Source organism: Capsicum annuum, chromosome 1, assembly GCF_002878395.1.
Source record: "Capsicum annuum cultivar UCD-10X-F1 chromosome 1, UCD10Xv1.1, whole genome shotgun sequence".
Taxonomy (NCBI): Eukaryota; Viridiplantae; Streptophyta; class Magnoliopsida; order Solanales; family Solanaceae; genus Capsicum; species Capsicum annuum.
This window is the reverse complement of record NC_061111.1, coordinates 183,653,739-183,725,827: the sequence shown is the minus strand read 5'-3', so window position 1 is coordinate 183,725,827 and position 72,089 is coordinate 183,653,739. Positions and strand designations below refer to the sequence as shown.

At 36.0% G+C, this 72,089-nt stretch overlaps 2 protein-coding genes across 12 annotated transcripts; both read right to left on the bottom strand.

The window, feature by feature from the left end:
* Positions 1 to 23,844: 23,844 nt before the first annotated feature.
* On the bottom strand, positions 23,845 to 55,524 carry LOC107842367. Of its 11 annotated transcripts, none has more exons than XM_016686176.2 (10): positions 55,124 to 55,427; positions 54,034 to 54,146; positions 53,600 to 53,772; positions 52,933 to 53,026; positions 52,590 to 52,700; positions 52,416 to 52,505; positions 52,223 to 52,308; positions 52,059 to 52,123; positions 51,827 to 51,976; positions 23,845 to 24,318 (listed from the first exon to the last, which is right to left on the bottom strand). In XM_016686176.2, exons 1-9 carry the CDS (start codon positions 55,305 to 55,307, stop codon positions 51,867 to 51,869), a joined length of 1,026 nt encoding a protein of 341 aa, XP_016541662.1. In that variant the 5' UTR covers positions 55,308 to 55,427; the 3' UTR covers positions 23,845 to 24,318; positions 51,827 to 51,866. The 11 variants fall into 11 exon arrangements, with proteins under 11 accessions (XP_016541662.1, XP_047263984.1, XP_047263992.1 ...); XM_047408028.1 differs by having other exon boundaries at positions 55,130 to 55,427; XM_047408036.1 differs by lacking the exon at positions 23,845 to 24,318 and adding an exon at positions 26,392 to 26,694 and having other exon boundaries at positions 55,130 to 55,427.
* Positions 42,031 to 43,329, bottom strand: LOC107859839. Its single transcript, XM_016704969.1, has one exon. It carries the CDS (start codon positions 43,327 to 43,329, stop codon positions 42,031 to 42,033), a length of 1,299 nt encoding a protein of 432 aa, XP_016560455.1.
* Positions 55,525 to 72,089: the final 16,565 nt, after the last annotated feature.

Genomic DNA, 72,089 nt, shown 5'->3' with positions numbered 1-72,089 from the left:
GGGATTGTAAAGAAATCTGAGACATCTAATTTCATGGGCTCAACATTATCTTCAGAGATAAAGTTTGCCTCTACATCATTGTCTGTTTTTTTAAGGGACGCCTGATAGAGTTTCACCAGATGTTTTGGCGTATGACAGGGTACGCGACTAGTGCCCTTTTTCTCCACATCCATAATATTTATTTTCAGAGTTCGTCCTTGACACTGCTTCAGTAGCTTCACCCTTCTTTTTACATTGCTGGTGTTGAGGGTCATTGTTTAGTGCAAGACGATCAGCCTAATTAAAATACTTCCTCGACCACAAATACAACTATAACTGGGGTCAGGGCTTCTTTCACGCCTGATTTAGTGACAATGTGCAACATTTACTTCAGGGAATGGAGGAGTACCTGGAGGTTGACTTTCATGGTTTTTCATTAAAAGATCATTATGTTGTTCCGCAACAAGAAGATGAGAAATCAATTCATAATACTTTTTAAATTCCATTTCTCGGTACTGCTGCTGCAGGAGCATACTCTAGGCGGAAAAAGTAGAAAGTGTTTTCTCTAACATGTCGTGATCAGTGTTACTTTCTCCGCATAAATTCAATTGCAATTTAATTCTAAACATCGCAGAATTATAATAAGTTATATTTTTAAAATCTTGCAACCTTAGATGAGTCCATTCATAATGTGCCTGTGGAAGGACGATCATCTTCAGGTGGTCGTATCTTTCTTTTAAATTTTTCCACAATATAAGTAGATCCTTAATAGTGAGGTATTTCATTTTCAAACCTTCATCAAGATGATGACGAAGAAATATCATGGCATTGACCTAATCTTGATTTGATGTCTGATTGTCGTTTTTGATGGTGTCTGCCAGACCCATTGCATCCAAATGTATTTCAGCATCCAGTGGTCAGGACATATAGATTTTGCCCGATATATCAAGGGTAACAAATTCACATTTGAATATATTTGATTTTATTTAAGAAAAATAAATACTTATTTTTGTTATTGTTGAAATTTTTTGAAAGACACTCATACTGATAACGTGATATAAAATTATATAAAAATAACCAACAATAATATATCAAAGTGGAGAATGTAAAATTGTAATAGTCTTATCATATTTCTTTAGGTAAAATAAGGCTATTTATAATAGCTAAAGTATAAGATATATCCAACTTTCAAAGGTGGAGTATTACTTGACAAGGAGCCAAAGTAAGAGAAAGCCACATGGCTTTGCACATGGCATCCATTCCACAACAGAATTCTAAGTTTTTCCTTTTTTTCTGATTTCTTGTAAATTGACACATATTTTAGGATTTAGGAAGAAGAATGTTTAGCAATTGGTCTAAGAAGTATGCGAATAAAGCAAGATAGGCTTGTTGCAATTTAACCAAAACATATCTAGCAAGTTTATCCCAAATAAAGAAAAAAGAAGAAGAAAAGTTCTGCCATATCCACAGCAAAGATAACGAAATCTTCACAAGGAATCTAAACCAAACATATATTCGTAACACTTCATTGACTCTTTTGAATGTGACATTCTTCTCGAAAATAATCCATTAAATAATACTTAGCTAGTGTTTAACTATAGATTTCTAAATATTTTTGACAAGTTATTTTTGAGTGAAGAGTTGGGTGAAATTTCACCATATATTTGATCATCGTATCTGAAAAACACATTTTACCTTTAAAAATTCACAAAAATTAAAATTTGACCTAAATATTAGTATTTTCTAATATATGAAAGTTTGAATTATTTATCAAAAATATTTGACCAAATACTATTTATCAAGTTTTTTTTTTCCAAAAACTACATTAGAAATCTATGCCAAACGGGTCCTTACCATGCGGTGTGCATTAAAGCCATAAATGTATGGTATGTGCTTTTAAAATAAGCTTTATCTTTAATGTGACTAATCAATTATGTTTTTTCTTTTAGCTTCAATATATACTTTGTATCGTAAAATACAAGTTCAAATAGTTTGTTATTTTTCTCTTTGGTAGTATAATAAAAGTCAGAATATAGAAGCGTACGGCAGGATAAACCTATTAGCCATTAGGATGTCCCTTGGAGATTAACAAATTATCTTTAATTCAACCTTTATTTTCTTTTCCTTCCGACAATTACTCAAAAAGCAAAATATTGCTATCATAGAATTCAATATTTAATGTTCAATTAAGATTTTAATTTATTAGTTTGATTATGAACTTAACATTTACCATCGTTTATGATAATTTTATTTATGAAAAATAGAGGGGAGATTTGACCTAATACTTTTTTTCTATTTTTATATCACGATCTTTCATTACAGTTTCCTAATTTTGGGAGATGTATAAGAACTCCAACCCATCCTTTTCTTTCTGTTCTCATATTTGATTGATTTAGGGACCCCCCACAGTATTTCAAGAGTTAAGTATTGGAGTGACAGCTGACTACACTAAATCAGTGTGTGGCTAAAAGGGACCCCCCCTAATGGTTGAAACTTGAAACCCATATTTGAGTAGCCAAAAAGAGGAGAAAAAGAACACCTTGCCCTTAGAGCAGGGGCGGCTCCACCATATTCATAGTAAATCGAAAATTGAACGGAGATCTTAAAATTTATAAAAAAAATAATCTTCTTTTAATGAACTTTCTTTTTAAAATTATATAATCAATTTTTTCTAATTATTCTTTTTTAAATAATAATATAATCAATATATTTAATTTTTTTTGAGACATAATATATTAAATATATAAACTTCTTACAACAATTTTTTCATTTTATATAAAAAATTATTTTTTAATAAATAATATTTTATTTTTTTAAATATTTAGATTATTATAAAAAATGAAGCCCTTTAAATTTGGGGGCCTAAGGCGGCTGCCTATTGTTTTTACGAGGTAGAGCCGCCTGCCTTAGAGACCATATATTAGTAGTAGTTTGTTCCTTTTGTTTGGTGGGATTTGCCCTATGAGAATTTTAAACCTGAATTTGAATATGAAATAGATTTACATTTGGCGAATATGGTAGTGCATGTTAGATCTTCTATTTTATTTTATTTGTTGTTGTTAGATATTAATTTTAAGGTTAAACTAATTTAAATTCATGTCAAAAGTCTCACTTTAAAAATAAAATAATCTATATCAAAGACGAGTCTGTTCTCAGGACTCACACTTAAAGTCTTATTAAAAATAATAGAGCATGTTTCCAAGACTTAAACTCAAGCCTCGTTAAAAATTGAAAGGATACTTACCATCGCATTATAGCCTTTGATGGTTGTGCAAGTTAGGTTTCTCTTGTATTGAGATTGACATTTGTTTAAAGAACAAGTGAAGCGATTTTTCCAGATTTTTTTTTTTTTAAATTTCTTTTCAGTTTTCTTAGAAAAACTTAAAAAATGAGTCCAAATGTGTTTTCACCGTTTAAATTATATATATATTTAAAGAAACTACGTCACAGCTCACAACTAAAGAATATAAATTAGAGTAATAAACAAATAAAAAGGAAGAATCTCTATGACCTAATTTAAAGGAGAGTGGATCTTTCAACCTAAACTACATGATTCATTCTCTAAAAACCACTAGTTATTGCCAAATTTCAAGAATGTCCTATGATCTCAGCAAATGGACCCCTAATGATAATCATGATTAACAAATTAAAGTTAATATAAGTCGACAAGTGTCTGAAAATTGCTCAATAATTAACCAATTCTTTTTAATTAATAAATAAAAAAGTAGGCATGAATGAAGACAATAATTGTTTTACTTGGTGTTTGGGTATGTGAAGAGAGCCGTCGTTTTTGCTTTCTTCACTAAATAATCATTTTCAACAAATACAAATTTGACAACGAGTTGCCTAACTCAAGTGAATGTATCTCTTCTTTTCCTTTTACTTGGCTTTTTTCCATTGATGTCCCACTTATTCAGTGGTCATTTATGACTATCTTTTCCTTATGGGTACGGGGAAATCTTAATTTAGCACTACTTGTCTTTATCCTCTACTTCCCCGGTCCATTTTATCCGTCCCAAATTAATTAATTTAATATCTCATTTTATTTGTTTTATTTTATTTATCAATATACGATAAATTTTTCTTTCCATATTTTATTCTTTATATTAGTTATCTTTTTTTTAAAAAAATTAAAATATAAACATCATTTAATAAGGATATTTTGATAAGCTAATCATGTTATTTATTATTTTTTTTAGTTGTTGTGTCATCCCAATTTGGGATAAGTAAAATGAAACGGAGGAAGTATTCTTAAATGATGGTCGGTTCTACGAGTTAACATGTTAAATGTGCACGGCATAGAAGAGAGACATATATAAAATTTTATTTTATGTTAGTGGATGCATATTCTTACCTCATGTATGATGATTAGTTTCATTAGTAGAAGGTTGAATTGAATCTGTTCAGAATCTGAAGTTATTTTATGTTGTTATTTATTTATGTACATAAAAGTCCTGTTCTTCGGTAATTATTTATTTATGTACATACAAGTCATGTTCTTCGGTAATTAGTTGCTTTCTCCCTTCCTTCATAAATGTTGCTTTTGTATTATATATATATATATATATATATATATATATATATATATATATATATATTTTAAAATAAAAGTATATTTAAGTTTTTAAGGACATTTTGATCATGATCTTAATATATGTCATTGAGTTTAAATATAATAAATAATTTCAATTTGAAAGGAAATAAAGTTTAATTAAGGATAAATTGATAAAGTTATCTTTAATTTTTTAGAAGTAGTATATTAAAGAATGTGTCTAAATCAAAAGAAACACTTATTTAGAAATGAAGTAAGAAATAAATATGTCCTAATAATTAAAATAAAAATTTTACGTGAAAGTCTTCGATCAATAACTTTTAGGATTCAAAAATCATGATCCACTTTAATAGATTTTCCTCTCAAATCTTCACTAATATTTTATTTTAAAGAAACGATCTCAGGAGATCAATCTGCACTTTCTCAATTTTTTATTCTAAAAAGATCGACGTATTTATGAAGATCTGTTTTGCTAAAAAAAATAAAAGAATAAAAATCAATCTCATGAGATCAATTTTTTTTTTTAACCTTGTGAGGTTGCCTTTTTTAGGTCGATTTTTGATATTTTTTCAGTAGTGAGGAATACTTGAAATTGACTTTGCATCTGATCAACAAGTCTTCTTCAATCTACCAAGGACTTAGTCCTTGCAATGTGCTTCTGTAACGTAGCTCTCAGTAGACATGTTAAGAACATGTTTTTTCAAAAGTTATTTTTCATATATACTAAACATATTTAATACTTGAATCTTGCAGATTCTTGCATCATATCTGATGTTTATTAGTCATCAAATATTTCATATGTATCATAACTAATGGCTCAACACATATAGCATAGCTCATCTATGTATAACATAGATTTGAATAATTTTGTGTTGTGACGGCTCGTACAGGTTTAAAACTAATCATATTTTTCTAGAGTTATTGATTAGGAAAAATCTTTTTGGCCATAAAATTTGGTCATAATTTGATCATAAATAGTAATAAATCCTATTCACACTATAAACAAGTTAGTTTTAAGATATTTTTACCCTTTTCATTCCAAATTTGAATTTCTAATATTACTTTATTCATTATACCATTTTTCAATACATTGAAAACTATCCCAATTTATTTATAATTATTTAATTTTCTTAATTGACAATTATATAATTAAATAATTGTCAACTGTAGTAATATATAATTAAGAAAATAAAAATCAATTAGTAAAAATTTATTTATTAATTGTTATATATATATATATATATATTTTATGTTTGTAGATTTTTAATTTTAGTTCAACTTTTAATTATGTAGTATAGTTTATACTTTGTACATATTTTAAGAAATTTAATTAAATTATTTTATTTATTTTTTATTTAGTTCGATTTTATGATTTTTTTTAATGAATATGAAAATTATTGTATGAAAATAGAGTTTTAAGGGTGAATTTCCTAAATAGTCAGCTAAGTTTTAAAATTTTCTTCAAATATCACTTATCTTTTATTTAGGATCACAATATCACTCAACTATCACTTTTTTCCTCAAAAAATAGTAAACACCTCAAAAGTTATTTCAAGTTTCTACTTATATTATACAATTAGATTCATGTGTGTTATACGGGTTACACTTATTTTGAACAAGCTATATATAATTGTTTGCAATTGCGAATTGTTTTGGGTTGAAATTTTATTTTCAGAATTAGAATGAGATGAAGATTTTCGTCCACAAGAATGTCAACTTCAAAGAAAGGGAGATATTTTTTTTCAAGGAGGACAAAAAAAAATACAAGGTTCGTTGTTTTCCTCCTTTTTACTGTAAAACTGCAACATTTCAAAAATTTGAATTAGATTTGAATCGTTAATTTCACGCGATTTGATCTGAGCCTTGTTAGATCACAGAAGATTTTTCTTGTTAAGGACCAATCATAAAAGGTTTATTATTTTCCTCTTTTTCTCAACTATAAAACCGTAACACTACAAAAATTTGATTATTATAATTTCTTCATCTATTGTATTCTCAAATAATTGTTATTTAATTATCATTCTAATATTTAGAAATTTGAAATTAATTAAAGTCCTTATTTGATTTAGGTAAGAAATCATAATATTTAACACTTCTAAATTAATTAAAATTTTACCTTATATAAAATTATTAATATGAAAAAAGAAATTTAAATTTAAAATTTAACTTGTACACCTAAATTATACTAGAGATTAGGATTAAAATCCTCCAGTTATTGATTTTGTGTGTTAATACGCAATTCAATAGTCCTATTTCTGTAGTGCTATAACTAATTCAAAATGGACTGGAGCACTCGAATATTCAAAATGGACAATTGCAGTTCTATTATTTTTAATGAATGATTATTTATTTATTATCATTTTTAATGTGGGAATTAATTTTTAAGTTTGGGAAATAACAAAGATTTTAATTTTCTTTAATTAAAAAGGAAAGAAAAATTAGTTTGTTTTAAAAGAGAAAGGTCATTGCAGTCTTCTTACAATTATGGCCAAATTTTTATGGTCATTTAGCACTATCCATGAACTAGTTAACTTTTGGACATTTTTACTCTTTTACTTTACAAATTAAATAACTTTGTCTCTTTTAAAAAAAAAGAAGTAATCTAGTCTTTTTATTATTGTGGCCAAATTTGGGCCAAATTTTTGTGGCGATTTAGCACTATCCTACATTATATAATACACAGTGTTGCCTTATTGAATTTTTTTTTATTCCTTTTTTAAAATCAATTGAGATAAGATGTTGATTAAGAAAAAATAGTATAGCACATATTTTACTCTTTCTATCCCCCCGATATCTTGAAGGAGGTGCATTTTAATCTTGTTGATATATTTCTCAAAGGTTGATGTTAATATTACTTTATCGAATAGATTTTTTAAATTATCATTTAAATGAATTTGTCAAACATTTATTTTTATCTTTTGTTGAAAATCATGTGTGAAAAATATTTAATAAAATGTGATTTATTCAACCTCTTTTTTTTTGGTGGAATAGAGATGCATTAAGAATAAACTTGAGTTTTACAATAGCAAAGCCTAGTCAGGCACCAAAACATAACTATTGGGATTAACATTCCCAGAACTAGTTACAGATCGAGTGGAGGATTTTTCAGTAAAGTCTTCCCAAAAAACTACTCCTACAATAGCAGGTGGAGTTACAAAAACATGCAGTGTCTCAAAAAGATCCTGCTCTGAGCCTTGCTTTACCATCAGATTAGTTACTCTATTCTTCTCCTTGTATGATGAACTTGAGGTCCCCCCAAGCTCCTCAGTAGTGACTTGTATTAATAGATAACTGGATCATATAGTAAGTTACCATGATGAAGCATGCTAATGATTTCCTGTGAGTCAATGCAAATTTCCAGAGGTTTCAGATTCTGCTTAAGGGCTAGCTTCAGGCTTCTTTCAAGGTCAAGAGCTCCATTAGACTATTGGTGTCATGGGTAAAGTTTTTGCTAAATCCAATGACCCAGTCCCCTCTACAGTTCCTGATGACTCCCCCAATCCCCGTCTACCCGGATTACCAAGGCATGACCCATCAGTGTTAAGCTTAAAATAGTTGGTGATTGGGGTTACCCATTTAGTGGTGATAATGTTTTTGGGTGGGGCATTAGTGAAGTTGCCTAGGTAATGGTATTCCATAGCCTCAGTGTGGGGGATGCTAAAGCAAGGCTGAGAGTTAGTGTTCTGAAAGTTATTAGCATTTCTGATTTTCTAGATGTACTAGAGGAAAAAGTGTAGGAGAGTACCCTAAGGAGTGTTGTTGTCAAAACAGTCCCCCCCCCCCCCCCCCCCCAGGGTTTTCCATGTAGTGGACCAATTGTTGGTATCAAACATAGAAAGTTGGAGGTGGGTACTCCCCCTATATTTGTAGATGAGCTTTTGCCAAAAAACTTTAGCTAAGGTACACCTAAAAAATATGTGTTGTTGGTCTTCAGAGATAGTGTTGCAGCGATGACAAATGGTGGGAACATTCAAGCCCCTTTTGGAGAGAGTGACTCTAGTGGGCAAGCTATTGTGGCGCATGAGCCACAAGAAGGTCTTGATTTTGTTGGGGATTTTGAGGTGCTAGATCCAACTTGAAGAGATGTGGTTGGCCTGTTAATTTTCCTTGAGACTAGTAATATAGTGATAAGCACTTTTGCAAGAAAAAGTACCATCACCCCTCAGTCTCCAGAGAGGAGTGTCTTGACTGAGGTGGTTACTATGAAAAAAGGTATTTTGGATATTGTAGAAGATATTGGGAGGGATATCAAAGGGTGAAGGAGTAAAGTCCCATCTCCCATTCTTCCAAATGTCTTTGACCATAATAGGGTCAAGTAGGAAAGTTTGGGCCATAGAGGATTGATGATAGAGGGGGCATTCCAGGGATACACCTATCATCCCAAGCTTTAACCTTGTTTCCATCCTTGATGGCCCAAAATATAACATCCTTGCAAAGGTTCTAGCATTTGTGGATGTTGTTCCAGGTCCTAGAGCCCTTGTTGCTACCCTTTCTTCCATTGCCATATTTGGAAATAAGAGTGTTATCCCATAGGGATGTGGGATTGATATACATTCTCCAGCCTAGACTACAAATAAAAGAGTCATTTTTAATGGCTACAGTTTGTATGCCTAGCCCACCCTCCATTCTAGGAAGAGTGATGGTGTCCCACCCAACAAAGTGCATTTTTTTTTATATTAGTGGTACTCCAAATAAAGCTCCTTTGAGCTCTATCAATCAGATTATGGATATTGTTAGGAAGATGGATATATTACATGACATGGTTGGTCATACTGGCTAAAGAGGATTTGGCTAGAGTTACCTGACCAGCCATGTTAAGAAACTTGGTTTTCCACCCTGTAAGCTTGCTCTTCATATTATCAATAATAATTTGGAAGTTCTTTCTCTCAGGTTTCTTGTGAAAAATAGAAAACCCCAGGTATTTACCAAAAGAGTTGGATAATAGTATTCCCAGGATAGAGAAAATGTTGTCTTGATCATTCAAACTACAGTTTTTTAAGAAGATGACCTTAGATTTTGCATAGTTAATTTTTTGCCCAGAGTGGGAGCTGAAGCTATGGAGGATCCAATTGATGGCTTGGCAGTTCTTAGAATCAGCTTTTGCAAATAGAGTGAGGTCATCAGCAAAGAAAATATGGGAGATGGGGGGTCCACCTTTGGAGATGGATATAGGAGTCTAGTGAAGGTTGTTAACTTTAGAGTTGATCTTCTTGGAGAAAAGTTCCATACACAAAATGAAGAAGTAGGGTGACATGGGTCCCCCTGCCTAATACCCCTAGAAGGATGAAAAGATTTAATCTTCTCTCCATTAACAAGAGTAGATATAGAGGAGGTAGAGATGCAGAAGAGGATGAGTTTAATGAGGTGGCAGAAAAATTGAAGAAGTGGAGTGCCTGCCTAATAAAGGACCATTCAAGCCTATTAAAAGCTTTTTCTAGATCTATCTTAAGGATCATATTAGCCTTCTTACCCTTTATTTTGGAGAAGTTACTAATATATTCCTGGACAATAATGACATTATTAGAGGCTCTCTTTCTAGCCATAAAACTGGCTTGGTTAGAGCCAATGATCTTGGTTAGCATGGGTTTCAGTCTGGTGGCTATAATCTTAGTGATGACTCTATATTGAGTATTGCAGAGGCCTATGGGTCTAAAGTTTTTTAGGAAAGTGATATTTTTGCATTTGGAGATGAGGTAAAGGTAGGTAGTGTTGACCTAGGGGTCGATAGAGTAGGAGGTGAAGGTCTCTAGGCGGAACTTGACAAGAGGGGGTCCAAGGATATCCAGTAGTTATGGTACACAAAATGATGTATACCATCTGGCTTTGGAGCTTTACTAGGTTTAAAAGAGAAGACAACCCTTTTGATTTCCTCAAGATAAGGAACAATCGGTAAGAGATCATGGTTGGAGTGGCTAATGGATCCCACAGTGGAGGGGTTGGATTGGGTAATGAGACAACCTAATGTGTGCTCAGTGGAGTAGAGATTAGCATAGTAACTGAAATGATATTGGCAATGTCCTTTTGATGGTAATGCCAAGTTTCATTTTCATCTATGAGGGAGTTGATTCTATTCCTCCTCCTTCTATGGAGAGTAAAGGTATGGAAGAATTTGGTGTTAAAATTCCCCTTTAAGAGCCAAGAGATTCTGAACTTGAGTTTCCAGAACTCATTTTCCAAGGTAAGGATATGGTTGAACTCTTTAGGGAGAGTGTGTTCAAGGCTATGAAGGAAAGAGCTTGTGGGGTAGTTTTGGGATTTCTGGATACTAGCCAACCTTGCAAGCAAGTTCTTCTTCTTATTGAAGATGTTCCCAAAGATATTCTTGTTCTAGTCTCTGGCCTTCCCCTTATTTGAGAGGTAGCTCTGGTGATATAGGGGCAGTTGTGAAAGGAATCTTTGATCAAATTGGGGAAGTCATAGTGCCTTAGCCACATGAATTCAACCCTGAAGGGTTTAATTTAGTTCTGAGGGGTGTATCTTAAATTAAGGAAGAGAGGGAAGTGATCAAAATGAGTTCTAGGGAGATGGGTAACAGTGGCCTTATAGAATAGATGGATCCAATGGTCATTTGCAAGGCATCTATCAAGCCTTTCCAGGATAAGCCCCTGTCTATTCCTATATCTCATGTTGGACCAGGTGTATTTTTTACCCCAAAATCCTAGGTCAATGAGATTGCATTAATTTATGCAGTTCCAAAAGAAATTAGATCTATTAATATTTATTCTAGAGCCACCAAATTTTTCAGCAGCTCTAAGGATCTCATTGAAATCTCCTCCTACCAACCAACTCTTACCCTCAGGGGAAATGAGGTTATTAGAGAAGGATGAGAGTTGGTCCCAGAGTTCAATTCTAGCATGGAAGTCAGTACTAGCATAGATGATACTAATAGACCAATATAAGGGGGGGAGGGGGAAAACTAACCTTAACCTTAGCATAAATATCCTGAGAAGAGATGGATACAGAAGTTATGAAGATGGATTCATCCCTCCACATAATATTAAGACCCCCAGACTTGGCAGTTGCTTCAGACTGAATGTGACAGTTGAAGCCAAGGTTTTCACACAGGTCTTGGTGGTCAGTCATTTTGGTCTCAAGGAGAGATAGAATGGAAGGCTGATGGATGGTAACCATGGATTTGCAGTGCTTTCTGAACTCAACATTCTTAGCCCCCTAACATTCTACACAATACAGTTCTTCATCTTACATTGGGGAGGTTGTAGGATTTCCAATACTATCTCTTTTCCCTTTCCCATGGGGTTGGAGGTGACTATCAGAGAGGTGACCTTCTTTTTCTTGCTGGGAGAGGTTAGCTTGACAAGGAGATTCTCTTCTTTCATAGGGTTTAGAGTACTTACCTTTAAACCTAGGTCTGCTAATCCTAAGGGGATCTGAATGATCACTATCTCCTGAACTGGCTCTGAGAATTCTAGATTTAAGGGTTTTTCGAGATTGAGTATTTTTGTTCTTGGGACCCTGAGCTGGGAGAAGAACTCTTCCATATCCCTGTCAGTCCTTGCCCTCAGTACCTCTAGAGAATTTAATCTCTTTACCCTCTCCAGGGTTAGATATGAAGAGACATTAGTCATGGATGGGGCTTGTGCTTGGTTGGGAGATTCTTGGCTTCCCCTAGTGGGAGGTGCAAAAGCTAGTCCCTGAAACATCAGGGCTGGGTTTGGGGGTGGGAATAAGGAAAGGATGAGGCTGAGATGATTCATGATGATGGCTAGTGATTTTATTGACAACTTCTCCTGGTAAGAGGAGTTGATCACCTGGAATAGAGTGGCTATCCATATATTGGACCCAAACGTCTGTAGTCTGTGATTCAGGCTCTTCATTGCTAAGAGAGCTAGGTATTGTGGATCCTAAATCAAGATGGTGAATTATCTTCCTTCCCATTCCAAGTGTAAGGGAACATTTTGGTTATATAGGCATATTTCCAACCAAGAGGTTGGTTGGTGGGTCGGAGACAATGGAGTTGTTGTGATGGTGGCTGGAATGCTGTTTGGGGAGTTCATGATTTTTTTCTTGCGTATAGTCGATCATGATTTCCTTAGAGCATATAGAGTTGGAAATGTCCAGTGGTAGGAGCTGAGAGGTTTCTCCATCAGGAACACCACTAGCATTAAATGCCATGTCCACTCTTTGGACAGTTGCCATCCCATCACTGCAGGAAGTGGAAATATTTTCTACCATCGATACTTTAGGCTCATCATTGCCTAAGTCTAGGTGGATTAAGGGGGTCCCACATTGGGGGGCTTCGTTCCTTTTAATTTTCATAGAAGGGAGAGTGGTAATATTTTTAGAAGGGAATTTGTGAAGAGGGAAACGGGTCTTTTGGGTTCTATTTAGGCTGAGATTGAGGCCCATGCACAGAATGAGAAATGAGCCTCTTTTTGGCCGTAGACTTTTTTGTGACCTGGTCCTCAGTGAGTGCTTCGCGGGCCTGATTATTTCTGGGTCCATCAGTAGCCCTGATAGGGGCTTTAGCACTGTGGTGTTTTGGGGCTTCTACTTGGGCCGACCCAAAAGTATTTTACCCTGAGGGACCGGTAGAAGAGGATTTTCTTGGAGAGGATTCCGACGGGTCAGGATTTACAAACTTACCTGCCACTGCATCAAAAGTTTTAACATTGATGATGGGTGAGCCTTTGGTGGATGACTTGTGATTTCTAGTCGCCATCCTGTTCTGCTTGACAAACAAGACTGTTTGTTAGTCGTTTATTTGTTTCTTTACCTCTGTTGGTATTGTCGATGTACTTGTCGTGGGTAAGTAATCAGGTTGGTTTGTCCTGATCATGTAGGAGAATTTAGTGATTGTGTGACCTAGCCGTAGGCAATTTTTACAAAGGAGCTACCCCTCATAAAAAAAAGGTTGTGAATAATGGCCAATCAATATCGAAGCTATTACTGGGGTGTCCAAAGGTATTTGGACATAGATTATGGCATATATACCCCGTAGTATGGCTTTTGTGCAGGCGTCCACTTTCAAAAGATTCTCTATTTTCTTGCCGATCCGATGAAGAATTGAGGCATCGTAAAACTCGGTGGGCAGATGTAGAAGTCTGACCCAAATTGTGGTTGTGTCCACCTTCGATTCACTTGGCACAAAGTTGGGTTCCCATTTCCTCATTGAAATAAAATTCCCCGTAATGAACCAAGACCTACCTACAGGGCTATTAATTGACTTTTCAACTTGAAGAATTTGACGGTAAAGAAGCCTATACCGAGATCTATGAGGCATAGAAGTTCAGTTGGTTTTTATAGATCTTCTAATTTTTTTTGAGGTATTGGTGATTGAGTTTTGATTTAACTGGTTTGATGATAAACTGAGTGACTCCATGGCGCATATAACGCTGCCTATCTTCTTCGGAGAGTAGTATTTGGTTTCCGACGATCTCCGGAGCTTTGTCCTTAATAATGGCCATGGTTTCCAAACAGTTAGTCCAGGTAATTATCTTTCCGACGATGATATCTTTATAAGAAGGGAGGGACTCCGCCATCAAAATTTCCCTTGAAGGGTTATTGATTGGGGGATTTGGAAGAAGAGGGAGAGTGAAGGTTACATCCATGGCTGGGTCAGTACCAAGGGTAAATAAGGGGAAAGTTAGAGAGAGGGAGGTCTTCCTCTCTCTTTAATTCTGTGATTTATTCAACCTCTTTTGATATATACTTCCTTTGTTGAGTATCTTCATATAATATTATTGGATATTTTTCTTCAAAAAAATCACATAATCATAATATATGTTAAATTTTTTATTTTAATCATATACATTCTTACCTAACGCTATGATAACCGTTATTTTTGTCTGATTAGTAGATGTAGCAACTATAGTTCATTTGATATAGTTATAATTCCACAAGTAAATAATAGCAAGATCGAATTTTATGTATGTCAGACAAATAACATGCATCCACAAAACAAATTACTTAAGAATTTGTTTTATTAGAATAAAATAATTTCATATCAACTGTCCTCGAAGGTATCTTAAATGTGCTTAATATCGTTTTTAGTATTTTGTTTAAAAAAAATTAAATTTAACTGATAACGTTATTGTAAAAGCTATATTTTTTCAGATATGATTAGCACGACATGTTATATTTCAATAACAATAAAACATGGAGTTTCACTCCAAGAACTCTTCATTATTTTTTTAACGTCGATTGATCTCTACTTATACTCTTGATGTCATTATTATTGAACGCTCAATAAATATGTTATATTTATGTAAACTTGCTTTAGAATTTTTTCAGTGTATATAGGCTATAGCTAATAGATAAATATTTCATTCTTCGGATCTTTAATCTACACGCCAACATAAAATTTTATCAATCCTCTTTCATTTTATCTTTTTACGAAATATTAATTATTATGACACATATCCATACCTTTTTGCAAAATCGAAAAGGCAAATATAATGATTATATATTTTTCTTTCAGTAAATCTCATAAAAGGTGATTGTACCATATCCATCCTGATTGTTTCATATAAGAATTTTTATAATTTTACTACACAAGTTTCTTCATTTCTTGAAAACATTTTTTTGCTTTAGACATTTTGAATCTTTCAAAAATCTTTATAAACAAATGATTATCCAGTTGAGTTATATAAATAAGTTGTGACAATATTCATTAGATGCATATTAATTTTTTTTTCATACACTATCAAATTTATTAAATATTTAAATGATTGCATGCATCACTGAAGAATATATTTTTATATAATAAATTTTAACCCTTTACAAAATTCTTTTATCACAAGTCATGTTTTTATATATAACAAATTCATTTTCTCATTTTGTTCCGCAAAAAATCTAATTGTTTCTTACTTGCGTTACACCTTTAGATGTTTATAGTATAAGTCTAAAAATTTAATGATTTTTAAATGAATTTAATTCTATTATTATTATTATTATTTATATTATTTGTGAGTTGTGAAAATAGTTTGCATGGTTCCAAATGCGTTCAAGAGTGATTTATACAAGTTTGTGGTTTTGGATATCCTTTAAAGGGATTAGATTGATTTTGGTCAAAATTTTGTGATACGAGCATCAAATGATGTTTTGAACAGTTTCATTAAATCCAGAATGTCAACTTTGTGTTGGTAGCATAGTTAGTTCGAGCCTTAAACTTTTATTTCGTATTTTGACGTCTTAAACATAAACTATTTTAGTTATAGATTAAAAGGGATCTCGAGGATTTATTTTTTTTAAATGACTTTTTCTCATAAATTCGATGATTTCATTGGATCCAAAACATGTTTTATGATCAATTTGCACTATTGATTCATGTTTATAGGATTTCGGATGAGTTTTGAAGGTCAAAAATAAATTTTAGAAGTAGCTGTCGAAAAAGGTTGCACACCTTTAGTTACGAAAAATAGTCTTTTAGTTACAGTATATGGGCTTTAGCTATAAAAGTCACACCTGAACATATTATGAATTTCAGACTTCGTCCAATTTTGTATTTTTGATATTTTGGGAGCTAGGAAACTTTATGTTAGGTAATTTTCAGTGTGTTTTTCTCATATAATCATTGGGTATGTGATTCTACCTTCATTTTATTTATTTTTCAATATTATCCATCTCATTTTTAATGATTCGATCTTTAGAGTTGTGTTTTAAAATTCAAAGTTATGAAATCAATTTTTTTTTATTTGAAGGTCGATTTGAAATGAGTTTTTATTTATTTTTGAGATTTAAGGTCCTAGTATCTTGGAAAAATAAATTTTGACAAAAGTTTTCCAAAATTTCTCATTTAAAACCGCATTTAATAATGAATTTTGGGGTATTTATCCCGTAAAGTACAAAGTCTATTTTTCTTCAATTTTACGTCTGATTTCAACTCATTTTTAGTTGAATTTTCAGATTTAAAATCCTAAAAGTATGAGGAACATAATTTTTAAATAAAATTCTATTTTTACTCTTTTTTCTTTAGGGTCAATTTTTGTACTGTTTTTGGATCTGAAAAATATAGTTGATATGAATATAGTTGGACTCCTTTTGACTTGTAGATGTCATATTTGATTAGATTAAACACGTTTAGTGTTGATTTGAGGGATTCCATCTTTCCGTTGAGGCTTTGAACGCTGTTCAAACTTGCAGATCTTCTTTTAAGGTAAGCTGAGATGTAGCTTGATTTTTCTTGAAGTATTTATGTGTTGTATGATTGTTAGCTTGTGTTTTGTGAATTGCGTAGAATTGCGGATCTTTCTTAGATGAAATGACGAGCATCTCTGCGGATACTAAAATCTTTTAGTGAATTGTAGTTATATAAATACTTACTTTAGTTTTGCTACTTGTGGTTATGCTTAGGATAGATTGTAGTTGATACCTATTTTAGAGCTTGAATCACGTTTAGTGAATTTTATTATGATTATCGGGGCATAGTGATCTTTTAAGGGATGATTATATTATTATTGTTACTGTCGAAATGATTGACGTTTAGAGAATACTTAGCGTATAAATAGACCTATAATAGACAATGCAATTATTGAGGTTTAATATCTCTCATTAGAGCATGTTGTTATCTAGTATTGTTCTCTTTTTGTAATTTAGGTTAATGATGTCATTTTTTGAAAAAGTTGGACTTATTGTATGGAACAAGCTAGGTTTGGGTAGTTTAGCTATATATTGTTATTTAAATTATTGTTGTTTTTTCGCATTGTCGTGTGGGGCTTATGTGAATATTATTATTGACTTAATAATTTATTTATTATCGTGTGTCCGAGTGATGACTTATATGCATATATTATTGACTAGACAGAAAATATTATTGTGATGCTTGGATGAGGCTTGAATTGACATTGTTCACTTTGATTGAGCATTAAGTTGCCATTTATATTATTGTGTCACCAAGTGGGGATTTACTAATTTTAATAGGCTTATTTGTGCATTAAATTACTTTTTTATATTGATTATACCTGAGTGAAGAGCTTGAAATGATATTATTGATGTTTCATATCACTATTCATTCTAGTGGTGTCAAACGAGGACTGATATCATAATTGTTGACACATTGAGTTGATTATGAGCTCACTTTTACATGTATTGAATGAATATCATCTTCATACTGATTGGATATATGCATTATATCTTCATTTCATACATAAATATTCATAAGACATTGATATCACTGAAAAATACTGATTTTGAAAGAAAATGAGTCACTCTTACAAAAATGCCTAGACTAAGAAATGTGCCTATCAGGTTGAATGAGATAATAAATACTTTATAAACGTGGATCCATGAACATTAGCTGGAGAGGTGGATTGAGATAATGAGAAAGTATATGTTGCGAACCCTTATAGATCCTATTTTGGGAGCGCTGAAGCTCGGTAGGTGTATACAAAAAGTTATGCGATAACTTTCAATCATTCATCATCATCCCATTATCATCACTACATTCAATTGCATTACTTGTATTGCATGAAATTTCCTTGGTATGTTTGAATATTGTGTTTAAATATTTACTTTTGTATTGAATTACTGCGATTAAACCTTGTTTGTGAAATTGTGTATTTCACATTTATTTCACTACATTAGATCATATTATACTACGTCTTGGTTGATTTGGGAGTTGAGATATTCATGAGACGGGAGTATGCCTATGACTTGATCAGTGAGACATGTATTGTCGCATCTATTGATAGCATGATATAAGCATAATTGTACGCACTTACTACTTTTATCCCACATTACAAGTTAAATATGATAATTGAGCTTAATATACTGTGTATGTGAGTTTTCCTTATAATGACTTCCTTCTTTGTTGATCATAATAATGACTAGTGTTGAATCAGTTGAGTTATTTAGTCTACCCTCTATATTGATACTCCTATGACTATTGTGTTAGGTCACTCTGATAGGATAAAGTGGAGTATTTATCGGTTAAGATCTACTTGAAAAAATCTTGAGTATTTGGGATAGTGATTCTCACCATTGCTTCGTATTAAGTTCGGTTATCGATGATGCTTGTTGAGTACACGTGTTTCGTACTTACTCTTGCTTTTTTTTCTTCTTATTTTTTTACACTGTGTGCAGATATTTGGTTCAAATAATAGATCATAGATTGTGTCCTTTTGGCGTTGGACTTGCAGAAATAGAGGTAGTGGCTGACAGACTTCAAAGCTTTCCAAATCTCTCTTTATTTGTCTTATGCTTACCCACAAGGCTGCTGATATCATTCTATATTTAGAGGCTATCGTGAAAATACCTTATTAAGATATCTTCATCATCATCTTTTTGAAGTACCTATCTCTTCTGACGAGGTCTTATTAGTTATTATGTCATTAGTGATCTTTATGAGTAACTTCCTCTATTTGATCAACTTGATCATTTGCTTTTTTTTTTTCAAGAATTTTATCTTTAAAATCGATAGATTTAGTGTCCGTCATGCGCGAATTAGAGTCATTTGAATTGTCCTCACGAAATATCAACTCAAATTAAAACGTCCGCAATTGAAATATATGATTTAGTAAACTTCAAATATTAGAAAATGCATTTGATATTTGATTTACTACTTTTTCACACAAAATTGTAAGAAGATCTAAATAAAATAGTGATAATTTATTCTAACTTCATCGCTTTTTTCTCATTGTTTTTCCAATATTGAAAAAACTTATTCATCAAAGTGGCAATTGACAAATTCGACTATAAAAAATCACTCACCAGTATAAATTTTTTGAGGGTACTATAAAAATATATTGCAATACATATTTCAAATCAAACAACAAATCTTTAAGTAAAAGTTTCAAATATAAGAGTTTCAAACTCAATGATGGGTACTACAAAATATAAACATCTTAAATCAACTCCAAATGAAACCAACTTACACTATGAGCTTTTCAATATTAGAAACAATTCTTTATAACACCCACCTTGGAACAATAACAAATCAACAGTTTTCAAGCTTAATAATATTAAGTAGTCGTTTGGCCATGAGTAATTTTTTACCTGTTTTCGAAAAATTATTTCACTTTAGTGAAAAAAGTGAAACGGTAGTGTTTGTCCATGAGAATTCAAAATACCATTTCGGAATTGTATTTGAAAAGGTGAAAACAAGACTTGTTTTTACTTTTTTCACTCATACTTCTCTCACAAAATTTTAAAAATAACTTTAATTTATATTCATGAGCAAACACGAGTCCAACTCCAACTTCAACTCAGCTCCAACTCCAACTCCAACTCCAAAAAATTATGATTTTCATGGCCAAACGGATCCTAAGTCTTCAATTTCCTTCACCAAAATCATCCCAAAAACGACTAATGCAATTAATAAAAGAGAAAATAGATAGGGTGGTGGGGGGTTTCATGTGATTTATGATTAAAAGAGGAGGGACTTTGAAAAAAGTAAGTTGGTGAATAAATTAAACTGCATATAAATGGGTTAGTGAACCTTAGATCCCTCTCTGTACCTCCGTCAGACCAAACCTTAGCCACCATGGTTACTTTTTAACCTCCACGGACTGACCGAGCATCCCTTCACAATAACGCAAAAACTGACCAAAATGTTAATGGAGATTGTCAAATGGAAGGAATTGAACACCAAAGCCCCTCCTACAAAGATGTCACTACCAACCAGTTAAGACCTGAAAGTTCACCTCCCACTTCAAGTGCGGAGGAAGTAGTCAACCGATCCGATCTTCGAGAATCTGGCCCTTTGGACCTTAGCAACAACCTCATCCCCTTGTCCCTCGAAGACCAAAATTGATTATACTCTCCATGGTGTCACTCAGTAATTGTGAAAATCTTCGGAAGGAACCTCTCCCACCAATATCTCAGAACAAAACTCTCAGATCTATAGAAGAAGCTCTCCTTTCACCCTTATAGATCTAGGACAGGACTTCTACAAAGTTAAATTCAATAGTCTTGAAAGTCTCTCGATAACAATGCATGGCGGACCGTGGTTTATGGAGGGTAAATTCCTCTCAGTTTAAAATTGGGAACCGAATTGTGTTCCCGATGAAGGTAAAATTACTTCTAAGGCTATTTGGCTAAGACTCCCCTAATTACCAACAAAGTTTTATGACCACGCCATTCTAGAGAGGATTGGTCGCACGATCAGAAAACTAGTTAAAATCGATGCCTGCACATCAACAACACTTCGAGGGAGGTATGCGAGAATATGTGTGGAGGTTCTGATAGGCTCCCCGTTGCTATCATCAATCATTATCAAAAACCATAAGCAAGCAATCAGCTATGAAGGTGACGAAATTCTCTATAAGTCCTGTGGGCTAGTGGGACTCACCACCAGCTTTTGCAAACATAGAACACCATAATACAATCCCCATTATTCGAAGAAGAGACGTGGCACACAGTACCTTTCAACCGAACGAACAAGAGATGAAACCACAACATCGACACTCAGTCGGGTAAAGGTAAAGTGGTAACAGACATAAAGGTGAAATAATTTGATGCAGATTCAGGTAAGTTCATCAAAACTGTGATCACTATGGTTGGCGGCAGTGGTAAGCTAGGGCACACCCCTGGGATTGGGCCAATTAACCCGATTCAAGGGATTAGGCCTAATACCTGAAGCCCAGAGCAAACCATCGACTCTAGCTCGATCCAATAAAATATCGGCCTCCTACTCAGGCCCATGAGCATAGGGCAAATTTCTAGGCCCAATACAAGTATGAGACAATCCCCCAATTTCATTTCTTGCTTGGGGTAAAACAACCGGCCTATTTTCAATGCCCAACCAATGGTATTGCTAATGAACAGCAGGCCATAATCAAAGAAAGAAACCCCTCTAATCAGACACGTAAAGAATATTTTCTTGCCTTGTCTAAAAAAATGTCAAAGAGGTTTTAAGTGCACCTCGAATATATAAACTCCAACCCTCTGGAACTCAAACTTCTGAAGTCTTCCCAAAGGGAATAATGGATCCTCCCATAGTGAGTTCCATAGTAGATTTAACAACTACTGTCCCATCGACATTAAATAAGAGCACTATGGCAAAGGTTAAAAGCTTTGGCATGCCTAATAAGAAGGGATCTCCTAAACCCAAGAACTCCCATAATCTCTCTTCTCCAACTCTACACTCTAATAACATCTTCTCTTCCTCTCTCTATGAGAGCCGTTTTCGTTGGACCACCAACCAACCTTATGGTTGGAAATGAGTCTAACGGGTTTAACAGTACCGCTCACTCTAGAAATGGAGGGAAATAAGATCATAATACTCATCTAAAATCCAGCCTACCTAGCTCAAGTAGTAAGGAAAACACTGAACCATGGCCTCATGAACTATGGCCAATATGTTTAGCTAGCAGCAATCTCCCAAATAATGACTAACCCAAACCAAGAGAACTTGACTCTGGACAACATTACAAAAATGTTAACCTTAATGAGCATGACCCTTCTGTTCTTCCCAATGCTAAGTCAGGAGTTGTTACTCCATGGACCAGCTTTTGTAATAAGCTCTGGGCCCCCCAAACTTAGGTAGGCCCTCAAGTTCTCCAGCCCTATCCCTTGCTCTGGAAATACAGAAGGAGAGAGAGAAAATAATGGAGATGCTAAGAGCAAATAACAAGGAAATGGAGGATCTCCTAGAAAGCGTGAGAGTACCAAGAACAGAGGCCACAACCTTAGAAAAACCTCTCACTCTTGAGTTCACAGAGCTGATCCACGAGATGGTGTCAGTTCTCTACTTCGAGACCTTAAAAAATTAGAGCTATATTTGCATCTCTTTCTTCATCCTTTTTCTTTTGCTCTTGACTCACAAAAGATGCGGAGGGAGGCCCCATGGCCACCTCGGTATCTCTTGTGCACCACCCTCTACTTTGCTTGGCCGCTTGATCTAATAATGTTGATGCAATACCATATGATAATCTAACAAGGGAACCCCCGGCCGCATTGTCAGCTACCGTCTTTTTAATTGATCCAATGCCCTGTAGAAAATTTGAAGGAGCATTTTATCCGGAACCTCATAATTTGGACATTGCATTAACTTGTTGAACCGTTGCCAAGCCTCATATAATGGTTCACTATTAAGTCGGCAAAAGTTGATGATTTCATCCCTTAGTTGCGACATTCGAGAAAGGGAAAAGTATCTTTCCAAGAATGCCTCCATGAGCCAAACCCATGAAGTGATAGACCCCGTAGGCAAAGACCACAACCATAAGACTGCTTCTCCCGTTAAAGAGAATGGGAAAAGACGCAACCGGATCGACTCTTGAGATATATGGGGCATGTCAAATGGAGAACACACCTCAATAAAATTCGTCAAGTGTAGATTAGCATCCTCATGTGCTTGGCCTCCAAATAACCCTTTCATTTGAAAAAAGTGAATCATCACGCTAGTAACGTGAAATACTCCACTTCCTTTCGTCGGTGGAATACGAATAACACTAGCTCGACCCGCATCACCGAGGTGATCCTCATCCTCATAATACCCATCAATCGACTCGGTATGACTACCATGTTGACTCATAGTATCGTGTATACTATTACGCACACTTGAGAAAGAAAAAAAAAATCAAAAAATGTAAACTAAAACGCTGCGGCTAACCCAAAGTAACTAAAAACACAACAAGAGTGAAAACTAAGTTTCACTCCCCGGCAACGGCGTCATTTTTGATAATGCTCAAATTACACTCTTGAATGGGTGTAAGCAATCGTTGTCAATATAATAACCCAACTTAGGTTGGGGTCGAATCCACAAGAAGTGAAAGCATGGAATTCAAAACTCAAGAGTATTGAGAGTCTACTAAAAGATGACCCGTAGTGTGAATAAAGCAAGCATAAATGTAAAATAGAGGATTTAGTTTGAATGTGTTTATAAATGACAACTACTTCAATTTAGTGCACTAGCTTGGCGTTGAAGAATGCTAAGAGTTAATTCAATTGAGAATAATCCTTGGGGTTATGAAATTATAGGTGTGGGATCATGCATGGGTATTTGGATATTTAAACAACTTTTAGCTACAAGTCATGGGTAGGCTAGATGTCAATGTATTGGTGTCAATCTTTCAATTACAACACCAAATTTCACAAATGGGTTCTTTTGAACACCTCACGAGTGTGACAATTTCCCACATCAATTGCCTCAATTGACATCTTTAGGTCTAAGAGATACCATTAAATGAAATGAATCAAGTTATTGGTTGCATTTATTCCTTACCCATGTCCTCTCTTTCAAGAATGAGATGGGTTCTAAGGTGGTTGGAGTTTGCAACCCCCAACTCTCAATTAATTCATGAAATAAATGCAACACTCATCATAACTAACTAATTAAAAGAATAATTAGCCAAAACCCATGTACTACCACTACCTAAGCAAGCATAACCCCAAGATTGGAAATTAGCTACTCATAGATAAAAGGGATAAGAATATACCAAAGTTATCATTAACTTCATCCATGAGAAATAGAGACAATGTAGTCCCACACTTGGGGTTTCACTAATTTTTCAATGGAAAGTCGCTAACATATATTTTTCATTCAAGCTTAGTACCAACTTCTCAAAAGATGGAAAAATAGATGCTAAAAGAGAAGAGAGAAGATAAAAAGCTAAAAGAGAGGCTATTTTTACAAGATGAAAATTAGGTCTTGAAAAAGGAACTAAAACCCTCCTTTTAAACTCCACTCTATATATGATGGAAATTACAAAACTGCCACCTTATTCTTGATCTGCTTGAGCGGATCCAAAGCGGATGAAGAGCAGACAGAGAGCAGATGGCTAGCAGCTCCAAAGCAGATGTGAAGCGGATCCAAAGCGGATGACTCATTTCCTTCACATTTGGCCTCTTAATACTTGAATGACTTGCCCAATCTTCTCTTTTTCTTTAACCTACATAAATGGGCATTACGTAAGAGAGTACCATCAAATCAATGGAAAAGCATGATAATTTAGGCTTAAAAGGTGCTAGCAAGTCGTCAAATCGATGACTTATCAATCCCCCAAAACAAAAACTATTGCTTGTCCTCAAGCAGCCAAGAATAATTCAATGAGATAGGGTATTTAACTCAAATCCACCTAGAAGAAAGCTATACTAAAGGAACAGGCTAACAAAAGTCTACAAACACATTCCACATATGCCATGGCAATAAGTAAACCAAAACTTTTCTATAAGCACATATTTATGAAGCAAGGATGCAAGTTTGTATCAAATGAATTTTCCAAATCACAAAACATCTTAAGATAAGACACAAAATCAGCAAAGATTGTCTCAATCTTCACAATGCAACTAACTTCACTCATTTACCCAAACCGATAGTAAAACATCACCCTCTACCCAAAAGTACCGTTGCCGCTCACATGCAAGAGTTATCTCCATACACCAAATATATTTCAATTCTTAAGGGAGCTCAAATAAAGAAAGAATTCACACTCACTCACTCTCACAGAGAAATTCAAGTACATTGAATAGAACCATAGGCTTGCCCTTTGTGTCTTTCGTCACTAATGTAGACCTACTTAGTTTGGAATCACCAAGGTCTTGCGGGTCAAGATGAAGGTTTAAGGTATGGGAAGGAATACATATGGATCAGTTGACTAAAGGACCTCCTTCAATGCAATCTCTCAATCCTTTCTACCCCCAAAATTTTCAAACCACCCACCTTATTCTTTTTCAAATCATTTTCCATATTTTCTTAACTAATTGCTTAACATTTACTAAACCATTCAAAACCACCATTTTCTTTCTTTTTTCACTTCTTTGGCTTTTTCAAGAGATTTTCTACCTATAAGCCTTTCTTAGCCCTTCACTCATTCAATTTTTTTTTTCAAGTTCTATGGGCTAAGATATTCAATTTTATCATCAAGCATATCTCTTGTCTTTTAAGCACATGTATCGACAACCTTACATACACCTTTCTTATCTTTTCTTTGATCATCTTCTCCCAAATACACAACCCCCCAAACTTAGGCTTTTGCCTATAATCGATTATCTAGAATCATGAAATGCATCAAAGGAGGTTAGGTGTCAAAAAAGGGGTTTTCAAAAGGGTTTAGGTGTTTTAGCATGATTATCATTACAATAAGAAAGAACAAAGGGAAAAAGGTTCAAGTGGGTTGACTATGGAACAATGTTAAGGTTGGAATTTAGTTATGTGACGAGTCAAAAAGGACCCCGGATCATTCCTCCAAACCAAACTTGCCTAGAATTTCGCTTTGAATACACTCGGGGCAAGTTCTAGACTACACAAATGAACAAGAATTATTCAAAAATCTTACCACTCATGGCATCGTACTCATAGAGCAAGAATTTAGTCTCCCAATCAATTTGAGCAATTTAAGCTTCATAAGTTACTCCGATTCAACGACTCATCCTTGTAAAGAAAGAGCCAAAAATTGAGTTTAATGATCTCACTCAAAAGAAAACTCAGGACATCCTTGATCTTGCAACTATATTTTTGATTTTTGTCAAGAAAATATTTCATTCCTTGCCAATGACATTTTGGAAGTATTTTTGAATTTTTGCTTCTTCCTAGTTAATCAAAATGACTAGATACTTCACCTAACGATGTCACCTCGTCATCCCTCATGGGTGAATTATCACTTGGTTCGATAAAGAAACTAAACTAAAATAAAAATAAAAGATCAAAAGAAAGAGAATATAAAAATTTACTCCTTAGGAAAGAATCGAGTTTCGAAGAAAACCCTTGAAATTTATTAGACACGTATATACAAAAGGCGACAAGAGCAATGCGCACAATCGTATACCACATTTAAATAAAGCGCATAACACAAATTCAAAATAAAACGATAATATTTGACATCATTATTGTAACACCCTGATTTGCTGAACCTGAACACTACACGGTGCTCATGATCCCGAAGGACCATAAGCTAACCTATGACTGATATCTGAACCTGTATACTGTATAAAATATTGAATAATGCAGAAACATGCACTGAAAGGATATAAGGTTCAATACTGAACATAACATGGATGAGATAACATCTGTGGGGTAATACAATACCCAAAACAAAACTGTAAACACTGAAGTTTGAAACATAATAGTCTGTATCTAGTATGAAAGCCTCTACTGTCTGAATAATCTGAATAAGGAATTGATGGAACATGTCCCCAACTAACTACAACTAATAGCTAATCAATGAAATAGTGGAGAAATAATCATGTCCTCGAAGGATGAGGGCTCACTTATATTCTGACTGCTGAGACTGGAATCTACTGCTAATCTGGAACTCGTGTCTCTGAACCTATGGTGTAACGTAAAAAGAAAGCACCATAGCGCAAATGCGTCAGTACAATGAAATGTACTGAGTATACATGTGAGGTAGGCTAATGCAAGGGTTAACATGCATGAATAATGCTAGCTGACTGTCTAACATGAATGCAAGAATGCATACACAAATAAGTAACTGTAACTGACACTGTGATATCGTGATTACTGAATCTGAATACTGATGACATGACATACTAATAACTGATATAATTGATAGTATAAATAGTTGTATCTGAATGTAACTAAAAACATGGGTGATTGTATCTGACAGTTCTGAATTTGATGAAAGTATCTGAGTTCCTTACTGTATCTGAGTTGACTGCATCTGACAGTCTTAAATCTGAAGAACTATCTGAGTTCTTTTACTGAGACTGGTACTGGAACTGTGGGAGGTAGTATTTAACCGACATGCACCTGATATGCCATTATGGTCCAATCTGTAACCCCAATTGGCAGGGTATCAATTCCGCGCCACGGTAAGGACAAGCTGTGGGCGACCCTTATCTGATAGTGTCCCCAAAAGAGAACGGTGGGGCCCTTATCTGATAGTGCTTATCCACCTCATCAACCTTCATCGGGCAGTGTTGATGTCTCAACCTATGCTGGCTACATAGCTCTGGAATGCAAGGATGACTTCTAAGGGCCACACCCTCATCTAATAGTGTGTGTCCCCATCCTTGGGTTCACTCGGTGCTAATTCCTACTCTCATCTGAATGGACACTGAACATGATTTACTGAACATAAGTTGAGTTACTAAGTTTCGTTGACTGACGAAATACTACTCATATCTGACAACTGACTGAGTCATGAGATCATGGTGATTTTTCCTGAGTCATAAGACTATTTGAAGTCTAAGGATTCATAGCTTGACTGAGAGTATCGTGAAAATATGACATGGCTCTAGGTACACAACTAATGTTTCGGGTACAAGTACCAGGACTCAATGGAAGGAAACTGACAAAGCATGACTTACTTGAATACATAATAATCATCATAATACATTTACTGAAACATTTCATCAAACATGTGATAGGCATAAGCTTGTACGTACATGGGGATTTCATGATATCATGCTAATTAGACACTTTCCCTTCATCTAGACATACAACCAAACACATAGTAGGAATAGAATGTGTAAACAACATCATACAACAATTAACATTCGTGATTCAATTCCAATTTAATCATTCAAGGGTTTAGTCCTAGGATTTCATGAATCTATACCGACACAAATCAACCCATATGGAATTTAACACTCATTCATGGAATATAATTCAATTACTCATTATGAACATGAACAAAAGCAGCCCAATCATGAAATTCATAAGAAAATCCATAACGTGAATTTAGAAAAGAGATTCTTGGGCTTCATGGATGAAAGGAGTCCATGAATGAACACTATGCATACCTTATTTCGTGATTCGTGAAGATTGATGGTGAAACCTTCTTGAATTTGAATCTCCAATAGAGTCCCTAGCTTGTTCTTGAGAGAAACTTGAGAGAAAATAGTATATTTTGGGTGAAGAATAGCTAATTCACGTGTTGTTGGGTTTAAATAGGGGTAGAAAATTGACCCTTTTAACCCTGAATGCGTCATTTAATTTCAGTAAAATTTTCCCGAACTGGACCTTTAGCACGATGCGGCGTTATCGCGCTGTGTCACTGGATTTTGATGATTGGGAAATCGCGGGATGGCGTGACGCGGGGGCATCACGTTGCCACTTCCTTTGTGACTTGGAACTTTGGCGTGACGCGGGGTCATCACGTTGCCACTTCCTTTGTGACCTGGAACTTTGGCACGACACGGGGAAAATCACGTTGAGACACTGGAAAAGGGACAATTTTGAATTTGAGTGCTGGCGTGACGCGTCATAATCATGGACACCTACTGAAAATTGCCAAATTCCATTTCCTCTTGTGGCGCGGCGCGCCACTGACTAATATGGCGTTGTTTTACGACGGGAACTTGAAATAGTCATAACTTCTTACCCGATTATCGAATTTAAGCGAATCATATATCGATGGAAAGCTTATTGAATTTTCCACATGACAAAAGGTGAAAATCTTAAAAATTCCTCATGGAATAATTATCATTCACTTTAGAAGTTAATACTACGCATTCTTGGGACGAAATTTACGAGAAATCTTTGGGGTATTACAATATCTCCCCCTTGAGAACATTCATCCTCGAATGAGTCTGACTGAGAGGGGAAACAATAAGCTGAACATGAACTGAACATGAATAACTGGAACATGATCTCATGACTGACAAGCTGAACATAACATACTGAACATGCATATCTGATGCATGTGTAACTGATTCATGAATGCATGACTGAATGTTTCGAGGAACTAAGTTTCTCACAATGAGAATGCATATCTGATGCATAATTATATAACTGAGCTGATACATGAATGCATGACTGAATATGCAATGGTACTTGATACCAAGTTTATACTGGGAACATGAACATGAAACTGAATACCAAGTTCGTGATGAACACTGATCATGAAACTGAGTAAGCTTAAGGAGAACTATTACTTTGAGCTTGATCTGAGTTGGCGGAGAAGAGGTGAGGATACTTGGTACGCATACCTGCTTCTGCTTCCCAAGTAGCTCCTTCGACGGACTGATTTCGCCAAAGAATTTTAACTAGACGGACTTCTTTGTTCCTCAATCTACGAGTCTGATAGTCTAAGATTTTGGCTGGAATCTCTTCATAAGAGAGACTGTTCTGAACATCAATGCTCTGAATAGGGACTACGACTGGTGGGTCACCTATACACTTCTTGAGCAAAGAGACATGAAAGACTAGATGAACTGAGGCTAGATCTGAAGGCAATTTGAGCTCATAAGCTACCTTGCCGAAATGGCTGAGAATCTTGAAGGGACCGATGTATCGGGGAATGAGCTTTCCCTTCTTGCTGAATCTCTCCACTCCCTTCATGGGAGAGATCTTTAGATAGACATGATCATCAACCTCAAACTCGAGATCTTTTTTACGAACATCTGCATAAGACTTCTGTCGGCTCTGAACAACCCGAAGTCTTTCTATGATTAACTGGACTTTTTCTTAGGCGTCGAATACTAAGTCAGGACCTATGACTGAGGCCTCACTAACTTCGAACCAACCAATTGGAGATCTACATCTCCTACCATAGAGAGCTTCAAATGGAGCCATCTGGATACTGGAATGATAGCTGTTGTTGTATACAAACTCAATCAAAGGCAAGTGGTCATCCCAACTTCCCTTGAAATCATTGCACACGCCCTTAGCATATCTTCTAAAGTCTGAATGGTCCTTTCTGCTTGACCATCTGTCTGAAGATGGAAGGTTGTACTGAGATGAACTTGGGTACCGAGACCCTTTTGGAACGCTTTCCATAAATGAGAGGTGAAATGGGTACTTCTGTCTGAGATAATGGACAATAGAACACCGTGCAATCTGACCAACTCCTTGATATAGAGTTTGGCGTAATCCTCGCCTGAAGAAGAGGTATGAACTGGAAGGAAATGAGTTGATTTGGTCATTCTGTCTACAATGATCCAGACTGAATCATGCTGATGATGAGTTCGAGGCAAACCCATCACGAAGTCCATGTTCACAACTTCCTACTTCTAAGTGGGAATACTTAACTCCGCATGGACCCACTAGGCTTTTGATGCTCTATCTTAACTTGCTGACATGTAGAGCACTTAGCCACAAACTCAGCAATGTCTCTCTTCATCTCACTCTACCAATAGATTTTCCACAAGTTGTGGTACATTTTTGTCGCCCCTGGATGAATAAAGTAGCGCGCACCATGTGCTTCTACAAGAATTCGCTGCCTTAAGTCGTCTATACCTGTAACATAGAGACGACCTTGGCAACGCAAAACACCATCTCTCCCTTGGGAGAAAACCTCTACTTTATGATCCTGAACTGACTCTTTCAACTTGACCAGGCTGGGATCTCTATCTTGCTTTTCTTTCACCCCGAAAACTAGAGATGATACTGAACTACTCTAAATACATACACCACCCTCTGAAGAATCGACTAAGTGAACGCCTAGTCTGGCAAGCTGATGGACTTCTTAAGCTAACTTATTCTTACGATCCTCCACATAAGAAACACTACCCATGGATAGCCTACTGAGAGCGTTGGCCACTACGTTGGCCTCGCCCGGATGATAGAGGACACTCATGTCGTAGTCTTTCAAAAGCTCTAACCACCTTCTCTGACGAAGATTGAGATTTTTATTATAAAAGACATACTGAAGACTCTTGTGATCTGTAAAGACATCTACATAAACTCTATAGAGATAATGCCTCAAAATCTTCAAGGCAAAGACTACGACTGCTAACTCAAGATCATGAGTAGGATAATTCTTCTCATGGGGTTTAAGCTGTCTGGACGCGTAGGCTATGACCTTACCATGCTGCATGAGGACACAACCCAAACCTACTCTAGATGCATCATAATACACCACGAACCCATCTGAACCATCTGGAAGAGCTAAGACTGGGGTTGAGGTAAGTCGAGTCTTCAACTCTTGAAAACTCTTCTCGCAAGGGTCTGACCATAGAAACTTGACTTTCTTTTGAGTCAATCTGGACATAGGGGGTGCAATGGATGAAAATCCTTCAACAAACCGTCTGTAATAGCCAGCCAAACCCAAGAAACTCCTGATATCTAATGGAGAGACAGGTCTTGGCCAGTTTCTTACTGCTTCGGTCTTTTGAGGATCAACCCTAATACCATTACCGGAAACGATGTGACTAAGGAATGCTACTGACCTTAGCCAAAACTCGCACGTACTGAATTTTGCGAATAGCTCATGATCTTTGAGAGTCTGAAGTACTGTTCTGAGATGGTCTGCATGATCGCGCTCAGTGCGGGAATAGACCACAATATCATCTATGAAGACTATGACGAACATGTCCAAGTACTGCTTGAACACGCGGTTCATCAAGTCCATGAAAGCTGCTGGGCATTGGTAAGAACAAATGACATGATTAAGAATTCAAAGTGACCATACCGAGTACGAAAAGTTCTTTTTAGAACGTCACTTTCTCTAACTCTGAGCTGATGATAGCCGGATCTGAGGTCTATCTTAGAGAAATAGCTGGCACCCTGAAGTTTGTCAAACAAGTCATCAATTCTGGGAAGAGGATAATTGTTCTTGACCGTGACCTTATTGAGTTGACGGTAATCAATGCACATTCTGAGAGAACCGTCTTTCTTGCGCACGAATAAGACTGGTGCACCCTATGGGGAAATGCTGGGTCTGACGAATCCCTTATCTAAGAGATCCTTCAACTGTTCTTTCAATTCTCTTAGTTCTACTGGTGCCATTCTTATGGAGGAATAGAGATAGGTCGAGTATCTGGAAGAAGATCAATGCCGAAGTCTATTTCCCTTTCGAAAAGAATTCCTGAAAGATCTTCGGGAAAGACATCTGAATATTCATTCACTACTGGGACTGATTCAAGGTTGGGACTTTCGGAACTAGTGTCCTTAACTCGAACAAAATGATAGACATATCCGTTAGATATCATTTTCCTTGTCCGAAGGTAGGAAACAAGCTGACCCTTGAAAGCGGATACTATCCTTCCACTCAAGGACGAGTTTATTTGGAAACTAAAACTGGACTATTTTGTTTCTACAGTTGACTGTGGCATAGCAGGAATGAAGCCAATCCATGCCGAGAATGACATCAAAATTAGTCATCTCTAATCTGACTAAGTCTACTGAAGTGACTTCTGAAATATCATAACCGGGCAGTTCCTGTATACCCGCCGGGCTATGATGGTTTTGCCCACTAGGGTAGAGACTGAGAAGGGCTCTGCTAGAATTTCGGGACTGATTTCGAAATCAACTATTATATAGGGAGTAACAAAAGACAAAGAAGCTCCTGGATCTAGCAAAGCGTAAACATGCACATGAAAGATCTGTAACATACCAGTAACTACATCAGGAGAATTTTCTTGATTTTGTCGGGTCTGAAGAGGATATAGTCTATTTGGGCGTTGCACTCTACTGATTCGGGCAACCGGACTGAGCTGAGGAGCCGAGATGACTCTGATAACCTGACTGAGGGCAGTCTCTGACTCTGTGGCCTGGCTTACCACAAACGAAACAGACATCGCTACCAGCTCTGCAAGTAGCCTTGTGGTTCTTACCACAAGTCTGACAAAGGATATTAGTTCGAGCATTGTTGACACTGCCCTGAGACTTAGAGCCTGACACTCTATCCCTGAACTTAGGAGCTGGAGCATGGTTGAAGAAGGAGATGGAACTGATGACTTAGGATGAAACTGAGAACGGTTTCCTCCTTCTGATTTAAGCTGACTAAAATTGAAGCTACCTGTCCTAGCTTTTTTATTCTGCTTTTCCCTCTGCTTAATCTTCTGCTCCTCTATCTGCTGAGCATGAATCATAAGTCTGGCTAAAGTCATGTCACTATTTAGCATGGCGGATCTGCACTCACTAACCATGCTATCATTTATCCCTGAAACGAACTTACTTATCTTGGCTCTGCCATCTGTAACCACATGAGGGGCATATCTGGATAATTGAGTAAACTTTAGAGAATATTCTTTCACCGTCATATTGCCCTGCCTAAGGTTGATGAATTCTAGCACCTTAGCCTCTCTAAGCTCTTCGAGAAAGAATCTGTCTAAGAATGCAGTGACAAACTCCTCCCACTCTATAGGACCTGCATCATCTGACCTTTCTGACTTCCACTGTTTGAACCAAGTATGAGCCATATCCTGCAACTGGTATACGGCTAACTCAGCACCCTCAATAGTAATCACCCCAATGATGTCTGTCACTTTCTAAACTTGATCAATGAATTCCTGAGGGTCTTCATCTACTTTAGACCTGTGGAAGGACGGAGAATTCATTCGGGTGAAGTCCCGAATCCTAGCTGCAGCAGAGTTGGCCACTGGGTTGGCCGAAACGACAGCTAGTCTCTCATTATGGGCAACTACTGACTGAGCAAGGGTGGTAAATGCGGTCCTGAACTCCGAATGAGAAACATGATCGCCCAAAGGTTCTCCGGGCTATCTGATTTCTCCTTTTAGGAGGCATATTATAAAATAAAGAGAAGAAGCGGATTAGACTGAGAGATTGACTTGTGATTATGCTCACTGGCACAACATGAATACTGAAAGAAGGGAAATTGTTCCTAAACATCTCATAGCCTCTTGCACATAAATGTGGCTCGCAACACACCCATGTACAAGACTTTACTAGATGCGGCTTTCAGACTTCCTAGGCCGCATTGATCCATAGGCTCTGATACCAAGTTTGTAACACTTCGATTTGCTGAACCGAAACGCTACATAGTGATCATGACCCCGAAGGACCACAAGTTAACCCATGAATGATATCTGTACTTGTATACTGCATAAAATACTAAATAATGCGGAAATATGCACTGAAAAGCCATAAGGTTCAATACTGAACATAACATGGATGAGATAACATCTGTGGGGTAATACAATACCCAAAACAAAACTGTACACACTGAAGTCTGTACAGAATGTGTAAACAATATCATACAATTAACTGTCGTGATTCAATTCCAATTTAATCGTTCAAGGGTTTAGTCCTAGGGTTTCATGAATCTATACCGATACAAATCAACCTATATGGAATTTAACACTCATTCATGGAATATAATTCAGTTACTCATTATGAACATGAACAAAAGTAGCCCAATCATGAAATTCATAAGAAAATCCATAACTTGAATTTAGAAAAGGGATTCTTGGGCTTCATGGACGAGAGGAGTCCATAAATGAACACTATGCATACCTTAGTTCGTGATTTCGTGAAGATTGATGGTGAAACCTTCTTGAATTTAAATCCCCAATAGAAACCCTAGCTTGTTCTTGAGAGAAAATAGTATATTTTGGGTGAAGAATAGCTAAATCACGTGTTATTGGGTTTAAATAGGGGTAGAAAATTGACCCTTTTTAACCCTGAACACATCATTTAATTTCAGTAAAATTTTTCCGAACTGGACCTTTAGCGTGACGCGGAGTTATCGCACTGTGTCACTGGATTTTGACAATTGGGAAATTGAGGGATGGTGCGACGCGGGGCCATCACGTTGCCACTTCCTTTGTGACTTGAAACTTTGGCGCGACACGGGAGAAATCGCACTGAGACACTGGAAAAAGGACAATTCTAAATTTGAGTGTTGGCACGACGCGCCATAATCGCGGACACCTATTGGAAATTGCCAAATGCCATTTCCTCTTGTGGCGCGGCGCGCCACTGACTAATATGGCGTTGTTTTACGATGGGAACTTGAAATAGTGATAACTTCTTACCCGGTTATCGGATTTAAGCGAATCATATATCAATGGAAAGTTTATTGAATTTTCCACATGACAAAAAGTGAAAATCTTAAAAATTCCTCATGAAATAATTATCATTCACTTTAGAAGCTAATAATAATAATAAAATAAAATAAAATGAAAAACAAAAAACAAATACAAAACATTAAAGAAATAACATAGAGTATGTCCATACAATCTTTCCAACCAAATGCCATAAAGTGAAACAGTAGATACCGATCATCAAACAAATCATAAAACTGTCCCACCCGCTGCTAAAGATATTGCATTGTTCCCAATGAGAAAGTAAAAGAGAGTAGAGTAGGGTAGAGACTCCCTGTGGCGCACTAGACGCTCGAATTCCTGTCGGTGAATGATCTCTCTGTCTCAATAGGAGCCTCGTCAGACTGGGCTCCTCTCATCGAGTCTGCTATGAAGGGCGACTCATCATCATGTCGAGTGCTAGAACTAGCCCCAACCATCCGTACGTGCTCCTCATCCTTGGATAACTGCATGGCGAGCTCAACCTGTCGAGCCTCAGGTAGCCCCTCTATAAGATCAACCTCGGCCTCATCATCAATGTCCTCATGACCCTCTCCGAACAAATCATCAAATGGAAGCATTGGTCCTGAAGTCTCCGGTGAAAAAGCAATCTCGTCCTCATCAAGACCGAAAGAGGGCTGTCCGGAGTGGATCTCCACTTGTAAACTATCAAGATTTTCCCTCACAGATGCCACCCCCCACAATCTCCCCTCGCCTCAAGCGTGGCCTGCTCTAACTTCGCTACACGGGCACGAAGAGGTGTTATAGCAGCCTGAATGAACTGGGGAATGTCCGCCACCAATTGGGTAAGAGTAACATTATTTGCCAAAGTCATAGAAGCAACCTTGACAAATGTCACCGTAGAAGACCGTGCTGATTGTGTGGACCGAGGTTGTGGTGCGGTGCTCGATGATGGAGGAGTATCGGTAGAATCCCGATGGGTCTCAACATCAAGTGTAGAATCCAGAGAAATCTCCACCTCTTCTGAGCTCGGCAATCCTTCCGCACCCGAGTCTACCAAAACCAAAGCTTTTCTTTTTAAGCTCATAGGGTTATCCTTATCCTTACACTGTGTGATGTCAATGACACCAGTGCATATAACCCGATGATCAATCTTAGAGAGTAATGGGACTTCGAACTTAAGGCAAAGCATGGATATGGGTGCCGGAAAGGGCAATAAAGTATTCGATTGCTTGACCTCAACTTAATCATTTCCGCTATTAACTCTCCTGGATTGATAGCAATTTTATCCATGATGCACCCGCCAAAGATGGCCTTATCAACCGCGACATCTTGGTCATTTCTTGAGGGAAGTAGATGGTTACCCACAAATCCAAGCCAATGTTTGGCTTGAACCGAAAGATCTCTCTTCTTGATTTGACCTACACTATTAGCCCATGGAGGAAGACTCTTAGCAATCACCCTAGCAAGCGATGGATAACTCTGACGTCGGCCAAATATCAACCTCTTGCAGTGCACCGCGGAATCTAAGTCACAAGCAAAATAGACCTCCTTGATCGTCGAGGCCGTGCAAGGGACTTCCACTCCTTGAACCAATACACTCTCGAGGCAAGGTTGTGTGGCAATTGACATTTTGTATTTTTGTTCATTGTGCCTAACAACATAGGAAGCATAAAACTTCCGAACAATCGCCGGGAAATAGCATAATAGGTGAGAATAGGGCGTCATATTTGTGAAAAGTTCCCAAACTTGTTCTTTAATTTCGGCAATGATTTCGGGGAAATGGGTTTCAACTCCCTTCATGCTAAAGATCTTCTCGGGATTGAACCCCTGAGTAGTTACCCACTCATCATATAACTCATTCACACCTTCTACACCAAACCAATTTGATTCGCTTCCTTTCCTACCTTCGTGTACGATCAATGATAGCTTGGACATTTGGGACTTTCGGAATATTTTTGGAGGCCGATGCTTTACCCCTTTTGAACATAGTTTTTGCCTTGCCTTTATCCGGGGCATTACTCTTTCTAGCTTCTCGTGGCAAGTTTTTCCTTGGAGACATAGCTATGAGAAAGAAACAAAACAAAACCAAAACAAAGACAAAAGGTAAAACATGTTTTTCGAATTTTGTAAGTTAAGAAAGAAAATAAAGATAAGAAAAGAAAATAGGATGCAAGGTAACTCATCACTAGAGTCCATGGGTTTCATTTATTACAACACTTAATCATTTAGGCATGACATTGTCTCACATTCTTCACATTTCTCAAAACTAGCTCATAGGATATCCATAACCTCCAATGGAAACAAGAATGACCAATACCCTTAAGAATGATGTCATCCAATCTATCATAGGGCAAGACAAACATTCATGTTTCCCGGTTAGGCTTAGTGACCAACAAGAACCATGGATGCCATATTTCACAACAATCTCCATCAACCAATGACTATCAACTATTTCATTATTAGGTTCAATTGGACTCAAAATGATGTATAAAAAATGACCACACCAAGCCCTAAGGAAAGTCACATTGGCCATTACAAGCATGCAACACATTCCTCTCTTATTGTCATTTCAACAAACACATTGTGGGCATGCCAACCAAGAACTTGGAGAAAGAGAATAAGAGCACAAGAGAGAAAGCTCATCTTACCAAATCATCTCCAAATATATTCAAGGTGTTTATACTATCATACTTGAGCCACTTGCCACACAAAATAAGCAAGAAAGGTTCAATGAACATTTTGTCAAACACATGGTGCACTAGCTTCATTTAAGAGAGTATCATGAATCAAATTAGTGAAACAAGGCACCAATGACAACATAATTATTCCAACAAGTATTAATCATCCCAATAAGCTCATAAAAACTTAATTCAAGTGACAAATCATCATAAGCTATGAAGCACGTGATCTCACTTTTTGTTAGTTCAATTTTTGGTGAAAAAGAAGAGAATATGAAGTTTGAGAGAAAAGAGAAGTTCGAATAGAGTTGCAATGTAAAAAAAATTGAAGTGTGGATTGTTTCAGCGCTTTTTTTAGTGTTTTAAAGGGACTTTGGACTAACCGGGTCGGGTCATCCCCATAAAATTCGACCCGTTTTAAAACATCAAAGAATTTTTAAAAGACCTGCGCGCCATCTGCGTTCAACCCGCGACTCAAATGCTTAAGCAGTTCCAGCGCACCTCAAGGCAGTACGTAGCAGCTTGGTTTATGTCCAACATGCTTCTGTCCTGTGCCTGGACTGCTTGAGCAGGGCCAGCGCAGGTCAATGCAGTGACCTTCAGTGAAAACAGCCCCTCCTGTGTCCCTTTTGCACCTAGACTGCTAGAGCAGTTCCAACGCATCTCACAACAGAAACCACGGCTTCACTTGCGTCCTAAGTGCAGCTGACCTGCACCTGGACTGCTTGAGCTGTTCCAACGCAGGTCTGGACAGTATAGCTGCTTCTCCTTGGCCTAAAACTTGGCCCCATCTGAGTCCAACACGCCTTTGACCTGTGGCTGACCAGCTCAAGCAGGTGTAGCACTGGTTGTACCAGCTTAGCCCACGAATTTTTGAACCAAGTTCTTGGTTCGGAGCTCACTTTCGAGCCTCCGAATCTACCTTCTCGCACCGCAATTTTGTTATATTACCTGCACCAATCAAAACTAAACTAAAATTAATATTAAAAACATTAAATACATCAAAAATAAATCTTGGGTTGCCTCCCAAGAAGCACCGTAGTTATAGTCGTGACACGACATCACTTGATCAACATTTTGGATCTTTGAAGCGAAGCGACTCAACCTTAGTCGCTCCAGGTCCACCCACATGATAGTGCTTCAATCGTTGCCCATTCACCACAAATTTCTTCTTTTCGTGATCTTCCAACTCATTAGCTCCTCTAGGATAAACATTTGAGATCACGAACGGGCCCGACCACTTCGATCTAAGCTTTCCTGGAAAGAGCTTCAATCTTGAATTGAAGAGGAGGACATCATCACCCACATGAAACTCTCGCTTTAAGATTTTGGCATCATGCCACCTCTTCATATTCTCTTTGTACAACATAGAGCTCTCATATGCTTTGAGTCGACACTCTTCCAACTCATGAAGTTGATTCACTCTCGATTTTGAAGCGTCCTCCCAATCCATATTCAACTTCTTCAAAGCCCAAAAACCTTATGTTCTAACTCGACGGGTAAGTGACAAGCCTTCCCAAACACCAATTGGTAGGGGGACTTACCGATAGGAGTTTTATAGGCCGTTCTATATGCCCAAAGAGCATCATCGATTGCCTTGCCCAATTCGTACGACAAACATTCACGATTTTCTCAAGGATGGTCTTTATTTCACGATTTGAGACTTCAATTTGGCCAGTAGTTTGGGGATGATAGGGAGTAGCAACCTTATGCTTCACCCCATACTTATTAAGCAAAGAATTGAAGACCCGATTACAAAAATAAGAGCCCCTATCACTAATAATTGCCCTTGGAGTCTCGAACCTTGTAAAGATGTGCTTCTTCAAGAAAAAAGTGACACTCTTGCCTTCATTGTTGGGTAAAGCAATGGCTTCCACTAACTTTGAGACATAATCGACGGCTACCAAGATATATTTATTACCATATGAACTCACAAAGGGACCCATGAAGTCGATCCCCCACACATCAAATAGTTCAACCTCGAGATTGGGCATAAGAGGCATCTCATGTTTCCTTAAAACACCACCTTGCATTTGACATTGAGGACATGTTTTGACCAACTCATAAGCATCTCTATGAAAGGTAGGCCAATAATACCTACTTTGAAGAACCTTAGCGGTCGTTCGGATCCCACCATAATGACCACCGAATAGAAAGGAGTGACACGCCTCAAGAATATCTATCATTTCTGCCTCCATGACACACCTACGAATCACACCATCCGCACGCTCCTTAAACAAGAACGGTTCATCCCAAAAATACTTTTTCACATCACATAGTAACCGCTTCTTTTGATAATGATTTAACTCGTCGGGAAGCACACCGCTCACAATATAGTTCGCATAATCTGCATACCAAGGTGTAATGCTCCCCGAAAGTGACATTACTAGCTCATCGGGGAAGGTGTCATCAATATCAATCTCACCCAACTTCTCATGATTGGATTCAATTTGGGAAAGGTGGTCGGCTACTTGATTCTCACACCCCTTTCGATCCTTCACTTCAAAATTGAACTCTTGCAAGAGCAATATCCACCTAATCAATCGAGGTTTTGCCTCTTTCTTTGCCATGAGATATCTAAGAGCGGCGTGGTCCGTGTGCACAACCACTTTCGTGCCCAACAGACCGGCCCAAAACTTTTTGAAAGCATACACCACCGCTAACAACTCTTGTTCTATAACCGTATAGTTACGTTGAGCATCATTCAACGTCTTGCTTGCATAGCAAATTAGGTGGAACAACTTTTCTTTTCTTTGGCCTAAAACCGCATCTAGAGCAACACCACTTGCATCACACATTAATTCAAAGGGCGATAGCTAATCCAGGGCTACTATGATACGAGCCGAAATAAGGAGTTCCTTGAGACAATTGAAAGCTTTTACACAATCACCATCAAACTCAAATTTTGCCTCCTTTTCAAGAAGCTTGCACAAAGGGTGAGAAATCTTCTAATAATCTTTAATGAAGCGCCGATAGAACCCGGCATGAACAAGAAAACTTCTAATGCCCTTCACGGAGATCGGTGGAGGTAACTTAGCGATCACCTCAACTTTTTCTTGATCCACTTGGATGCCTTTTCCCAAAATTTTGTGACCTAGAACCAGTGGTGGACCCAGGAATTCAAGGTTGTGGGTGCTCAAAAAAATTTATAAAAAATAGTATGTAGCTGTTGGGATTCGAACCTAGAAAACTGGACATGGGATTCACATCTTCAAGCCACTACACCCAACCATATGTTTGTTCTCTGGGTGTTTTTAAATAAATTATATCATTTATTCTGTGTTTCTTATATAATTATACCTAATCTACGTCGAGTTTAGTGGGTGCCGAAGCACCCCAAAATTGCACATGGGTCTGCCCCTGCCTAGAACAATGCCTTCCATGATCATGAAATGACATTTTTCCCAATTCAAAACAAGATTAGTCTCCACATATCGTTCAAGGACTTTACTTAAGTGAGCGAGGCAAGAATCAAATGAATCCCCAACCACGGAGAAGTCATCTATGAAAACCTCCATAGTATCCTCTACCATATCGGCAAAAATGGACAACATGCATCGTTAGAACATGGCCGGCGCGTTGCATAACCCACAAGACATGCGCTTGAAAGCAAATATGCCATAGAGACAAGTGAAAGTGGTCTTTTCTTGGTCTTCTGGGGCGATACAAATTTGATTGTACCCCGAGTAACCATCAAGGAAGCAATACCAACCTTGACCAGCTAGCCTATCCAACATTTGATCCATGAATGGCATGGAAAATTGGTCTTTCTCGGTCCACGAGTTCAATTTGCAATAATCCATACACACTTTCCAACTCGTGACTGGGCGCCTAGGTACAAGATCATTATTCTCATTTGGGACCACCGTTATGCCGCCCTTCTTAGGAACACATTGAACCGGACTCACCCACGTGCTATTTGAAATTGGGTAGAAACTCCCGCATCAAGCCACTTAATAATTTCCTTCTTGACCACCTCTTGCATCGGTTGATTTAGTCTTCTTTGGTATTCTACACTAGGAACATGATCAACATTTAGCTTGATTTTATGAGAACAAATTCCGGGAGGAATGGCTATAATGTCCGCGATAGTCCATCCGATAGCACGAATGAATTTTTTAACAATTGATTTCAAGGCATTCACTTGATAAGGTTCAAGATCACCCGCTACAATGATTGGCAATGTATTATTTTCACCCAAGAAAACATATTGGAGATAAGATGGTAACAACCTAAGTTCGAGTTGAGGTGGTTCAATAATAGAAGGTTTGGCGGGTGGACTCTCACGATTTTTCAAATCAAGCTCCAATTTGACCGGGTTCTTGGTGAAGATCCAAAACCCGCCAATGAAGCTACCACCTCATCATATTCTTCAACCATCTCACTTCCAAAGTTCCACAATACACCCACTAAGGGGTCATTCACAAGATCCAATTTGATGGTGTTAGCTACCTCATCATCAACCACATCAATCACCGAAATAACTTGCAAGTCCATAGGTTGCTTCATGGACTTACACACATTGAAGGATACTTCCTCATTGTTCACCAGAAATTTCATCTCCCCACATTCCACATCCACCAAGGCCCTTCCGGTAGCCAAGAATGGTCTACCAAAAATGATTGGGACCTCATGATTAACCTCACAATCGAGAATCACGAAGTCGGCCGAAAAGATAAACCAATCAACTTTCACCAAAACATCATACAACACACTAACGATCTTTTTGATTGAACGATCGGACATTAAAAGCCTCATAGTGGTAGGCTTAGGAGCACCTAAGGCTAACTTTCGAAACATGGCAAGTGGCATCAAATTAATACTTGCCCCAAGATCACACAATGTTTTTCCGAATTTGTAGACCCCGATAGTGCAAGGAATAGTGAATGCGCCCAGGTCTTCTTTCTTCACCACCATTGTGCTAAACATTATAGCACTACAATTGTGGGTTACCTCAATTGTTTCAAAATCCATGACTCGTTTCTTTGTAGCCAAGTCCTTCATAAATTTAGCATACCCGGGCATTTCTTGTAAGGCTTTTAGCAAAGGAATATTCATCGATAAACTCCTAAACTTTGCAAGAAACTTCTTGAACTTGGTATCATCATCCTTCTTCTTGAGTCTTTGTGGGAATAGGGGAGGAATTTTGATTTGTGGCAATGGAACAATTGGAGTTTTATCCACTTTTGGAATATCATCATCAATCACCTTCGGAGTTTTCTCACTTTCAACATTTTCTTCAACTACCATTGGCCGTTCAACACTTGACTCATTAGGCTTTGGGTCATTATCAATTGATTCTTCTAGCCGTTTTCTCTTTGCACTGGCTTGTTCTTCATTTGCTTTTTTATTGGGGTCTTCACCAAGATCAACATCTTTACCAAGAGTCCGACCACTCCTAGTGACAATAGCCATGATGTGAGCATCATTTTTAGGATTGACAACCGTGTCACTAGGTAATCCACCCTTTGGTCTTGTATTAAGTTGTGCCAAGATTTGGCCCAATTGAGTTTCAAGTTGCTTGATAGAGGCGGAGTAAGATGTCAATATTTGACTTAGTTGTGAGAAGTCACCTTTTATTTGTCTCACCATCTTATCGGTCCCCTCAACACTCATTAGAATTCGAGTAAGGGTGTCTTCATTCCTGAGCTTACTCGAGTCAATAGAACTTGACTCTTTACCCTTTGCCCGATCATGTGGAGATACGTACCGATCATAATCTCTTTCCTTATCTCTCCAATCCCGATCTATATCACGCCAATCTCTATCATGATCTCTTTCCTTCTAACCTTGATTCCCACCTTGCCTTTGATAGGTAGGGCGGGAACCCCCCCGATTGGTTTGACAAGAACCAAATTTATTCACCAAGGGATTCCATTTCCTCATCATCATAAGCTTTAGCACTCTTAGAAGCAATAGCATTAATCGCCTTAGAAGATCAAGTTGCGTCATCACTTTAGCCATATTTGCATCTCTTTCTTCATCCTTTTTCTTTTGCTCTTGACTCATAAAATATGCGGAGGGAGCTCTACTTTGCTTGGCCACTTGATCTAATAACGTTGATGCAATACCATATGATAATCTAACAAGGGAACCCCCGATCGCATTGTCGGCTACCGTCTTTTTAATTGATCTAATGCCCTGTAGAAAATTTGAAGGAGCATTTTATCTGGAACCTCATAATTTGGACATTGCATTAACTTGTTGAACCGTTGCCAAGACTCATATAATGGTTCGCTATTAAGTCGGCGAAAGTTGATGATTTCATCCCTTAGTTGCAACATCTGAGAAGGGGGAAAGTATCTTTCCAAGAATGCCTCCATGAGCCAAACCCATGAAGTGATAGATCCCGCAGGCAAAGACCGCAACCATAAGACTGCTTCTCCCGTTAAAGAGAATGGGAAAAGACGCAACCAGATCGACTCTTGAGATATGTGGGGCATGTCAAATGGAGAACACACCTCAATAAAATTCATCAAGTGTAGATTAGCATCCTCATGTGCTTGGCCTCCAAATAACCCTTTCATTTGAAACAAGTGAATCATCATGCTAGTAACGTGAAATACTCCATTTCCTTCCGTCGGTGAAATACGAATAACACTAGTTCAACCCGCATCACCGAGGTGATCCTCATCCTCATAATACCCATCAATCGACCCGGTATGACTACCATGTTGACTCATAGTATCGTGTATACTATTACGCACACTTGAGAAAGAACAAAAAAACCAAACAATGTAAAATAAAATGCTACGGCTAACCCAAAGTAACTAAAAACACTACAAGAGTGAAAACTATGTTTCACTCCCCGGCAACAGCGCCATTTTTGATAACGCTCAAATTACACTCTTGAATGGGTGTAAGCAATCGTTGTCAATATAATAACCCAACTTAGGTTGGGGTCGAATCCACAAGAAGTGAAAGCATGAAATTCAAAACTCAAGAGTATTGAGAGTCTACTAAAAGATGGCCCGTAGTGTGAATAAAGCAAGCATAAATGTAAAATAGAGGATTTAGTTTGAATGTGTTTATAAATGACAAGTACTTCAATTTTAGTGCACTAGCTTGACGTTGAAGAATGCTAAGAGTGAATTCAATTGAGAATAAGCTTTAGGGTTATGCAATTATAGGTGTGGGATCATGCATGGGTATTTGGCCATTTAAACAACTTTTAGCTACAAGTCATGGGTAGGCTAGATGTCAATGTATTGGTGTCAATCTTTCAATTACAACACCAAATTTCACAAATGGGTTCTTTCGAACACCTCACGAGTGTGACAATTTCCCACATCAATTGCCTCAATTGACATCTTTATGTCTAATAGATATCATTAAATGAAATGAATCGAGTTATTGGTTGCATTTATTCCTTACTCATGTCCTCTCTTTCAAGAATGACATGGGTTCTAGGGTGGTTGGATGACATGGGTTCTAGGGTGGTTGGAGTTTGCAACCCCAACTCTCAATTAATTCATGAAATAAATGCAACACCCATCATAACTAACTAATTAAGAAAATAATTAGCTAAAACCCATCTCAAAAGATGGAAAAATAGATGCTAAAAGAGAAGAGAGAAGATAAAAAGCTAAAAGAGAGGCTGTCTTCACAAGATGAAAATTAGGTCTTGAAAAAGGAGCTAAAACCCTCCTTTTAAACTCCACTCTACATATGATGGAAATTACAAAACTGCCACCTTATTCTTGATTTGCTTGAGCGGATCCAAAGCGGATGAAGAGCAGACAGAGAGCAGATGGCTAGCAGCTCCAAAGCAGATGTGAAGCAGATGCAAAGTGGATACTCATTTCCTTCACATTTGGCCTCTTGATGACTTGAATTACTTGCCCAATCTTCTCTTTTTACTTTAACCTACATAAATGGGCATTACCTAAGAGAGTACCATCAAATCAATGGAAAAGCATGATAATTTAGGCTTAAAAGGTGCTAGCAAGTCGTCAAATCGATGACTTATCAATAATATAAAATGCGAGGGGAGCCAACAATGCTGAGTTTAGAAGACATTGGAAGTTCATGATAAGCATCCACAAGTCTATCATGCTTGCTCTTCTAGAGACTAAAATGTCTGGCCACAAGAGTTTGGCTGAGAAGCTGGGTTTCCAATGCCACATCCAATGCAATCTAATAGTGCTTCAGGAGGGATTGTCATCATGTGGAAGGATGACTCCCTAAGCATTACATACATCACCATTAAAACCATTAAAACCAGGCCATCCATGTTTCTGTTAAGGCTAGTTATCCTCCAGCCAATTTGTTCTTTACATCTGCCTATGCTAGCAATAACCTAGAAGATAGGAAACTTCTCCGCGATTTCTTTGTTTCTTTAACCCCTACAATATCCGGCAAGTTCTGCTGTTAATGACTGGATAACTGAGGGGATTTCAATGAAGTCCTGAAAGTCTCTGAGAAATTTGGAGGAAATAGGATTATCTATTCCAAAACCTCTCTTTTCTGGAACTGTATTAACCATTACAACCTTGTAGACCTAGGGTTTAAGGGAAACAAGTGCACTTGGACTAATAAAAGATATAGAAACAGACAGGGCCTCATCCTACAGAGGCTTGATAGATGTTTGGATAATACCCACTGGATCCATCTATTACACACCTCCTAGAACCTACTCCGGCCACTGTCATCTTCTCCTTAGCCTAACCAGAGCTCCCTCTCCTACCCCAAAGCCTTTTAGGGTTGAAACCATGTGATGCTCTCACCATAGCTTCTAAGAGATGGTCCACAATATCTTCCACCAAAGTCCCAACCTTACCAGGGCCACCTCCATCTTTGAGGAGGCCATTACCATTTGAAATTAAAAGGTTTTCAGAAATATCTTCCACAAAAAAAACACCTGTTGGCCAGATTAACTGGTATTCAGAGATCCCAACATTATCCTACTAGCATCTTTCTCCAAAATCTGGAACAGATTACAAAATCATCCTCAGGAATACGAGTTTTGGAAATTCAAATTCAGGATAAACTGGCTTATGAAAAGAGACTCTAACACTAGATTTTTCCATACTTCGACTATCATTTGAAGAAAAAAAAAAATCAACAACGTACAGGACAACCAGAAGACCTGGGTTCATAACCAAGAGGGTATAGGAATAATAATCAAGATTTCTACCACTCTCTTTTTACCATTGATCACAAAATCTCTTAGCTTCAATGCCAGCAAGACCCTTCCTCTAGGGGGTCCATTGCAAACAATTATCATGATATGTTGGATGCCATCCCCCCTATTTGTCTTTTTCTTCAAGCCTAACAAAACACCCGGGCTAGATGGGCTCCACTCTTTCATGTTCCAGAATTATTGGGATTCAATGTCTACACCCCTCTATAAGTTTTGCAAAGATACCTTCACCTCATTCCAATGGAGGAAAAAGCAAAGTCTATATACATCTGCCTCATCCCCAAATGTAGAAATGCTACCTCTCTAAAAAACTTCAGACTATTGTCCTGTGTAACACCCAATACAAAATAGTCACTTAGATTGTTGTCAATAGGATCAAACTTTTTCTTATTTCATTCATTAATAAAACCCAGGCCAGCTTCGTCGCAAAGAGAAGGGCAGCTGACAATGCCACCATTGTCCAAGAATTTGTCAGCTCCTCTAAAATGAAAGAGAAACAAGCCCACACGATCCTCAAAATTGGCTTTGAAAAGACCTTTGATAGGATTGAGTGAAGCTTCATTAGACAAGTTCTCAATTTCTCTAAAGGACTATCAAAGTGCATCATCTCTTGTATCTCTACGCTCAAAATTTCTATCCTTGTTAAAAGAAGTAAAATTGACTTCTTTCAACCCTCCAGGGGGATAAGACAAGGTGATCCCCTATCCCCTTACATCTTCATCCTCTCTATGGAGCTATTATCTAGAAGGATTGACCATGAAATGGACATTCTTAGGTGGACCCCCATCTCCATCTGCAGAAATGGTCCTGAAATTTCACACCTCTTCTTTGCAGATGACCTTCTGCTCTTTGCTAAGGTTGATTCCCTAACGACAGTACCATTATAGACGTACTGTCTAGCTTTAGCTTGCACTCTGGATAGAAAATTAATTACAGAAAATTCAGAGTGTTATTTTCCAAAAACATTAGGTATGACCTCAAAAGGGACCTCCTACATAACCTTTCCATTCCCTTCAAGGATAGCTTTGGCAAATACCCGGGGTTTCCCATTTTCAATAAGAAACCTTAAAACATGGATTTCTAGTTCATCATTGGCAACCTTAATACTCGATTGGCAGATTGGAAAATATTTTCTAAAGATTGTTGGAAGAACCACCTTGGCAAAAGCCTACCTCAGCACTATGCCCAACCACATTATGCAATATATCCAACTTCCTTCCAAAATCCATAAGCTCATTGACACCACCCACAAAAACTTCATATGGGGCTCCACCAGTACTAAGAAAAAGATATACATTGTTAAATGGGATACAATACCAAGTCTAAGGAGGAAAGGGGACTAGGCATACAATAGGCCAACATCAAGAATGATGCACTCCTGGGCAGCCGGGAGAATGAAACACAATCCCAACTCTCTTTTGGCTAATGTGTTTATTATCAAATATGAGGACAAAAGGCACAACAACCCTACTCATATGCACATCAATGACAACTTTAGGACTTAGAAAACCATTTAAAGAGCCTGGAATCTCTATAAAGATGACACTTAATGGATGGTCCATGATGGAGAGAGAGTGCATCTCTGGAAAGATAAATGGTTACCCAACCAACCCCTTTTAGGCAACCTCATCCAAGGCCCACCCAACCTCGACTCTGGAGATTTCAACCTCAGCTCAATCTAGAGCAATGAGACTTAAAACTTCAACTCCCCCTCCTTTGTTCTCCCAGATTGGGTCATCCAAACAATTAATAACACCTTCTTTTCTAGTGCTAGTATTTCCAAAGACACCCTGATATGGAGACAATGTTAATGGTCTCTTTTCTTGTAAAAGTGCCTACTAATTCATCAACAAAAACCCTGAGAATAATGAAGCTCCCAAGGACTTCAAGTAGATTTGGAATCTCCCTGTCCCCGATAAAATCAAATTCTTCCTTTGGCAAATACAATATCAGAGTTTCCCCACTAGTTATGCCCTCTCATATAGGGGCTTAAACATCTCTTCTAGTTGCACTTACACAAAAACATTAACCACATTTTCTTTGAATGTCACATTATTGCAAGTTTCTGAAAAGTTGTTGTCACTAAATCCAACAATAATGGCCTTAATGTCAATAGCTTCTCACCCACACATTGAATTGCTACCTGGAAAACTCTGAATAACCAAAACTTTGAAAGTCTAGTTCCTTGGAAGACCCTTCTTCCATATTACCTTTGGACAATATGGATAAACAGAAACACCTATCTCTTCAATAACCGAAATGACCAACCCATATTCTCAAGCTTACTCTGAAGCACTGGAATTTTTTCAAGTGATAAATAAGGACAGGTTCATGCCCACCTTTTCTACCATCCACCTTAAGTGTGAACCTCCTCAGAGAGGTCTTTACAAGCTCAATATTGATAGCTCTTGCCTAGGAAATCCGGGCAAAGGAGGCATTGCGAGTGTCATTAGAGACCATTCGGACAACTAAATCCTTAGGTTTAGCAAACACTTTACTAAAGCTACCAATAACCAAATGGAATTGATAACCCTTATAGAAGGACTTAAGTTAGCATTTCATAACAACCTTAAGCCCCTTGAGATCAACACTGACTCCATGATAGTTATTCATATGCTCCATAAAGGCAACCTTCACAACCTTTACTTGATGAATGTAGGTTGATGCCAAAAGAGTTCGGAGGAGCAACCGTTCACCACTGCTATAGAGAGCAGAATGGGGTTGCAAACATCTTAGCAAAAGTCGCAACAGGAAGAGAAGTTTTTAAGGGACCATATGTTTTTGTAGTTCCATCGGTGTATACCTTGGGCCAAGTGTGGGCAGACATCAACGAATCTAGCTATTCTAGGCTTGTTAACACCAACTACATGAACAATGGGCACTGCCCAAACTCTTTTACAGTAGAACTGAGTTGAGCTTTACTTGTTTTTTTTAACTAAATAATGACTTTATCTATTGAAAGACGAATCAAAATAGCAAAAGTACTCCCTTCATTCAACAATAGTTGTCCACTATTGACTTGACATATATATTAAGAAATAATAAATTGCATTGGTAATTTTACTATGTCACTTTTTGACTATAATAAATTTAATTCTTTGAGAACTATATTGAGTAATGAATAGTATTTAATAGCAAGAGTAAAACGGGTAAGAAGGAATTTTCAAACTTGACAAGTATTGTTGGACATCTACTTTTAGTATAGTGGATAAGTATTGTTGGACAGAGTGAGTAATAAAATTGGTTGACATAGAAAATACTTCGTCTGTTCAAGTTTACAAGTTACATTTGACTGACACATTTATTAAAAAAATAATGATTACCATGACTATTTTACCACACTATTCCCTGTAAATTGATTTAAGTATTATGTAGTGAAAGATGATTTGAAGAATAAGTAATTAATGTTAAGGGCAAAATATGAAAAAATAATTGTCCTTCCTTGATATGTTATAAGTGACAAGTATCTATATCAAAATCAATATCAATAATCAATAATATATTAAAAGTGTGAAGGGCATTAAAAATGTAGAAATATTGTTTAAACTTTTTGTCCTTTATTAAAAGTCTTTGTTTTAGATAAAATTGTCTTTTCACTATTTTTCCTAATATTTAAGAGTTGAAAATTAATTAAATATACTTATGATAAATATTTTCTTATTAAAAGTCATCAGAATTAATAACAACTAATACTTTTTTCAATAGTTTAAGAATTTTAAATCATCTAAACTTGATTTAAGAAGATTTGAAAAATCTAGAAATAAATATAAAAGTGTTAGAATAAGAAAAATTTAAGAAGTATCCAATTTTTCAAAGTTTTAATTACGTAATAAGAATGTAATCAATGATTTTGTAAATATTTGACTTTAAAAATAAGAAAAGATTTTAAATATAGAAAAACAAAATAATATAACAAACGCAGAAGTGGCAATCGATCAACCACTTAGAACTTTTGGTGTTAAAATATATATGTGCTTACACTAAAATATATGTTTATGTTTACATTATTATATTAAAATGTGAAGGATCTTTGAAGAGTGAGTTACATTTTTTACATTTCACTAAAAATCTGCGCAATAGATAAAATTTTAAATAATCAAATATTATACTGCGAGACACGTGCGGTTAAACTAGTATTTATAAAATAGTGGACAAGTAAAAATGAATAATGAATGGAGGTAGAGTTAAATTTCCATTAATTATTACAGGTCATTCTCAAACTAGTAGTCAAAATTGAGTGATAGTTCCTCATCTTAAAAGATTGTCTACCAGCATGCACAAACATTCTTTATTTTGAGCTTAGAACAAGAACATCAACGAGATTAATTCAAAACGTTAGGAAAGCAGTAAAATAGCAGAGGTTTTGTGGTGGGGGCAAAAAAGAATGAGGAAGTAGAAAAATCAAATAAGTCCGATCCAATTGGATGGCCTAATTTCGTAATCGCCAACTTCTCAGGCTTACTTCCATGGTTATCTGCTGCTTAAGTGTATTAATTGATCAATGGCAAGAAACAAGTGCATCTTGATGCACTAAAGTTCCCACTATGCGCAAGTATGGGACCACAAGAACCTATTATACACAGGCCGCAGCCTTACCTTATATTTCTGTAAAAATGCTCTCAGTATCAATGACTTGAATGCCACCACTAAAAGCAAGTTACAGCAGAGGAAGCTAATAAAATCATAGCATTTCCTACCCAATTGATTTTCTAACTATAAAACCAACATTTCAAGAATGTCACCTTAATCCAAAATTATAAACATCTCAGTAGTAATTGACAAAAACAACCACCCGTCCTAACAAATTACAGTGGAGACCGTACACATAAACCAAAACACAGGCTTACGATAGACATGCGATATCTGCATAACATAGTGCAATTACATGCATGACGGAACTGATCAAAGCATGCCGCATTAAAAGACAACTCTGAGAAAATACTTCACCTGCATTTCTTCAATAATTCGAAAGAGTTCCTGCCGCAATTTAGTCTGAAACTCCAAGGAACTGAGCGAAGCTTGGATATTTAGGCTCCCATCCTAGTTCAGCACGAGTCTTTGAATTGTTTAACTTCTTCCCTAGAGGGCCATTAGTTCCTGAAAGAAAAGAATAAATTACTGTTTTAGCATGATTCTTTAAGCCAGTGGCTAAAGGATTTCAAAAAGAGTCAGTATATACCAGTAAAACCCTCGAACTTTTTCTCAAACTTCCCACTTTTATTGACCAAGTCCATTAGTTCCTGCCTGCTTGAGGCACAAGGTAATTCGACAATTAAGGGCAACATGGGTCAGAGAGTTTCAACTTTGAACCAGAAAAACTAAGAATCATGTAGATTGGATGACCTGGATAAGGGGTGGTTGTCACAACCCAAAAAAATCTGACTGCGAAATTGCTTCTCCAAGATGGTTACTGACAAGGAGGCAGCATCCTGTAAGAAAAGACAAGCCGAAATATCACAGACCCTGCTGTAGACACTTGAAGAAGAGAGTGTAACCTCTAAACTGAGCATAATTCAAAATATGGATGTCCAGTCACCTCATAATGGATGAGATTGAGGATGTGATCAGGGCGAAAATCCACAGTCCCTTTATGTAACCAATATGTGTGCGCACCTCTGTCTTCCTTGTGTTAGCGGTTAAGGTAAATAAAGGTGAAGATCTAAAAACTACACAGAAAGAACCCTAGATCTTTGATCTGTATCAAGGATATATAAAGACCCGCCAATCTAACAACACAACCACCAAACTCCAGCACTACTTGCTCTGCCTTGAGAAGTATATCAGTCCTTGGGCTCCTTCCAACTGGGACTATGGGACCATCCTATACATTTGACAACCAAAATGGTTTGACATAAGCTCAGACGTCCTTACAGAAATACATATGAATCCTCTTAAGGATGAAACTTCATGAGTTAAAATTCCATAATTTCCTTCAGAAAAGTCAGTTTTCAAAGCCCGCATCTTAATTGGCAAGGCTAAAAATATCTTCAAGAGGAATCAATCAGAATAAGCAATTGTTACCAGCAGTATAATGTTTATGTAAGATATCACACCTCATCTACTGGTCCATTATCAGAGCAGTCATATGGTGCAGAGCTTGAGGTAAATAGGAAAGAACCTTCACCACTCCATCTTAATGACGCATCCCTGCTCATTGGATGTGTGAAATAGAAATTAATTCAAGGTGGCACTGGATTTGTAGCATCAAATCAAATTATAATATCAATATGATCAAAGTCAGCACGGAGAATTTGAAGAAAAACAATGCTGACAAATGATAACAATGTTTGGAATCATTAAACCTAAATTTTCTGCTTACCATTACTGCCCAGAATAGCAGAGCCAAATCAGAAGACTGGTCTGATCATCCCATACACATGATTTTGAAAACGTACACTACTACTCATGCAGCTGCCTGCTACGTAAAGCATTTACTGCTACTGACTAGCTAGGATGCTTGCAGCAATCATACATCAGTAGGAAAGGAGGGACTATTTCAGAACAAAACAATAGTTTTACTAAACACGCAAGAATTTTGTTATTAATGCACACAAGTATTTAAAAGCATTTGTGCTCTCTATGTGAGATATTAACAGAATTTCCCATCTTGATGTTCTTGTTACTCAAGAACTGACACACCATGCACTATGCCTAATGAACCCCAAAATATTTGAAACTAAGTATATAAGAGATAGCTATTGCAAGAACTGCCAAGATTACCTAATATCACCAGGGTAGTCTTCAGTACGGGATGGAGGAGCACAGTATATAACATAAGGGAACTTAGACAAAAACTTGGTCTCTCTCGAAGATGGATTAATTCCCATTTTAATAAGTTCATCATGGTGATCGGTGGTCATTGTCTGCCCAAAAATCTGACAGCCTGGGTATTCCTGCCACATTAAAGGGTCCAAAACTCTTAGCAGTCTCAATATGATGCATTCTCCACTAAGCAAATCACCAGTCTGTCACAGTTAGTAAGACAGAAACTCATACAACTAATATCAATTTCAGAAAAGAATCATCAACATTTCCGTCACAGATCAGATTTAACAAACAAGAAATAAATGTTCATGTTTATTTTTAATTAGGTTACGAAGTAAGATGGCTCCCACTTCTCAAAGAAATCATATGAATATTAGTTCAGGATGTACCTGTCTCCATCTTTCAGCCACTAAACGTCCAAGAACTCCAGGTCCTACAATTAACAAGTCGTTTGCTCCAATGCCCCCCCTTGAAGAAGCTTCCAATTCTTCACTTGGAGCGTCTTCAGGAACCAATAAGTAAGACTAAAAAAATGAAACTTGACAATTGAACTTTAGTGAAGATATATATCTAAAGAATAAAACAGTACACATTCTTCCGAACACTGATTCACCACCTTTTGCTAATAAGTACCCCTCTGTCCCATTTCTATAACACCATTAGATTAGACACGTAATTTAAGATGTACTTTGAATTTTTTGTTATATTAGTGAAAGTAAGGGAATTGTTTTGAGAAAGATAACAATAGTAAGTGAACGAAAAATACTGATGTAATTCTCGAACAGTTAGCTTGACAGAGACACTACAATTAAAATTTAAATTTTGAACATTCTAATGAATTTTGAATTTTTGAAAGTTGTGCAAGTAGCATAGAAATGAAATGGTGTCATACATTTTAGGGACTATTGGCTGTGGAGTCAATATTGGAATCACGCTAAATAATTCATGAGTTACTTGGATACGGAAATTAGCACAATCAAAGAAGTTACTCATAGTATAACTAAGTTGATATTACAAATAATCCACCAGATGTGATCCAATTAACCAAGAATTTTCTTGTCAAATAAACAGTTCCTAGTTTTTGACAGCTAATGAATGAAAAAGTAAATGCAGCAGCTAAATGAGAAGCAACAAATTTTTGCATATCTAGCATAATCTCTATGGCACATGTTCAAATTAACCGAAGATGGACTACTGCATATGTAGCATAATCTATTTGGCACTTCCAAGTTATACAATGACAATCACAAGTGCATATGCAAATAATAAGGTTAGTATTGAAAGAAACTGATAAACTTTTCTTTGATTTCATAAATTGGACAAGTAAATTGAAATAAGTATTTTCTGAAAGAGACCCAGTAAAATGAAAAGCGAGAGTAATAACTAGAAGTTACAAAATACAAGTAACCATAAAATAAAAACCACAGTCGAGCCAGAATTCGCAAATAAGAGAATGTGATTGTGTGTGAGAGAGAATACCGATACCAGAGGAAGCGTTGGCTCGGAAGGAATTGGGTGGCATTGTAACTGACGAAAACTTGAAATTAGGGATTGAAATAGAAAATGACAAGTTTGTACAAGTGTTGAAGAAGTGGTGCTTTGGAGCTTCCAAGTTGTTCCATAGAATTCCAATTCTGGAAGTTGCAGTGGTAATGGTAGCCATGGATGGATAATGAAGAGGAGAAAAACGGTGATGATGTTTTTATAGTTTCGCCTAAGCCGTTTTGAGTTGGGCCAATTGAACGACGCAAAAATTCACAAATATAGCAAATTAGAAGAGAATTTGATAATAATCTTTTTTAGAATTACCTTAAATAGCTATGTATATATATTTTGATTCGCAAGACAACATTAAATATATATAACACTAGAATTGAATTACCTTATTTTGATGCGCAAGACAACATTAAATATATATAACACTAAATATATTGAAAGGCTTATTTACGAGCCCAACATTGTAATATTAAATTAAATTATAAAGATTCAACTGTTTAAAAAAAGATTAATACATTTTTTTTAAAGCACGACACAATTAATAACATGAATTTCACTTTACGATACGTTTCTTTCTATTTCTATAAATTATAAGTTATAATTTATTTTTTCTGAGTTTCCACAATTAAAAATAAAAATTTATGTGCACTTATACTCATTTTAATATTATGTCCAATAAATATATGTGATAAGATAACTAATGTCGTGAATTAACTTCATCTGTCTCATGCCTATACCAAATAACCCCTTAGTACTACAAAAAAGCTTCAAGGTAAATTTAGATATATGATGATAAAATATGCAATTTAAACAAAAAGATAACCATTAACATAGATTAACGTGGTAAAAATTATTGTAATTCAATAAGTTTTTAAGTTATATTTTATATAACTCATTTTAATTAAATGACATCAACTGGTAATAAGATGATAAATATAGGAATGTAATTCTACATAAATTATACTTATTTTAAATATTTTCAATAAGAAAATGGATAATCTTCTTTACGTAATATTATAAATAAAAATAAATAACATAATGTATTATTAGAAGATAAGAATTAATTTTGTTGATATAAGCATATCCTATGTTGACTTTCATAATAAAACAATATAAAATTATAAAAGATAACTCAGAAAAATAGAGTAGAAAAATACAAAATTAAATGAGTTGAAGTGATACATAATTAAATGAGTTTAAGTGATATATTATTAGTGTAAAAAAAATTGATACTATCAAATTCATTTATTTAATGTGATATGTAATTTTTCGTATTTTGAAAATTTATAACTATCATCTTTTATAAAAAAAAAAAAAAAGTTACTTAAAATTATCATTATAGTAAGAAGTTTTTTACTTTATAATATATATAAGAGTGTTGATTAAAATAATTTTAATTACACATATAAATTATAGTATCCTCGTATAAATTGAAAAAAAAAAAATCAGCTATATCAATTTTGGGTTTACAAAATCATACTTTATACTTACTTTTAGACATATGAATATCAACAATTAATTATGCAAATAACATTAGCATCCAATTTTTTTTTAGATATTTCTATATTAATAAAATAAATTAAAATTTTCACATAAATATCTACATGAGGTCAATATTTCGTTAAAATAGTCTATATCAGTATATAAATTATTTTATAAAAATTTGTGTTTGAAAAAATGTGAAATCCACCTTAGATATCACATTATTAGACACACTTGACATTTAGGCAAAGGTGCTTATTTACTTTCTCATTTCGATCGTATGGCCAACTTGGTGGAGTAGAAAAATACACTATTAATGAATTTATGTGATACATTATTAGTCTAAAGAAATTTGACTCTCTCAAATTCATTTATTTAATGTGATAGGTAATTTCTTATTTTGAAAATTTATAACTCTTATCTTTTATTAAAAAAAAAAGTTACTTAAAATTATCATTATAGTAATTGTTTCAAAAATATAGGAGGAAGTTTCAAAAATAGCAACTGTTTGGCACAAAACCCATCTTCCGCAACCATTCTTTACAATATTACCATTTATAGTCGATGTATTCGATTCACATCTGTTGTGTTTTCTTCTACTCAATAGTTTGTATTCATAAAAACATAAATACGTTAATCACATTTCATATTTTTTATTTTTTTATTTTTGAAAAATTTGACTACATCGAATACAAACCATAAATGATGACGGAAACATCATGATCGCGCATTGTATTTGTATTTACCATCATTTTTTTTATTTTATTCTTTTCTCTTTTTGATTTTTTTTTCTTTTTGATTTTTTTCTATTTTCATTTTCTTTTTTCTTTTTTGATTCTTTCTTTTATTTTTTGTATTTTTTTTGTGTTTTTTCTCTTTTTCTTCTTTTCTTCTATATTTTTTTTTCTTTCTTTTAATTCTTTTTTTTTTTAATCTCTATCTTCTATTTTTCTTTATTTTTTTTGTTCTTTTTTCTTTTTGGTTTTCTTTTTTGTACTTTTTTTCTTTCTTTTTTCTATCTTATATTTTTTGTATTTTCGAAAAATATGACTCCTAGAGTACAAGTCACGGATAATAACAAAAATATCATAATTGCTTATCCTATGTGTATTTACATCATCATTTATATTTTTATATTCATTAATACAATTATATTTGTATTTGCATTTTATAGTTCTCACTTGTTTTCGTATATATTGTAGTTCGCATTTGTATTTGCATTTTATAGTTCGCACTTATATTTGTCTGTTATATTTCACATTTATTTTTTGTATTTTATAATTTGCACTTGTATTTGTTTGTCATAGTTCGCAGTTGTATTTGTATTTATAGTTCGCACTTGTATTTGTGTTTGCTAGTTCACACTTGTATTTATATGTTATAATTCACATTTGTATTTGTATTTTATAGTTCGTACTTGTATATGTATGTAATAGTTCACATTTGTATATATATATTTGTATTGTATTGTTTGCATTTTGATGTGCCGTGGAAACACGACACTTTAGATGCTTAAAACCAAGAATTTATGCTTGCACTTAGGTTATTTTAGTGGATATAAGGTGATTTTGTGTTTGTTACGGGTAAAATAGGTAAATAATAGTTTGGAATGAAATTGGAAGAAAAACACCTAAAAAGGACCAAGACTGCAGATGATACGAGTCTCCTCATGAGTCGTCAACACATCATACGACTCGTAGGATGACTCGTAAGCGCAATAGAAATGAAGGCCAAAAAGAAAAGCTAAGTAAAGAGAAGATACGAATCAGTCATACGAGTCGTAAGATGTTGATACGGGTCGTGACAAGAAACCGTTAAGAGAACAGAAACCAAAGAAGTTATTCAGAATTTAAGTCCCAGAAGAAAAAAAAGTAGAAAGTCTATTTACGACTCGTACCAACCAATCGTAAGTAAACCAGTGTTTAGAGGATTTAAGGAAGAAGTCCCAGGTGGTAACGAGTGAAGGCCACGAGTTGTATGGTCAAGATACGACTCGTGAGCATAAGTTGTAAGAAGAACATAAAGTGAAGCCCCTAGAAGATCAGACACTGGAATGGATACGACTAGCACAATACGATTCGTAAGACGACCTTACGAGTGGACGAGCGAGTCGTACTTTGTGCCGACATTACTTTTTCTTTTTCATTTTTTTTAGAATTTTTGAGTATTTTTTAGATACTATAAATACCCTAGGGCTTATTTTTTATTAGGTTACATTCTCTTACGTTTTTTGATGCTTTATTACATACTTTACATTATTCTTGAGATTTTTGGGTTCTTATTCAATTCAATACTTTGGATTTTATTCATCTCATTTTGTGCAATTAATTACATGAATTCTTACTACTTTCCCTGACTAGGGTTAAGGAACCCTGGTGGATTAGCTATGTAAAGGAAGTGGGATATTCATCTATTCTAAGGTTTATACATATTATCTTAATCTTCTTCATAATAATTGACCTCAGAGCTACTGCAAAATCTTGGGGATAGCCTGTATTCATAAACGTCCTCACAAGGGAGTTTGTGATTAGGAAAAGAAGATTAAGACAGTGATTTAAAATTCACGTCCATCTCATTATTCTATCATCTCATCTAATCAACTTGAGACTCAAAAGATGAAAGTTGAACTGAATTCATAGACAAGGAGCAATAAGGCGACGCCCTAAGACTCACAAGGTAAAATGTGAGATTTATCAATATGTTCACAAGGCGGTTGATAACACATATCTTGTTGACTTTACATACAGAGCAGCAGAATAGGTGGATTGAACACGAGAAATTTATGGAGTTGAGAAGCCAGTGGGAACATAGTCCTAGTGTTCATCTTCTATTTTTTACAACTCAAAGTATTCAAGATTTGGTTACTAGTTACTGATAATTCCAAAATCCCCCCATGTACTTTCCGCACTGCTCGTGAATTACATCAAGGCTAAGTAATTTCCTGTAAGATCCACCACAACCTAGTTGGGTTACTATATTTGGCATCGATTGTAGCATACTTATTTTGGAGGTTAGTTTTGGACGACATCAAATTTTGGCATCGTTGCCAGGAAAGACAGTTTGAGTAGTTAATTGAATTGGTGAAGTTCACGGGTTTTGTTTTCTGCTCTTAATTTGGCATACGTCGGTGTATGTCAAACACTAGGAGAAGAGGAAATCCCTTACTCCCTTTTAATCCAAAGACTGAAAGAATTCTTCAGACACCGAGAAGGATGTCAGGTCAAGTTCGTGATAGTGTTCCTACTGGGGTTCAAGACCCTCTCTCTTCACCCGTTGATCCCAATGTGGCACTTCTGTGTGCTCCAGGTTATCTATAGAATATTACAAATTTACAGATGCAACAATTAATAGCTACTGCTGAGGAAGAGAAAAGAGCAACCGAAGAGGCCCGATTAGTTTAAGAGGCTAGGTTAGCTCAGTAAGAAGGACTAGATAGACCACGTCAAGTAGCTGAGCGTCGAGACAGAGTTCAGAGAGGTAGAGCTTCATTGATTACTGTATATTAGCACTTGTACCCATACGATAACGAAGAGGATATGGGTTATGTTGAACCTACGTAGACAAGAGCCATCATTCCTCCTACTTTACCCTCCAATGCGAAGTTTGATATTACTAACGCTATGATCCAATTGTTGAATTTGAAGGATGTATTTTTGGGACCAGCTATTGATGATGCAAACATGTATATTGCTAATTTTACTGGGATCTGCATGTCATACACTATTTTGGGGGTGGATCGGGAAGCTTTGAGGTTGAGGTTCTTCCCATTTACATTAACAGGTGACACATCACTATAGTTAGGGGAACTTCCAAGAGGTTCAATCACTACTTGGTATGAGTTGTATAGATAATTTCTGAACAGATTTTCCCCTTATACAAGGATGCTACAATTGAAAGATGAAATTTATAAGTTCAGACAGTTACCTGTAGAATTCATGTATGAGGTGTGATTTAGATTCAAGAAAAATCTGAGCATAGTACCTAATCACAGATTCATGGGGTCAAATTTGTTGGAAATCTTCTACAGATCACTAAATATCAGTTCTAGTACAATGGCATATACAATTTCAGGAAGTGCATTCATGGGTCTTTGATGGGAAGCTGTGAAAGATATGCTTGATGATATTTTAGTGACTGATATCACTACTAAAAAGAATAGTTTTTGCAACCACAAAAACCCGACCACAGCTGGTGGTCGCAATAAAAGTGACCACATGTGGTCGCTTTTTAAATTTTTTTCTAAGAAAATAAAATAATAAAAAAATAACCACATGTGGTTGCTTTTATATTTTAAAATTATCAAATCATTATTTTTATTTTTTATATTAATTTATATTAATTATAATGTTTTTCAAAAGCTAAAAGCGACCACAAATGGTCTATTTTCGATTAAAAAAGTTTTAAAAATTATTTTTGTAAAATGGTCGCTTTTCATTAAAAATAAATTTAAAATATTATACAAAAACCGACCACTTTTGGACGATTTTTGATAAAAAATTATTTTACAAAAAAATGACCACAAGTGGTTGGTTATAGATTGAAAAAAGGAAAATATTTTGGAAAAGCGAGCACTTTGGTTGCTTTTCTTTAAGAAAATAAATTAAAAATATTTTTGAAAAAAGCGACCACTTGTGGTCGCTTTTTGATTTAAAAAACTAAAAAAGAAAATTATTTACAAAAAGCGACCACAGGTGGTCGCTTTTATTTTAAAAATTAAATTAAAAATAATTTTTAAAAACCGACAACTTGTGTTTTCTTTTATTTTAAAAATTAAAAATAATTTTTAAAAAGCGACCATTTGGGGTCACTTTCGGATTTTAAAAAAAATAATAAAGAAAATTATTTTAAAAACCGACCACTTGTGGTTGCTTTATGATTAATAAAATAAAATAAAAATGAGATCACTTGTGGTCGCTTTTCTATAAAAATTAAAGTAAAAGATTTATTTAAAAGCGACCACAAGTGATCTCTTTTCGATTGAAAAAAGAAAAAGAAAATATTTTAAAAAAGAGACCACTTGTGGTCCTTTTCATTAAAAGATTATAAAATGAATACTATGAAAAACAATCACTTATGGTCACTTTTTGATTAAAAAAAATATATTTTAATTATTATATGTAAAATCAAATATATTATTTTTTTAATTACATTGACCACTCGCAGTCGATAACCTATATAATAATAATAAAAATTAATTAAACTTAAATTTTGTAAAAAAAAATTATACTAAAAAATAATCTAAGAAATATATTAAATAAAATAAATAAATTACGTTAAAATAATCTTTATCGTTTACTTATCTTTCAATATATAAAATAAATATATTTTCCATTGTATATACATTAAATTACGTTAAACATAATCTTTGTATAATGAATATGTCTATATCATACAGTTGAGGTAATAATAGTATGCTATTGGAGTTATAATAATGTAACGTACATATATAACCCGATAATTTATCAGAATATAATAAATGTGTTGTGTTATGGGGTAATATATTTGTGGATGTGATGTATATAGTACGTATTTAAGAGTTAATATATATATATGATGTAGTGATCGATGAATGATGTAGTCAAAAACTAGCGGAATCCAAACATATATTGAATACCTTTATTTGAAACGATCGAAGTAATAATATACTGTACGTTGAAGTTATATTAATGTAAGTTAATCAAATTAATTGATAACTCATCAAAATATGTATATGAAATACATCGCATTATATTACGGAGTAATATACTCGTGTATGTGATATATATAGTACGCATTTAGAACCTGATAGTCGATAGTGAGTGTGTGTGTGTATAGGTATATATAGTGTATGTTATGTAGTGATGTACGTAGTACGTAGTTCGAAGCTTACATTTATATATATGTATGTATATCTCATGTGTAGTGATGTACGTAGTACATAGTCAAAATTAAAGCTAACTAAATGTATCCAGTTATATATTGAATATGCTGATATCAAGATGCCATCATCACTAATCTCAAAAGCTATCACTTTATAGTGACCCAAATCATCCTTGATTTATGTCATAAGAGGATCCAAAATTGGCTTTTCCTTTACCTTAGCACCTAGAGATGACTTCGCCACTTCTTGAACAATCACACTACCATCTTTGGAGTCCAAGAGACGAACCCTATGATTAGCCAAACGGTGATTATCTTTCACCGATTCTCGCTTCTTCCCATCAACATGAGACAAGCTTCGCATGGACAACCAACAAAGAGCATCAGCAACCACGTTAGCTTTACCTGGATGATAATGAAGACTCATATCATAATCCTTGAGCAACTCAAGCTATTTCTTTTTCCTGAGATTCAACTTTTTCTGGGTGAACACATATTACAAACTCTTATGGTCTGAGAAACTATCAACATGAACCTCATAAAAGTAATGGCGCTAAATCTTTAGGGCAAAAACTACAGCCAACAACTCCAAATCATGCGTTGGATAGTTCTTCTCATGAACTTTCAACTGTCTAGAAGTATATGCAACCACGTTGCTATGTTGAATCAACACACAACCTAATCCCACATGGGACGCATCATAATAAACCACAAAACCATCTATTCCCTTGGGTAGGGTCAAAATCAAAGACGAAGTGAACTTATCCTTCAACTTCTCAAACCTACCCCCACAAGCCTCCGACCATAAGAACATCTCCTTTTTCTGAGTCAACTTAGTCAATAGGGCAGCAATAGAAGAGAAGCTCTCCACAAATCTTCTATAATAATTGGCTAAACCTAAGAAGCTTCAAATATCAGTTGGAGTCGTTGGTCTAGGCCACTTCTTAACCTCTATAACATTCCGTGGATCCACCATGATCCCTTCGCTAGAAACAAAATGACCTAAATAAGTCACACTATTTAACCAAAACTCACACTTAGAGAATTTAGCATACAATCACTACTCCTTAGGGGTCTGCAACACAAAACGGAGGTGATCATCATGATCCGCTTCACTCTTTGAATACACCAAAATATCATCAATAAACACAATGACAAACAATTCCAAGAACTGATGAAAAACCCGATTCATAAGATCTATGAATGTTGTTGGGGCATTAGTCAAACCAACGGACATCACCAAAAAGTCAAAGTGACCATACCGGGTTCGAAAGGCGGTCTTAGGAGTATCCACCTCCCTAATCTTCAAATGACGGTAACCTGACCAAAGATCAGTCTTGGAAAAGTACTTAAAACCTTGAAGCTGATTAAAGAGATCATCGATCCTAGGAAGCGGATAATTATTCTTCACTGTTACCTTATTCAACTGGCGGTATTTATGGACATCTGAAAAGACCCATCCTTCTTACACATGAATAGAACTGGAGCGTCCAAGGAGAAACACTAAGGAATATAAAAACCTTATCCAAAAGATCTTTCAACTACTCCTTGAGTTCTTTCAACTCATTCGAAGCCATTCTATAAGGAACGATAGAAATAGAATGAGTGTTCGAAAGAAGATCAATTCCGAAATCAATTTCCCTATTAGGAGGAACACGAAAAAGATCATTAGGAAACACCTCGGAGAACTCACAGAACACAGGGGTAGATTGAAATGGAGGAACTTTGGATCTAAAACATTAACATGCACTAAATGGTAGAGACACCCTTTGGAAATTAATTTTTTGGCTCTAAGATAAGAGATAAACCTTTCCTTGGATAGTAGGGAACTACCTTACCATTTAATCATTGTCTTATTTGGGATATGGAAACTAACCCTTCGAGTTCGACAATCGAGGGAAGCTTAGCACGAGTGCAACCATTCCATCCCTAAAATCTTATCGAAGTCTAGCATGTCCAACTTTATCAAATCTGCTAATGTGTTTCTACCACAGATAGATACCTCACAACACCTATAGACACTTCGAGCCACAATAGAGTCACCAACAAGAGTGGACATAGAAAAAGGATTTGGAATACACTCAGGACCAAAACCAAATAAATAGCCATATAAGGGGTCACATAAGAAAGAGTAAACCCAGGATCAGGCAGACAATACACATCATGAGAGAAAAGTTTTAGCATACCAGTAACCACATCAGAAGATGCCTCAAAATCCTAATGGGTAGCAAGATCCTACAGATAGTTCCGACTAGCGCAGTAACCAAAAGTAGCACCCTTTGGTGAGGGAGCAGAAAAAGAAAAAATTGGGACCTTATTCGCCCCCGTAGTAACATCGCCTAAAGGATAGTTCCTCTGAAAGTGGCCAGGCTGGCCGCACCTGAAATACTTATTTCTTCTCTTATTACAGAAACTACAGTGCAACTATCCACAAAATCTACAAGAACGATGGGATAGAGCTGACTAGGCCCTACTGGCCTGAGATTAGGCACCTTGTACCTTGGGATTAACACTATTCTAAAGACGACGATCACCCAAAATCTTCGAATAAAGACCACTAGCCATATAGTAGGAACCATAATTGCCCTAATTCTTCTTAGACCATTTTCCACCATCCTACCATTCTGTTGCGGATCTTCACCCTGATCGGAATATCAAAACTTCTTATTCTGCCTTTCACTCATCCCAACTTACTTCTTCTTTTCCTCCTCTACCTGTTGCATGTATACCACCAACCTGGAGATGTCCATGTATTTGTTCAATAGAGCATCTTTTCATTCCAATACCAAACCATGGGACAACCTCGAAGCAAATTTCCTCATCCGATCTGTCATGGAGAATATCAACTCTAGAGCATAACAAGATAGCTGGTGAAACTTCAAGACATACTTCTTCACTGTCATCTGCCTTGCCTCAGGTTTACAAACTCCTCGGTTTTTTCCTTCCTCAACTCCTGAGGAAAGAAGCAATCAAGAAAAGCACTAAAAAAAGTCATCCCAAGATGCCAATTTGGCCTGATCACCCCTCGATTGATCCCACTCCTTATACAATTGATATTTCATATCTTTCAGCTGGTATACAATAAATTCCACACCCTCCGATCTAGAGACATGTATCACATGGATTTTTTTTATCTCATCAATAAAGCCTTAAGTCTCTTTCTCACCCATAGAACCAGTGAAAAATGAAGGTTTGAGCCTCATAAACTGGCCAACTATAGTAACCTCAGAAGAAGGAGTAACATCACTCTCACGCTCAGACTAGCAAGATTGAGAGGACACAAACTAAGTAAGAAATTAGATTGAATGACAAAACTCAACATTAGGCACATCACCCTGAGGAGCCTGAGGAGGACAAGTGGAATTTGGGGGAACCTCATGAGAGCCATCAAGAGTAGGAGCCCTCGACCGGATCTAAACACCATAAGTAAGATGGGTTCCACCAATGTTGTCCTCAAGTTGGAAAGAGGAGTTTCTTTGAGCATCAGATCTTCGGGGAGGCAAGATCTGAAAAATAAACTTACGAGAATTAGAGGAGATTCAAAACCTTAGACTCTATAGCACAAAAATAGATCACAAGAAAAGGAAAACATTCCTAAATACCTTGTAGCCTCTTCCTTATAAGTGTTTCCTTATAAGTGTGACGCACTACAAACCCATAAAAGAAACTCTAATTGACACTACTTTGTGAACACCTAATGACACCAAACCTAGGCTCTGATACCATCTTTGTCATAACTCAAACCAGGGCTCGATTGTGACGGGTATCCCAAGTCTACTGTGGATCAAGACCACCCCTGAACTTAACCCAAACACTATACACTACCCAGCAATGGCTAAATTCCTAGCATATAACAAGATAGCATGAGATAAACTCAAAGAATAAAAGATATGTCTATAACCAAAAACTAGCAACCGACCCCGAAGAACCTAACCAACATCACCCAAGTCCACAGTAATCCAACAAAGCCTCTACTCAAAGAAAACTAAAACCAGTATTGATCGGGACATGTACCCAAATTTGAAAATGACAATGGTAATGTTAATGATAATGTAAACTCTCAATTCTAGTCTATAAAAGGAATTGATGAAATGTCTAAGTCGTCCGAAGAATTAAAGCTCACCACTTCACCACAACGTATTGATGAACCGAGCTGATACACCTAACTCTGTGCAGGAAAAGTTACCGTATCTCTGGTGACTGCATTACATGAGGATACAACATTCAGAGACGGTTAGTGGGATAAACACTATCATGTAACTCGGAGATAGGGGACAAAATAATGTCAAGTCAAACCATTTCAAATACCATATAAACCATGTCATAATACATAGATAAATAATATGCCGGGATAGTGAACAAAGTGTAGCATGAAGTAAAACATTATCTTAGACTATGTAGCTCAACTGTCATAATAGGTGCCCACGGGCTATATGGGTTCAGATCCCCTTCTAAAAGGGACCCAGTGCGTGTTAGTCGCACAAACTAGAGAAAGATCTGAGGGAAAGCTAAATCCATCAAGGCAACTAGCCATCCCAAAATACATATTAAGTGTGACATGTGCACATAGGTCATCAAGACCAAACTTTATGTCGGCAAACACGCGAGTCTAGTACAAGTCATCCAAGACCCACACCTTCACGATTTCGCTACATAATCCCCATTAAGCCCAATTTAAAGAAAGTTTCACGTAACCTATTTATTAATCAATGAACCAACCGTTAAGGCACATTATGGGTATCATCTTTCCCAAACACTTACGAGCTTATCTATATGCCATAATAATCACATAAAAACCTAGGGGAACGCCTTGTCCCCTTTATTCATTAATATCAAAATCTTGAGGGAATATCTCGTCCTCTTTGTTCATTAATATCAAAATCTTTGGGGAACACCTCACCTTTTTTGTTCATTAATATGATAGCCAACAAGGCCTTTAAAATCCAAGTTCATTGGTTTACCAATTATGCAATGCAATAACATAGGTGAGCAAGTCAAACAAAGTGACAATTTTACAATTCAAAACCTTTTACACAAGTAGGTTTAGGGAGCATCATTATTCAAAACTAATTCTAATTTTTAAAACAACAATATAGGGAAAACCATGATCCCTTAGTTTATTCACCTCTCCCATGAACTCCACAAGTTCCATACCATTAATAAAGCATAAGCAATGTATAATAAATCATGGGAAAATAATTCAAGGAGCAACCATGTCAAAACCCTCAACCATATTGAAAACCCACCTTCAAAATTAGTCAATTGAACGATGTAATAAATTCATGTTTTTCACAAAATAACAATTAGGAAAGAGTAACATGCCTGAAATACCAAGTTTTACGAAAAGAATTCAACCCTTGAGCCCTTGGATGACCTACTTCTTGGAAACCCTGAGTATCTTGCTTTAGATAATTAGAGAGAGTTTTAAGCGTGGTTAATTACGTTATGAATGAGAAATAACCCCCTTTGAGTGCTTTATGAACGTGGGGTTTTAATTAGGCAAGAAGTGAGTTGTCCAAAGTGCCCTTAAATTAAAAAATAAAATTTAACCGTCAGTGATTACGGGTCACTATAAGACTCATAGGGATCCATTATGGCTCATTACCTTGAGTCATAGCCAAGATAGTTTCTAGGGCAAACACACACTGTTCACCCTACGACCAACTCATAATGAGACACTACAACTCGTAGGGTTAAGTCATAGTCAACACAGCAGTCATTTAGGTATATACCAGATATCCTATGATTTGTACATAACAACCCATAAAGAGTTCTCACGACTCATCATGAGCCACTCGTACTCAGAGTAGGAGACTTAGCCACACACATTTGTTAGGTTATGATTTGGTTCCAACGACTCATCAAGGCCTCCTACGACTCGTAGGGTAATTCATAGTCAGAACAGTGAGAATAAAATTTCAGAAATTTCCAAGGACTAAAAACCTGGGGTGTTACAATTATCTAATTCAAAGCTAGGAGCTTTATCACTTAGACAAAAAGGTTCATCACCTCCTAAATTACCAACTAGGCTATTCTTAATACCAACACTTGTCTCATCATACCCTATGTTTGAACCTTTTTCACCAACATTAACATGTTCATTTGTTGTTCCTCTACTTATCCTTTGTGAAATATTGAAATGTCTCTTTCTTGCCTTTATATCAATATACTCTTGATGGATAGCACTGTCAATATCACTTTCATTGTTACCATCCTTTTTAAATTCTAAATCATCCTCTAAAGAATCATTACTTGGCTCCTCACCTATTATAGGATCAAGAGGGTTAGATGGTATAGTAGAAAAAGGAGGCTCATCAGGAGGGTTGGAAGGTATAGTAGAAGGGGAAGGCTCATTAGGAGGGTTGGACATAAAAGTAGGAGAAGAAAGATTACTACTAGGGTTAGATGCATCACCCTCATTAATAGGGTTCAAAGATTCCTCACCTACCCCATTGTCAGTCACATTGGGGACAAACTCTAATTCAAGTGAAGCCGGACAAGGTTAATTGACAACCTCAAGTTCATCTCCATTTTCTAACTCGCCGACAATGTCATAAGTAACCTTATCACATTCAATTTTGACCTAATAGTCATCTCAATTAATAAAAAAGTCACATTTTATTGTATATTATAAATATTTTATGTAGTCTCTTAGCTACAAGTAGGATACCATATGAACATCCCTATCTAAGAACTCAGTCATAGTCCCACCAATATAATTAGGTGGGGACCAAATATAATTTCACCCCCATGATACCATCTTAAGGTTATTAGAACAAAAATATAGAAAGATTCCCGACAAAGCGAAATTTCAACCACACAAACACATTGAATTAAGAAGGTAAAATAATATCAATAGTCGTATAAACTTTAAGAGCACTGTTTTTAGATATTTTTCACAGAAAACTATACAAGGGTGTCCCCCCCCCCCCCCCCACACACACACAAAAAAAATATAGTAGCAACTATATATACCCCAAAAAATCACAACAACACCCTAGCGGCAACAATAATATATGCACACATACAGATAGCACAACATAACACTATGAAATCCTAACAGTAAGTATCAAATAGGCAGTACAAAATAACTCAATAAGTTCATACTAACATGATTTTCACTAAAATAATCTCTACAAATATGTTTTTCCTAAAAAATCACAAATGCAAAAAATCATCAAAGTGAGAAGCTACTGAAATGCGAAAAATTCTACTCCATAAAATCATTAACTTTTTGTTTAATAGCTATTTTTTTCGAGAAATTGATCGACAAAGCTCATAATTTAGCTCAATCTCTCCCTTTTCAAGTGCAACTTCAGTCGAGAAAGAAAAAGAAAGAGTGAAGTAAGAGAAGTAAGAGAAATTGATAAGAGAGAAATATTTGATATGTGGAGATTTGAAGGGTCTCAGGTCAAGTTAAAGGATTAAACCTAATTTTTTTAATAAATATTTCTTTAAGTTATTTAATTAAAGAGGGAGAGTCCAACATGCACCTTTTTTAATTTCAGATAGATGAAAAATTTGATCAAAATGATCTATTTACGAGGGCCTATGTAAGTTTTGTGGGGTGATAGATTGCCTGCAAAGTTAAAGTATCTTTTTGCAAATCTCGGACAAGCTCAGTGATGGCTTTATGTATTTTCTCATATATATATATACATGTATAGTTAATTAACTTATTTTTAGGTAACTTATTGAGTTTAAAATGATAAAATAATGTGGAAAAAGATTCTACGTGTTCATCGACTAAATTCGTATTTATACAACACTACCATAAGATTTCCTATTAAGATATTGAGACAATATATTCACTAATATTTACCAACCAAAAAAATATAAAATATAGTTTCTATTAATTCTATTTTACAAATGTTTCCTATACTCCCTTCAAGTTGGAGCATGCAAATGACAAATGCTCAACTTGCCAAGAAGAAAAGAGAACTGAGGATGTCCCAATTCTTTGGTGAATACATGATCTAGTTGAACGTGTGTGCCTACATGACCTGTAGCAATATTTTTCACCATAAGTTGCTCACTAACAAAGTGAAAATCAATTTTAATATGCTCGATGCGTTCATGAAAATTGAGTTAGATGCAATGCGTAAAGCAATTTGATTGTCGCAATATAATTACATTGGTTGCTAATGAAAAACTCTGAATGATGCCAAGAAAGAAATGAGCCAAATTAGCAAAAACTCTGAATGATGCCAAGAAAGAAATGAGCCAAATTAGCTCAAATGTGGTGGTTTCCATATACCTATACTTGGCCTCTGTAGAAGAACGTGAGACAGTAGGTTGTCTCTTTGTTTTTTGAGAAATTGAAAAATTTCCCAATATAGAAAAATATCCTGTTAAAGAACGATGGGTGATAACGCTCACCTATACCATTCAAATTGGTAGAGGATGATCGTTGTCAATATATCAAATTATATTAAGGTCGAATCCACGAGGAGCGAAATGGGGGGTTGATTTGAAACAAGGATTTATCAATGTCAACTCAAGTCAAAAAATTATTTCAACACTTGTGATTTAAAATTCAATATAAGAACGATCTTGGGATTATGTCTACCTAAGGGCAAGTTATGCATGGGTGCATGAAGATTTGATGCAAATTCTAGTTATTAACGATATGGTAGGCTATGTTAAAGGTTCTTGAGGCTAGTTTTTCAACAAAGCCTCATGAATATCAACCATTTACCCTTTCAAGTACCTAATGAGTAAGTTAATTAAAACCACCTAATACCTCAATTGGGCATTCCTATTTTGAGGAAGATGCCCAAGACATAGCTAACTCTCTACTCACCCTTATTTCTAAGATGGAAAAATATAGCAAACTACATCCATTATTGTCCACTATTTCTTTGTCACCCATATCCCTTTTTCAAGAATGATATGGGTTCCAAAAGTTCACCCTGACCCCTATTTCAAGGATGATGTTAGCTTTCAAGAATTTGGGGCTTTCACCCACAAATACATTTTGGGTGTTTAAGGTTTTCACCCACAAACCCCAACCATTTCAAACAAGCAATAGTGAAAATCATCATCAACAAAGTATAATCTACACAAATACATCACACCCCATACATAATTGCACCTTAGTTCAACATAATCCCAAGACAAGTGAATTTAGCTACCCATGAAGTAAAGAGGAAAAAATATACCAAAAGGTTCATTCAAAGCATCTACAAAAATAGAAAGTAAGAAGATTCTCCCAATATCATCTCAATTCCACCAAATTAAACTTAAAAATTCAAATACACAAATTTCCCCAATTATTAGGGGTACAAGATTACCAAAATTCAATTGTTCAAATTGTAAGATGCCAATGGGAAAGGTTTTTTGCAATTTAAGGGATTTGGGGTCAGTTGGGTAAAATGATAGAATACCCCTAGGCATAATCCTGTTAAGTCGTGATCGCAGCAGCGTGTCCGCGATCATTGCTACCGCAACTGTAATACCATCACCGCGATCATAGTCCTTTGACCTAACTTGACCGACCATGATAACGGCCTTCAGACCGCGATTGCGGTAACTGAGACTGATTTCTACTTTAGGTCTTCTAGTTGTATTTATTCTCTCCTTTTTGATCCTTTTTAACATAAATCCA

Excerpts from the sequence above, each read along its gene's own strand:
- LOC107842367 (XM_016686168.2), bottom strand. The coding sequence starts at position 55,307 with ATGGCTACCATTACCACTGCAACTTCCAGAATTGGAATTCTATGGAAC. Across the intron at positions 54,147-55,123 it reads CAACGCTTCCTCTGGTATCG|ACGCTCCAAGTGAAGAATTG; the intron begins GTATTCTCTCTC and ends TGGTTCCTGAAG. Across the intron at positions 52,701-52,932 it reads ATAATGGACCAGTAGATGAG|GATGGTCCCATAGTCCCAGT; the intron begins GTGTGATATCTT and ends TCAAATGTATAG.
- LOC107859839 (XM_016704969.1), bottom strand. The coding sequence starts at position 43,329 with ATGGTGAGACAAATAAAAGGTGACTTCTCACAACTAAGTCAAATATTG.